The sequence below is a fragment of the Lasioglossum baleicum genome, chromosome 8, assembly GCF_051020765.1.
Source record: "Lasioglossum baleicum chromosome 8, iyLasBale1, whole genome shotgun sequence".
Lineage (NCBI taxonomy): Eukaryota > Metazoa > Arthropoda > Insecta > Hymenoptera > Halictidae > Lasioglossum > Lasioglossum baleicum.
Window position 1 is genome coordinate 2,567,098 of NC_134936.1, and position 72,089 is coordinate 2,639,186.

Below are 72,089 nucleotides of genomic sequence, written 5' to 3' on the forward strand. Positions count from 1 at the left end.
ATTGCAGGAAGAGGCCATACAGATGTAGTATAGAGGATAAAAAGGAAATAGAGGAACAAGTAGCTAAATTATTAGAAGGAAATCTGATAGAAGAGTCATACAGTCCGTTTGCAGCTCCAGTCACGTTAGCATACAAGAAAGGTGAAGGGAAAACGCGGATGTGTATAGACTTTCGCGAATTAAACAAGAACATCATCCCACAAGCACAGCCTTTCCCACTAATAGATGATATTATAATACGAGCTAGGAACTGTAAGTATTATACAACGTTAGATATAAACTCAGCCTTTTGGTCGATACCACTAAGAATAGAAGATCGTAGAAAAACGGGATTCGTAACACAAGACGGTCACTTCGAATGGACATGCTTACCATTTGGCCTAAAGACATCTCCAGCCATATTCCAGAGAATCCTAAGTAACATATTAAGAAAACACGAACTGACTGAATTTGCTGTTAATTACATTGACGATATTTTGATACATTCAGAAACATTTGAAGACCACTTGGAGCATATAGGAAAAGTACTAGAAGCAATCATAAAAGAAGGATTCAGGCTGAAACTCAAGAAATGCACGTTCGCAGCTGATTCGGTTAAATACTTGGGACATGTGATAGGAGAAAACACGGTAAGACCACTAAAAGACAATATAATATCAATTCAGAATTTCCCGACTCCCACCACACAGAAACAAATCAGACAATTCCTAGGAAAGATCAACTTTTACCATGAATACATACAAAATAGTTCAATCTTATTAGACCCACTACACCAACTATTGAGAAAGAATCAGAAATTTTTATGGACAGAGGACTGTGAGAGAGCTTTTAACAAAATCAAGGGACTATTATGCTCGCAACCAGTGCTGGAAATCTTTGACAGAAATCTTCCTATAAAAGTATACACGGATGCTTCCTTAGAAGATATAGGTGCGGTGCTAAAACAGGTACAGCATGATGAAAAAGAAAAACCAGTAGCTTACTTTTCAAAGAAGCTAAACGAATCACAAAAAAAAAGAAAAGCAATATATCTGGAATGTTTAGCTATCAGGGAAGCTGTTAGATATTGGCAACACTGGTTAATAGGAAGATACTTTGAAGTCTATTCAGATCACAAACCATTGGAGAACATGAACATCAAAGCCAGAACAGATGAAGAATTGGGAGAATTAACACACTACTTATCCCAATATGATTTTAAAATTAAATATGTTCCTGGGAAAAACAATACAGAAGCAGATTGTCTCAGCAGAAACCCTGTATTGGAATCAGAGACGAACCAGGAAGACATACTGAGAACAATAAATTTAATAGAAATAGAGGAGATTAAATCAGACCAGAGAAGAACCAAACCATGGAACACAAGAAAAGATACAGTTATTGACAAAGATGGAATAATATACAGAAAATAAAAAAATAAAAAAAAGATAATTATATCGGAAGAATTAAGTACATATAAAGCTAATATAACAGAAACACATAGAGATTGGTGCCATATAGGAGTCAAACAGATGATAAATAAAATCGGCCCATATTATACTGCCAAGAATCTTATAGAAAATATAAAGAAAATATGCAGGAGATGTGAGGTATGCATAAAAAATAAATCGAGAGGACAAAACAAACTCGGATTGATGTCGCAATTAGGACCAGCAACAAGTCCATTTCAGATTATGTCCATCGACACAATCGGTGGATTCGGAGGATCTCGTTCAACAAAAACATATCTCCACTTACTAATAGATCACTTTACTAGATACGCCTTCATTACCACGTCTAAAACACAAAAAGCAACAGACTTTATAAAGCTAGTAAGTGAAATAGTAAAATTTGAGAAGATTGATACAATACTCACAGATTAATATCCTGGTATAAACTCTAGAGAATTTAAAGAATGTTTAGAACAAAATGGGATTAAATTAATTTTTACCGCGGTGAATTCACCATTTTCAAATGGATTGAATGAAAGATTAAACCAGACCTTAGTGAACAAGATAAGATGCAGAATAAACCAGAAGGAAGAGAAGCTAGCATGGACATCGATTGCTAGAATATGTGTGGAAAAATATAACAACACAGAACACACAGTCACAGGATTTGCACCACAATATCTGCTAGATGGAACCAAATCGAACACTTTACCAAAAGAATTAAACGGAATGAGAACAGAAAAAGAAGATTGGACAGAAGATAGAAAACTAGCCTTATTAAGGACAAAAAAATCACACGATTATAACAAGAAAATTTTCGACAGAAACAGAAAACCATATGAATTCAAGGAAGGAGATATGGTATATATAGAAAACGGAAACAGATTGAATAGAAGAAAATTAAAAGAATTAAGAATAGGACCATACGAGATAGAAAAAAGATTATCGGATTCGATTTATAAAATTAATACAGGACGACGAAATCAAGAAACTACGTTATTCCATATAACGAAGTTAACCCCAGCGCCTAAGGATTGATGAGGAATTCCCGGATTCTTCACCCGCAGGAGGGGAGATGTAAAGAGAAAATATTCTCTTAGATTGAATTTGAGCGCGCGTTGAATGCTCAGCGCACGCTTTGAAGTGCGATTAACAGGTGGAGCATGAGTCGCGACTGAACACGAAAGAAAGAGAGAGAGAGAGATAGGAAAGTAGAGCACACGTGCAATCAAAATTTATTCGTAATTAACATACGACCAAGTTAAATTTATAAAGAATAAATAAATAAACTGAACAGAGAGGAGGTGAAAATTAACTTTTATTGCCGTTTCTCTGTTTTTCAGGTAAGACCGCTGTATAAACTGTAACTATAATGTAAATAGTGTAAATAAATTAACTCTGTTTTTCAGTGAAACAATTATTGGTTAATTTCATAACTCGTTCAGGAAAAGAAATTTATAATCAATCTTATATGGACTCCTTGTGTCTACTCGAAAACACAAGGAACCACGAAACTAATTGTATGCGTATATGTAGACGATATTCTTTTATTAAGCAATAATTGCAAAGAGAAATTAAAATTAAAGAAACAATTAGCGTCAATATTTAACATTAGAGATCTGGGCGAAGTAAAGATGATATCAGGCATCAAAGTTACCAGAGATAAAGATCAGATTCATTTAGATCAAAAACATTATGTTGAACAAATATTGCGTAAACTTAATATGTATGATTGTAAGCCAGTAGGCACTCCGTATGCAGTCGGATCTCAACTAAATTCAGCGATCACGACTGACGATCACGCTTATCGTGAATTAATAGGTTGTTTAAACTATATCTCCTCGTGCACTAGGCCCGATATTACACATACGATAAGATATCTGAGCAAATTTAATAATTCGCACAGTGAAGAACACTGGCTTGCTGCAAAGCGTGTTCTATGTTATTTGAAAGGAACCATGAACCATTGTTTAACTTATATATTCGGGATTCGAATCGAGAGGTTTACCGGTCGATTGAGACACGCTGGGTTTTTCTACCTATTTCAAGAACACACGCCGTGTGTTATGATTTTCGACACCGCGTTCTCAACGGCTCGCCGTCGTGACCCGTAAACTACCTCGATTCGAATCCCGAAACAATCGACTCTGCGATCGATCCGCCAATCGCGGACCACCGCGTTCGTCGACTTGGGCCTATTCGGGAACCCCCTCGGCGAAGCGGACACATTCTCTTTTCATCGCGCTCAGATAACACATTCATTTCAAACTCTAGTAAAACGCGCTTTCTTGGCACTTACGCAAATCAGTGCCGTGCGCGCTCAACTTCTCACGAATCACAAATAAAGCAACGTGCGTATTCGATCGAAATCACTTCGTTCGTCGAGAGTTTTCTTTAACCTTTGTTCCGCGACCGTTACACCTTTCCTCGCGCGTCCACACCTGGGCGATCCCGGTAATCAGGCTTTCCGACCGTCGCACAGTGGGGTATTTGGCCTGTTTAGCGCGCCAACACTATTGCGACGTTATTAATAGTGTGAAGGTCATACTATTATATATCATTGAAATCGTCTTAACACCAGCTACAACACTATCAAATCAAAAATACAACTTAATGTTTAAAAAATCGAAGCGACCTTGTTTTTTTGTTTTAAACAAAATTTTTTCAAAGTTTTATAAATTGAAGTTTATATTGAGGTTAATACTGTTAAACTTTTGTTTCAAACATTTTTTCGTAAAAAAAAAAAATATATTATAAATATTAATTAATTTTTATTAATTTTTTTTATAATATAAATTAATATTCTAGCAATAATGACTTTCATTTTCCTTCATTTACTTCCAAGTATCTATCACCTACAGCTCAGTTATTTCATCATTATCAGTCATATGATATACGGTCGGTTCATGCCATACTGATCTAAATCGCATAAAAAGGTATGTTACAGCAAGAGACCGCATATAAACTTTTCAGGATTGTATAAAGCAATGTCTAATGATTAACCCCTAAAAAAATTAAAGAGGTGTTATGCGGAGAAAAGAAGTTATTACATGATACATATTAATTTTCTGAAAAAAAATTATATCACTTTTAATTGTTTATTCTATCAAAACCACCGAAGAGTATAAAACAAAAAGCAGTAAAATTACTCTATAAACCTTCCTTTACATCCTAGGTATGTTTTTATTTCGATTTGATACACTAAACTTGTGAGAAAGATCATTTCTTTAACACAAGTTTTTCCATGCTTCTCTCGGTCACGAGAATATGTTACTTTCAAGTATCTATAGGTTACTAAATAGTACCGTTTATGGAAAAATATTATTGTAGATTACTTGCATATATATTCAGGTACATGGGTAAAAAGTTTTAGTCATTTTGAACAAAGTAAAAATTTCGACTTTTGGCGCGCTAAACAGGCCAAATACCCCACTGTGCGTCGGTCGTAGCCGAAACATTATAAGAAATCGAATCTTGAAGTCTTAGGTTTCGTAGATGCGGATTTTGCCAGTGATACATCAGATCGCAAATCATATAGTGGCTACGCGTTCTTATTAGGGAACGGAGCAATGTCATGGGAAAGCAAAAAACAAGCGACGGTTTCAGTTTCGACTTGTGAGGCAGAATATGTTGCACTATCAGAAGGTTGTAAGGAAGCTAAATTCCTAAGTTATTTAATTTTTGAGATTACAAATACTAGAGAACCTATAAAGGTATTTAATGATAATTAATCTGGACAGTTTTGGGCAACAGAGAAATTACCTCACAATTGAACTAAACACATTGATGTTAGAAATCATTTTGTGCGAGAGGCAATAAATTCAAACATTGTGAGTCTGTATTATATCAGCACGAATGATAAGATTGCAGATATTTTGACAAAACTCTTAACTAAAGATAAGCATTCAAAGTTTGTAAATGCGTTGGGTTTGAAGTCAGAAATGTAGCGATTAAGGAGGAGTGTTAGAACAATGTGTGTGCGTGTCTTTAGTAAGGTACGCGTGTCGCCGCTGTACGTGGCTTACTTCTTCTCAATTTGTACCTCGTGTAGTAAAGACGTATCTATTATAATAAAGTCTTACATTTGCAACTGCGCACTCTCTAGCTTATATATTATACGCTTATACGATAATCACCAACTCCAACATGCCTAAAGATACGCGGTCCAGTACTCTGTAGTGGTCGAGTTATTCCCACTAGTGATCACCAGAGCAGGTATTTTATTTCTTGCAAGATTACTTCGTCGAATCTTCGAAGAACATCCAAGGACTTACAAGTGACTTCTTCTTCATAATTAGGCCTGATTGAATTCACTTCAACACTTCAGGTTGTTCCTGTCGCAAATATCTGTTCCACGTCAATCCTGCGCCGTCGTCGTCCGAAACGCAGACCAATTCTCTGCTGTTGGGATATTTCCGGTCGGTATCCTCTTTACCCGTGAGGACAGTCAATATTCCAGAAACGACATCGAACTGTACCACGAGAATTAGCACCTCTGTCACATGCATTGTTCAGAGAATGCAAAGAATAATCGTACACCACAATCGCCCTCACGAACCTCGTAAGATTCGTTCTCGACGAAGTCGCGTTTTCCGTCGAAGACAGTCTGTTGCGTCGCACGCACGCCCATGGAACTAGATTTCCTACAAGAGAATACAGATAGCACACGACGTGATAAAGACGTCCATTTAATGTACTTTTTAGGTCTGGACGACTTACGACTTAAACTGGACGTCTTTTAAGGGGTTAGAGTCGTTTCCAGGATTGCATAGATGCGAGATGCGCCTCCTCATTTCTCGATAATGCAAAGATGGGATCTTTCACTAGACAAAAGCGTAAGATAAAAGATCAATCTAGGCCGCGATCGACCTCGAAAATTCTATTTTTACGTTTACGAGGCGTCATGTGGATTATTTTGCAGTAAGTAGCTGTCGCAGCTTTATGAAAACATCTACATGCGCTTCTGTATGCTTCCGAATAATGCAACTTACGCTGCCGAATTATGGAAATTATTCCTCGTAAACGTAAAAGTAGGACTTTTCAGGGCGATCGCGGCCTAGATTGATTTTTTATCTAGTGCTTTTTATTGATATAAGAGCAAAAATTAATACTGCATCACATCGGTTCAGTTATGTGTTAAGGTAGATACCGAGGGTCAAATGTTTATTTCCTACTCCAGGCCTCTTAGACCCAAGGACATCGGTAATAAAACACCCAAAAGCCATGTGCTATTGGAAAGCAGATAAAGCTAAGGGCCTTCAGCCCAACAGACCTGCTCTTTCTTTCTTTTCGGTTGCAGTCGGTAGAGACACCCTCTCTGCAGTCGTTTCGTCAGTCGCTTTTGAGAAGGCAGAGAGAACCGTTGTGCAATAGTAAATTTTACTAACGCGTTTTTTATTTAAAATACCAGATCCTGCTTCCCACAAAACCAATAGGTTATGGGCCCAGGCACAAAAATATAGTTTATTGCAAAAGTAAATTAGAGTTCGTAAAAAGGAAAACGAATAGTAGGAAATAAAACGTGATAGTTAAATCTGAATAAAATTCCGTTATAGTTAAAGTGAAAGTGTTAAGTGACAGTCAGAAAAATGAGTGAAGACGCGAAGAAGACAAAAAGAAATATCACGCCTTTTGACGGGGCAAAATATAGCATATGGAAGTACAGAATTCGCGCATTGATAGCCGAGGAGGATGCACTAAAGGTTTTAGAACAAAGACGTCCGTCAAAACCAGATGACGAGTGGATGCGATGTGAAAGAATAGCGAAAGGAAAAATAATCGAATATTTAACAGACTCTATGTTAGGTTTTACAACAGAGAAAGATACAGCCATAGATATAATTGAAAAATTAGACGCCATATATTCGAGAAAGAGTTTAGCGACTGAACTGGCTATCGAGAAAAAGTTATTAGGATTTAAATTTAAAGAAGATATGCCGCTTGTAAAACATTTTATACTCTTCGATGAAATGATCGTTGAATTGGAAGCTGCAAGTGAGAAGATGAAAGAGATGAGCAAAGTTGCAAGATTACTGTTAACTTTGCCAAACTCATACGATACTGTTGTCACTGCAATTCAGACACAATCAGATGACAGGTTAAACCTCGCGTTCGCGTGAAAATAAAACTATTAGACTATGAAATTAAATTACGTGGTGAAAAGGGTGAAACAAGCACGAAAGTGTTAGAAAGTGAAACAAGAAGTAATAATGACAAAATAAAGAAAAAGAAAGGATTCAGAGTTAATTTCAATAAAAGGCCAAATAATAACCAACAAAACCACGCCTTTAAAAATAAAAGGTTTTATAAAAACCTAAATCAAAAATGTGATCATTGTGGTCGGCGAAATCACGAAAAGAAGGATTGTTTCTATTACAAGAGATCCTTCACACAAGAAGATCGCCAGCGTACTATTCAAACAGTACAAATGCAAGACGAAAATAGAAGTTTTGCATTCATGACAGGAGTTCAAGCCCTCAACAGGAAAAAATCGGGTGATTCCACGAAGATGAACTTCATACTTGATTCAGGCGCTACGGAACATCTGGTAAAACAAAGTGATGTTTTCACGAAGCTATCCACCTTGGAGAAACCCATCAAGATATCAGTCGCAAAGAAAGGAGAAGAAATTATTGCAACAAAGATCGGCTCAATACAAGTAATAACAAATTTAGGAGTAGCTGGTGTCTTGGAGAACGTTTTATACGCATCCGAGGTATCGTATAATCTGTTATCAGTACGCCGAATCCAGGAAGCCGGAATGAGTGTTATATTTGGCGAAACTGGAGGCGTCTTAATAAAAAGAGGTGACAAAACCATCCTTACTGGTAAGTCAATTCAAAATCTAATATGCGTAATATTCACAGTTGATAAAAATATGGATAATAAAACATATGCAAATAATGTTGTGGCTTCAAATGCATACAAATTATGGCATGAACGTTTAGGGCACATTGAAAGTTCAAAATTTATCAAAATGAAACGAAATAATTTAATAGATGATAAAAAACGAATAGAATCAATAAATCCCACACAAGATTTATGCGAAGCTTGTGTTTTTGGAAAACAAGCATGTCTGCCTTTCTCGAAAGAGAGAGACAGAAGTCACGTTACAAGACCCTTGTTCATTGTCTATTCCGATGTATATGGACCGATCAGGCCTTCGACAATTGATAATAACAATTATTTCGTGACATTTATAGACGAATTCACACATTATACGGTCATTTATCTCATCACTTCCAAGTCTGAAGTGTTTACAGTTTTTCAAGATTTCGTAGCTAAAAGCGAATCACATTTCAATTTAAAAATCGCTTATTTAAACTGTGATAATGGGACAGAATACCTATCAAATGAATTCAAAGTCTTTTGCGTACAGAAAGGGATCCAATATCATTTGACTGTTCCGTATACACCACAGCAGAATTCTGTAGCAGAGCGAATGAATAGAACATTGTTAGAAAAAGCTCGCGCAATGATTCACGGTTGTAACCGGACTCTTTATTCACCTACCTCTTTGTAGGATTTTATTGAAGTTAACAGGCTAGTGTGTGAATATTCGTCAGCAAACTCACTATCGTAGTTCGATACAACGAGAAGACTCGGCAGTGCACGATAACCTGGACGTGGCGAGTAGTCCGTAGACCGAATGCGATAATGCGTTAGTTTTGGTTAAATTACTCTGGGCAGAAGTAGTCGACACCGATCAAAGCTACCGGGATCCCACGGAAACGGCGATCAGTCTCTACTTGCCCCGGAATTCACCTCGTTGTCTGGCACGGTACAAGAGACTGGCAGGGCACGGTTTCGTGGCCGTGGCGCCTCCTTACCATCCAACAACTACGTGCTCTAAGCAGGACACACAGGAACAAACCCTGTTCAAAATCAGCTGGTGACACTCAGGCAAACGAACGGTCTTACCGGATTATACCGGGAAGGACAAACAGCTCCTGCACACCAGATAATAACAAACTTGGTAGTGAAGAATTACGGATATCTAGGCAGAGCACGAAAGCGTGGTCATGGCGATATGCGAATTCTTCCTGCTGTCCGTTCTGAGCAAAGCACACTGTGTCGGTCTTGAAATCACAACCTACACAGTAATGTAATACTTCTAACACCGGGTAGGTTACGATACCCAATGTTAGCTTGACGAAGGTTCGTGCCTCCAGGCACTGGAAGACGGAAGGGTTGCAACAAATATGAATAATTGTTGAGAGACAATATCTGGTAAAAGTGAGATATATTCTGTTAAATTGATGTGGATGAGAATACACGGTATGACTACCGTTATACAATTTACAGACGTACAAAAACGCAAGGTCGGCTACTGAATCCGACACGACCACAACACGGTAGAGAGAGACGCGACGACCATAGACCGTAAACAAAGTCTACCGCTCTAGGAACGCGTGTAAGGAGTTTCGTACGGTTCGCGCGATCGTGGTTCTCACTCGCTTGGAGCCCAATTCTGACGATCGACGCCAGCTCAGCACGCATCGACTTTAATCTTATTGCAGTCCTTTCTACTTTAAATAAAGAACCAATCAGTCGCTGCTCTAAGAAGTGATCGCGGTAGTCACAATGCCTGCTATTGCTTACTGGCGAATTAAACGTCGATAGCCTCATGTACCGACGTGAAAAGGCGGCTCTCTATGATAAATCTTTATTAAATTTTGATAAGTTTGACCGTTAACCTGCAACGCGCAGAGTGAGCAATTTCACTACCAGATGAAATCTAATTCAATAAATCGCCTCTTTGACGCAATTTAAATTATAAGTCAACGGAGCTTATATGCTCAAATAAACGTATCGTCAACAAGACTTTGCACGTAGTGTAGCAAATTCCGTTAACAGCTCGCAACGCGACAAGAAATGCCCTTTTGCCGGGCAATGAACACAAGGAAATAACTTGCCTTATTGGCGACTTCCAAATACAATTCTCAATGAATGATTTTCGCAATTTAACAATTTAATATTCGCAATTTGAATCTTCTTCGCGACTAGAAATTCCCTTGAGCCGGGCTAGCAACTGAATAGAAAATTATCAGCCTTATTGGCTATTTGAAATGACAATTTTAACTTTACACGATTCGCAATCTCACGCGAAAGACAGCGGGACTCATACGTGCTTACTGGATCGAGCCCAGACGTAGAGTGATTAATCTGCTGCTCGCATCGACCTCCTTCGATCGCAATTAAGAGGGGATCGATGCGCACGCAGCCTCTTATCTATATCGATCGCTCCCGCGATCCTTGTCTATGACGAGATGACACATGACGTCATAAACGTCGCAGTAGGGATCGACATAGATTCGCGCGATGTTTTGATGTGTAAGCAGTACGGTTACACGGTGCTGAATTAAACAAAGAGTTATAGGGAGAGGCTGTTTTAACAGCAGCCTACTTAATTAACATTTCCCCAAGCAAAGCCATTGCGGAGAACAAAACTCCTTTTGAACTTTGGCATAATAAAAAACCAAAATTAAATTGGTTAAGAATCTTTGGCAGCACCGTTTATATTCATGATAAAAACAGGCAAAGTAAATTCGACAAAAAATCGTTTAAAGGCATATTCGTTGGTTATGTAAAAAACGGATATAAAATATTAAACGTGCATATAAGTAAATTCATAATAGCACGTGATGTCGTTTTTGATGAGGTTAACTTTAAAATCTCAAGACCTTCTGTACGCATAGATAATTTTGAAAAAGGAAGTATTCAATTAGATAAATCAAAAGCTGATGAAGAATAAAAAATCAGCGAGAGTCAAAATGAGTCTGATAAAATAAATGACTCAAATGCAAACACTCAAGTTGATTCTGGAGAAAACGAGTTGCGACGAAGTGCAAGAATTAGAAATAAAACTTATGTAAATTATAACGAAGAGCATTATTATCATGCCAATGTACTGTCAGCAACTCTCGAAGTTCCCAAATCATATAATGAGATAAAGGACCATGGTGATCGAATTCAGTGGGAGAAAGCGATGAAGGAAGAAATCGACTCCCTTGCTTATAATAACACATGAGATATAGTTCCCTGTCCAAAAAATAAAAATATTGTGGATTGCAAATGGGTTTTTAATATTAAAATGGATGAAAAAGGAAATCCATGCAAATACAAAGCAAGATTAGTCGCCAAAGGTTTTAGTCAACAATATCTACTTGACTACAATGACACTTTCGCGCCAGTTGCGCGGATAACGACTTTTCGGATGCTAATTTCCCTTGCCAATCAAAATAATTTATTAATTCATCAAATGGATGTTAAGACGGCTTTTTTAAATGGCGAATTAAAAGAGGATATTTACATGCGTGTCCCGGAAGGCATTGATACAAAAGAGGGTCATGTATGTAAACTAAATAAAGCTCTATACGGTTTAAAACAGTCGGCGCGATGCTGGTACGAACGTTTTGACGTAATACTTAAAGAGCACGGTTTCCAAAACTGCTCAGTTGATCGCTGCTTATATTTTCTTAACAAAGATCACATTTGCAAAAATATATATGTGATTTTGTATGTAGATGATCTTTTGATAGCAACTTCCGATGAACACGCAATGAAAAGTTTTAAAAATTACTTGAAAAACAAATTTCTAATGACAGATATGAACGAAGTAAGGTTATTTTTAGGAATAAATATAGAAATAAAGGAGGGTATAATTACTTTAGACCAACAGGTCCATTTGCGAAATGTTTTAAAAAAATTCAGTATGGATGAATGTAAGAGTGTAAGCACTCCGATGCCTGAAAAAATAGATTACAACGCCTTAAATTCAGACGAGTATCATGAAGCACCGTGCAGAAATGTTATTGGCTGCTTAATGTATGCTATGTTGTGTACACGGCCTGATTTATGTTTAGCTGTTAACTTACTCAGTAGATACCAGACTAAGAATAATAAAGAATTATGGCAAAGTCTAAAGAGAGTGCTAAGATATGTTAAAGGATCATTAAAACACCGCTTAGTTTATAGAAGAAATGATTATAAAGACATACTAGTCGGATATGTAGACTCTGATTGGGCAGGAAATGAGCTTGACCGTAAAAGCACAACAGGGTATATATTTAAAATGTTTGATCAAAATACGATTTGCTGGAATACAAAAAGGCAGAATTCGGTTGCAACTTCCTCAACGGAAGCCGAATATATGGCTTTGTATGAAGGCATTAAAGAAGCCTGCTGGCTAAAATCGTTATTATCAAGCATAAACATTAATTTAAACAAACCAATAACAATTTTTGAAGACAATAATGGTTGTATAGCGATAGCTAATAATCCGACAGACCATAAGCGCTCAAAACATATAGATGTAAAATATCATTTTTCGCGAGAAAAAAATAGAACAAAAGGAAGTAATACTTAAATATATTCCCACAGGTGCACAATTGGCGGATAGTTTCACGAAGCCAATACCAGCGATCAAGTTTAATTACATCCAGAGACACATTGGTTTAGAGAAACCAAAGTAAATTTAAAAAAAAAATATAGATATTATAATATTAGAAGTAATTATATTAAATATAAGATAAGCAGTGTAAGATAATAGCCTACTAACTAGACTATTTTAAAAGGTGTGGGCGGTAAATGATACAACGATCGACGGTGAAGCCGTCCGCAAAGGTGCGATTTATTAAGAGAATCTTTCAGTACTTGACACTCCGAGCGTCACTGGAAGAGTGACCGCTCAGGTAAACTCTAGTCTTAAGGACACCTTGTTGCCAGCGTGTTTTCTACCTGCACCCCCAAATGTGCACTGGGTTTTTACCTGAAGGGTACGCGTCGCGCTGTCGAGCCGCACGCTGTCCGCTCTCGACATTCGCAATTTCGATATTCCTTACATTCGGCCATACTGACAACAAAGTCTGTCCTCAGACTTTACATACACATAATTATACAAAGAAAAAAAATGGCTCTATACAATCAATGCAAAAAGTTTCTACACGCAATACCGTCGTATTGCGCGACTCTACGTCGATACCGTCGTATCTTTCAGTCCATCCGTAATACCGTCATATTCCTTCTGTGGACTTTTACCACCACCCTGCCTGAGGCACCTCGTGCCCTTCTGGTTCGGTGTTGACCTAGAATGCTGCGCATTCGTTCGAGTCCTATGGTATCCCTGTACCCTTTGTCTATCCGTAATACCGTCGTATTCCTTCTGTAGACCCACCACCCTGCCTGAGGCACCTCGTGCCCTTCTGGTTTGGTGTTGACCTAGAATACTGCGCATTCGTTCGAGTCCTGGTATCCCTGTACCCTTTGTCTATCCGTAATACCGTCGTATTCCTTCTGTAGACCCACCACCCTGCCTGAGATACCTCGTGCCCTTCTGGTTCGGTGTTGACCTAGAATGTTGTGTATTCGTTCGAGTCCTGGTGATGCCGTCGCATCATTATGAAGACTAAACCACCACCCTGCCTGAGGCACCTCGTGCCCTTCTGGTTCGGTGTTGACCTAGAATGCTACGCATTCGTCCTGGGTCTGGTGATGCCGTTGCATCATTATCCATATAGAATACTTTCGTATCCCATCGTCGTCGGGTGTCGCAGGGAACGGCTTTCCACGTTCTGACGTTCCTGCTACACGTGCAGCCGCGCTGCCTAGGAGGTCGAAGACGTTCACATCCTCGGTCTCCTGTTGTTCACGTTATCGTTCTGTTTCTATAAACATATATAAACACACGTGTAAATTAATATGTCTTGTCATGTAGCGGCCTACTTCAACCCTGTTGATATCTTCTTTATCATGAACGTTACGTATATCAAGAAGAACAAAAAGAAAAAAAAAAGAACAAACCAGGAAAAATAAGGAAAATTATAAATGAATTATTCAAAACGATTTTTTTTCAAGACGAATCGTGAACGTCCCCTTGAACCGCGATCCACGGTTTTATTCTGTCCGCTGCAGCAACGGTTCGTTGTTGCTTGGCCTTCTCCCGGAGGTCCTCTACCTCGTAGCGATCGTTCGGAAGAACAGTTCGGATCCGGAATGGTCCCTTGAATTTTGGCAACAGCTTCCTACTGCTGCCCGTTGATGGTTCGCTAGTGATCTGTACCAGCACCAACTCGCCCGTCGTGTATTTGCGAGCCTCTCGCCTCGTAGGATCGTGTCGTTCCTTCTGGACCCTTTTGCTCCTCCGTGATGTGTCAGCTGATCTCTCCCCTTAATTGTGGCAGATCCAGTTTGTCCGTTTCGTCCTTCACGGCACTAAGGATTATTCCTTCGGCGACTGTCTTCATGTCGCACCCGATGAGAGGCTTCCATCGGCGTTGTGTTAATTCTTTTGTTCTGTAACTGCCGTACCTGCTTTACAGTCCTCGGTGCTGCGATTTCTTTAACGGCATCTGTTTTCTGTTGACCTGGCCTTACTCTGCCGTCGTTTATTTCACAGCTCAGGTAGTCGAACGTTTCCTCCAAGAATGGGCATTTCCGGTTTAAGCATCAGGCCATGTGTGCGAAAAACCCCTAAGGCCCGTCGTAGTCGTCCAAGACCTTCCTTGATGGTTTTTGACGGTATAATCACGTCGTCCAGGTATGGGGACGCTATTGTATTTCTTTAGCGGTCCCAGGATCTTGTCCATTAAACGTTGGAGTACCGCCGACGCGTTAGACCGAAGGGCATCCGAAGGAAACTCGTAGTGTCCCTCTGGTGTTATAAATGCCGTCTTTGTTATTGAATTTTCTGCAACTAGTACCTGGTAATAATCCGACGTTAAATCGGGGCCCGTGAAACACCGATTGCCTCCTAATTTATCTATTTGCTCGTCGATGAGCGGCAACGGGTATTTGTCCTTTATCATTATCGCGTTCAGTTTTCTTTTTCCACGGGCAGTTCTCCTTCGCGTGGCCCAGTTTTTGGTAGATGCTGCACTCTGTCTCTCGGTTTTCGGCAGTCCTTCGCCATGTGTCCTGCCCCGTTGCAGTTGAAACACACGATGGGACTGCTTCTCTCTGGCTTCGTCGGTGGATCATTGCGTCTGCTTGTTGCCACTTGGTGGTCCTCTTTTCCGGGCATGTTACCGATTGTACGCATATATGCATACAATTTATTCAAGCTTGTGTGCTGCGCCGCCCGGACGGTACTCCATGGATGATCATATCGATAATTTTGTCGTCCAGCCGCTGAATCATGTTCATCTTATTGAAGCAGTAGTCACCAAGACACTGTCCCGGTTTCGCCTCGTAACTGACCGCTTCCTTCAATAGCCGGGAAAACGGAATAATCCGGTGGAATTGTTCCGCTAGCAATCCCTTCGTCTCGTGCCAGGTATGGTTGCAATCCAACCGAGTATCGTACCACTGACGGGTATGTCCTTTCAATCGCGACACGATTAACTGCAGGTTTCGATCGAAATGTCATCTTTTGCTGGGTCATAGATCGGGATTAGTAAGTCATCACCAGATCGCGTATAATTCAACCATTTCGTGGCCGCACTGGAGCTACACGAATTCGGCGTTTCTACGCGATGGATGCAGTCATTACGCGGTCGTTCACTTGACGCGTGTCTCCGCGGGCTGCGTGAACATTCACGTGAAACAACATCTCGTGGGCTTCGCGGCCGTTCGCGTGAAACAACATCTCGTGGGCTACGCGATCGAACGCACAAATCGCGGGTACGCGAATCACGCAACCGTTCGCGTGAAGTGTCGTTTCTCGGGCTACGCGACCGGACGCGCGAATCGCGGGTACGCGAATTTCGCGATCGCGACCTCGATCGTCGGCGGCTCGGTGCACGCGATCGTTCACGCGATTTCCGCAAAATTTCGGCCATCATCGTCTCGAGTCTTTCGAATCGGTCTTCGATTTCACTCGCGTTGGTGATCTTTTCCGCACTACCGTCGCGGCTACACCCTGCGTGATCCATCTTCGAAAAGTATGTTACGCGACACAGAGGCACACACGATTTTCAAAGCACGAAAACAGTTCAGCACTATCACACTTAAAACGCGAATTTTGGTAAATCCCACTTCTGATTTGTAAGATAATAGCCTACTAACTAGACTATTTTAAAAGGTGTGGGCGGTAAATGATACAACGATCGACGGTGAAGCCGTCCGCAAAGGTGCGATTTATTAAGAGAATCTTTCAGTACTTGACACTCCGAGCGTCACTGGAAGAGTGACCGCTCAGGTAAACTCTAGTCTTAAGGACACCTTGTTGCCAGCGTGTTTTCTACCTGCACCCCCAAATGTGCACTGGGTTTTTACCTGAAGGGTACGCGTCGCGCTGTCGAGCCGCACGCTGTCCGCTCTCGACATTCGCAATTTCGATATTCCTTACAGCAGTGATCTGATTGGGTTTTTATACTGGGTTTTCCCCAATCCTTTGCAACGAATGTTGGATCATTTTTTGTAACTACCCAAAATATTAATAATTAATAAACAGAACTGCAAGACAAAGTTCTCTCATCCTTTTATTACAAATACTTAATTTTTGAGTGGGAGTATTAATATAAGAGCAAAAATTAATACTGCATCACATTGGTTCAGTTATGTGTTAAGGTAGATACCGAGGGTCAAATGTTTATTTCCTACTCCAGGCCTCTTAGACCCAAGGACATCGGTAATAAAACACCCAAAAGCCATGTGCTATTGGAAAGCAGATAAAGCTAAGGGCCTTCAGCCCAACAGACCTGCTCTTTCTTTCTTTTCGGTTGCAGTCGGTAGAACCACCCTCTCTGCAGTCGTTTCGTTAGTCGCTTTTGAGAAGGCAGAGAGAACCGTTGTGCAATAGTAAATTTTACTAACGCGTTTTTTATTTAAAATACCAGATCCTGCTTCCCACAAAACCAATACTTTTCGCTACTGAAAAACCCCATCTTTGCATTATCGAGAAATCAGAAGGCGCATGCCGCACCCATGCAATCCTGGAAACGCGAGTCTACCACCCTCAGACGCCTTAAAGTTGTGCAGATGTGCTATATGAGGACATACCAAAAAATTATAAATCTGAAAGAACGGTTCGCTGAATCAAACGCAGGCTCCACTTTGCATTGCTGCTTGAATATCCAAATCAGCACAAAATACAGTGTCTCGCAACCTTGATATATTTAGGGTGTGGCACTAACTGTTGCCACCTAAAATAACTCCAAAAGTATGATAGTAGTAGAAAAGTTTTCGAAATAAAAGTTGCATCGGACAACAGGGGCCGTAGTGTGGTGTTAATCTTGTGTTGCTAGGTGAAGTCGCTTCAGTGATGTGAAGCTCACCTTAGCTTTTTAAATAAAATGCTACGTTGTTGTACCTGTTTTCTGATAGCGGCTACTGAGATGAATCCGACGAGGTGCACATTAAGGTCTGTGAAGGTCAGCAAAGGTTATTTATGACAAAAAAGACGAAACAAACTTGCATTTAAAGAAGTAATTGAAAGTGATTAATATCGGTATCATTGCAATGCTGCAATCTTCTTATCATGGATTTAGTAGTATTCCTAGTAGTAGTCCTATCACTTTAGCATATATCGAATCACATATATGTATAACGTTGAATTAGTTTTTCCATGCTCTATAACTGTATGGAACTAGCAAGTTCATTGTAAAGTAAAATTTGCAACTTTGAAATTTCGAAAAATCAATTTTAAAAAAACTTTTTCTTTAGAATAACAAAGGTGTTTACAGAATTCACAAAGATATTTACAATATTTACGAAGATCTGTTTACAATTATGTACGTATACAATATACTGTATGTATATTTGTTTAAAAAATTCTGTTCTAGAATCGAAAGAACTATTTAGAGAAGAAAATAATGAAAGCATCTTCATGATTTTAAAACATCGTTTCGAAAGGTTCGTTAAAATATTTTATGTATCTTCTGGTAATAATTGTATTTTCTTTTCTACATCAGGAACGTGTTTTCTATCATCGGAGACAAATTGTAATACGTATAACTATTTTTCCTCGTCTTTTGTTAATATGTGATTATATTCTTGTATATGTTTCATACCACGTTCAGCTATGTCGTTTACGACTTTTAAATATTGGACGGTGCTTAACCCATATTCAAATCGTTTTTATCTTCCCATAAATCGGGATCTTTTGTAAAAAATTCTGTGGGAACTGAAAATCTTTCAAAGAATTTTGTTGTATGTTGGGAAAAATAAAATAATTAATATTTCTGTTACTGTATACTTCATACTTTTGCAAGGTTCTGTTCAGTATTTTCCGCCTGTACTATTCGCAATTTTGTGCTCTTTCCCACACTTTTATCAAGAAATGCCAGCTGTTATCTCATTGATACGATTATTGATACAGTGATTATTTTGTTCATCAGTATCGCGATATACAGGGTGTGGCCGGGCGGGTGGTACAACCGAGCAGGGAGTGATACTACATGTAAAAATAAGTCAAATAAATAAAATTTTTAAAAATACCACGTTTTTAAAACGGACTAAAAAGTATAAAATAAATTTTTTTCAAATACTACGTTTACAAAACGGACTAAAAAGTACAAAATAATTTTTCCTAGCCCCACACAGATTCCTAACCCCATACAGACAGTCCTGAAAATTTGTGATTGTGAGTTTTTAGTAGCTATGAAAATACTTGTAAGATTTAAAACGAAAAATGTGGGGCACAAGATATATACATAGTAAGGAGTGTAGAGAGTAGCTGCCGCTGAGAGAAAACTCGCACAACAGTTCATATCATTTGCAGTGCAATAACATTATTAGTGATTTAGGTATTCATGCATCAATTATCTATTGCATGCGCCCCACGTTTTACGTTTTAAATCTTACAAGTATTTTCATAGCTATTAAAAATTCACAATCACAAATTTTCAGGACTATCTGTACGGGGTTAGGAATCTGTATGGGGCTAGAAAAAATTATTTTATACTTTTTAGTCCGTTTTAAAAACGTGGTATTTTTAAAAAATTTATTTTTATTTAAAAATTATTTTTGCTTTTTAGTCTTGTGTGTGTGAAATTTTTCAATCGATTTTGAACATTTAGATGAGATTATAACAGAGACATGTAGTAAATTTTGGACTGTATTGCGACCGCGTCATATCGAAAACAAATGCCGTGGTAAAATGGTATAGATAAAGGTTCGACAGAGAATCTCGGTGTAACTGTTCTTTCGCTTGGTAAACAAACTTTATAGTATGATAAAAAAGAATAAAAGATTTTTGTTTCGAGAAAATCGAGTTTGAAAATGCAGCGAATACTCCTGCTATTGCGTAGGAATCGTCTAACGCGTCTGACCATGATCAACCAATTCTAGTTTGTGCATATACTAAAGCACGCGAAACTGACGGAACATTAAACTCGATTTTCTCGAAAACGAAGCGTCAAACGAAAAACTGTTATTCCTCTTTTTCGACTTATTCGTGTATGTAGTATCACCCCCTGCTCGGTTGTACCCTATGCAGTGGATTTTCCATTACTATTGGGTGTATCCACACCTTTGCATAAACAAGAAAAATGCATTGTTTGGGATTGGCTGAGCATGTCGGCAGCGTGAACGCTCCGATTTACTGCGCCGCGCCGCCCCGCTACTGGCGGACCAGCACGTAATTGCGAGATCGAGAGTCGATAAGCAGCTCGCAGTAGCACCGTCGGACTTCGATTAGGATCGATTATCGACCCCAAAAGGGGATTCCTATTGGCTGATCACGCTGTCAATCTGCCAATCCCTAGTTCGACGGTGACGGTAAACTGCCAGCTGTTCGACTCCGATCTCAACGTTCTTCACTAGTAATCCTTCTTACTATCGAATACATCGCGCGTCTCTGTGACCGGTATCGAAAAGGGAAGTCGATCACTTGTCGACATACGAGGAAGTGCAGTCGAGATTCATACTATTACTCTTACATCAATCTGTAAATCATTTTTTATTGTGAAAGACTCAAACGCTTTTACTTGAGTCTAAACAGTTCAGTTTGTTTTTTGTACAAGTTCGTTGATAAGTGACGAACCCAAGTTGGGAATAAAGTTATTATATTATAAAGTGACTCGTTCCCCCTTCTTGTCCGAAACATGCATATGTCACGAATTCCAATTTTTTCCTTATTAGTTAGACTGAATTGGTTTTTAAATAAATATATTTTCAATCGATATAAAGCTTTCTCAAGAAACTAATTAAAACTCCAAAAATTCTTTATTGTCTTCTCTTCGTTGTCGTTCTTTCTGCAAAGTATCCATACAAGATTCGATTATTTCTTGAACTTCTATTTTGTGAATTGTTTGGCGGACATATTCTGTTTCAGTCCACCGTATAATGTTCAATTTGTCTATTGTTAGCCAAGCATTCTAAAATTTTCTAAAAAGTAAAACGTTTGGACCAGAAAACTTCATCATTTTCTCTGAGAATATACAGTGACTCCCAATAATATTCGGAAGCTTTCAAAAAGCGATAACGTTATTAATAATACAATATAGGATTTTAAGTTTTCTTGAGAAGTTAGAGCAATTAGTTTACTACATGTTGTGAAAAAAATACTTTCAAAAATTGCAATTGGTCGGAATTGTATAGAAAATACTAAAAATTGCATTTGATAACTTTTTTATGTGGGCCTATATTGAAAATTGTAAAGAAAACTTAGGTTCACAAAGAAATACGAAATCATGCCGAATGATCGAGAAGACCTGATTGTGTCATGCGTCAGTACGAACGGAAGAGATTTTTCAACATTTGCGGACTCAAAATAAAGACGAAAGATAGAACTATAAGATAAAACTATGTAGGAATAAACGAAAGTTCGAAATCATGTTGAAGAATTGACTAATTTTGAAAAGGAAAATAAAATGACACGACGACATAATCTCTAACACTAACTCATCTTACTATACAGAAATCAAATAAATCGGCTTGAATAATATATTATGTTCTGAGGGAAGGTGGCATAGCATTACAAGATGTTATGGAAGGGAATAGGTTTGATATATTTAGAGATATTTATTGACATAACTTTATTGATCGTTATAATACATAAATGAGAGATGGTTTTAACATTACTTCTTCTTTTTCTACTGTGTTTCACGTCGCATCTACTGCGAAATCATTAGCGACTACGTTGAATCTGGGAAAGCTATATTTCGATGAATATATGTATTTCCTTTGTAACAGACCTGTACGTTGCAGGCCTGTTACTAAGAGACACGCGCCGAACACCGCCGACCGACACCGAGAACCGCCGAACACGCCGTATACACACATCGCGTCACGACGTACAGTCCCGCGCTCCGAGACACATTCGGCGGGAAACGGACGTCGAGGTTCGGCCATCTTGGCGGACACGGAAACACGACGTCACACATCCGCTTTCCCCCGCAGCAGTTCCCCCACCACCAACCTAGGCCTATAAAAGGCGATGCAAACGAGGCACGGGCCTCTTTTCCATCCTGGCCAGCCGCTAGGAATCTTCTCCAGAATAGTGGTACGTATCGCTATTCACTCTTCCTAGTTCCCACGCTCTCGACGTCGAGTTGCCGACAGCACCGGCCCTCTCGACATCGACAGTTCCCACCGACGAGTACAGCATACTCGCCGAACAGAAAAGACAGCATCTTTTCTGCCGTTCGGCCAGCCGCCGAGCACGATCTCTCAGGGCAGCACCTTGAGAACTCCGTCTCCGAACAGAAAAGACAGCATCTTTTCTGCCGTTCGGCCAGCCGCCGAGCACGGTCTCTCAGGGCAGCACCCTGAGAACTCCGTCAAACCACGGGGACGTCTAAATGAAGGGGACAGCATCCTCTTCGTTTACCGTAGAACCACCACGAGGTTGTCCCGACTCGTGGTAGGGTTTCCTAGACCACTCCCGCCTGTATCCTGAGTCGTTAACCGCACCAGATTGCCGGGCACGCGTCGCGACGCCCCGATCTCACGACACCGGTAAATTCACGCACCAGTCATGCGGATGAACAATCACGCGCCGCGATTCGGGACCCGCGTTAGAGTCATGCACCAGTCATACCCGGTTCCGCGAAAGTACGTGTAGTGAGGCCCGAAAATATATATGCACGCCGTCGTTATTTCACGCCCCGCGCACCTAGTCATTTTCAGCTTCCGTCGATTCTCTCGCCAGTAGACGAACCTGGCTCGGCGAGCTATTCAGCACGAGAGGACACGACCATCATTGGCGACCACATCTCGCCGGAAGGAGAACCGTTACACCTTAAGGTAGTTTATTTCCAGAATATACGACAATATAATAGATACGGACATAGTGGGTATAGTATAACGTATATATGTATACTAGAATATAGTATAATGTAGTGGAACAGACTATAATAAACTAGAATATAGTGTAAAATTCTAAAACATAATATAAGAAACTAAAATATATATTGTCATGTTAACCTTTTTCCGACGAGCGGTTTGACTCGCGGAAGCCGGTCAACTTCGGGCCTTGCAGGCGCTGAGACCAGGCCGCGTGCAAGCCGAGTACACGCGGTCCGCCCGAGACAAACGAGACTCGAGGATTCGACGATTTCCTCACGACAGACGAAAGGTTCGGGCGCCAGGCACCGCAAGGATGCCACACGAAACGCGGAACAAGGCTCGAGCTCGGAGAAGCCGAGGTCGAGAGTCGAATCTTCGAGATACGCGGATCGAAAACGACGTCGCGACTGGGCCAGATGGCTCGAACACGGGATGACTAGGACAGCCCTCTCGGCAGGACGGATCTCACAGGGAATCGAGTAATTCGACTACGATATGGTCTCGAGCTATTTATTGTAGCAGTCGTTAAATTACAAAATCAGCGGCCACGTGACCGCGACCCGAGAGCCCGCGCTCTTCATACAAGATAGCGAGAAGATGGTCGTTCGCCGCGCGGTTGTCTTACCGATTTTGCTCGCACGATACCGCTGACAATTACCGTGATTTCGTTCGCAACGAACTTCGGAAACGCGAGGCGCAGATGACCGGCGAACTGCGAGACTGTCGCGATGACTTCCGCCCGTGATTCGCCCCGACGCGTACGCTAACAATTACGCGATCGAACGCCGACGAAAACCCTACGATGTTCGGCGAGAGACACAGGATTCGAGAAACACGAAGAGACCGAAAAGATTTACTCTCACGAAACGCGACTCCTCTTAGGACACTCTTTCGCACGTAATTTAGAGACGAAAACTCTCAAAATAATCTCGAAATCTCAAAGCATTCCCGAACGAACGCGAGCGAATTATCGAGGACGGAATGGGAAGCATTCGTCCTCTCGCGACGAAGGTCGAGCCGTCGCGCAACGAAATACCGAATGGATCACAAGTGCGGCTTACCGTTTCTCGTTTTCGATGCCCTTTTTCGGAACTGCTCTCGATAGAGCGTGAGGCACGGCCGGAGCGTAGGTGGACTTCATCCTAGACACCACGAAAACCTCCAACGGGCACTTCTCGGTTTCCCGACGCTAAGTTACAATTAGTTCGCAACGCGAGTGCAGAACGCACGACATGCGATAACGAGAGCCAGCGCGACAGTGATCCATCGATTTTCGGCAATCTAGCGGATCGAACTCGGTTCCCCCCACTCGACCGCTTTTCCGAATTGCCTATGGCGTGTTTCCACGGCGTAACTCTGCGGCACAGGAGCGTTCCCTCTTCGCGCCCTAGGGCCCCGGGCAATCACGAAATTGGTCAAGGAGCCTATCGCTCGACTTGACCAGCGGAGGGGCTTCCTCTTCTTGGCTACGAGGGCACCGACCCCGGGGTAGCTCTCCCTTGCCGGGGCGAGACGGCGTCAGGTCTTCCAGTGCGTCACCTTGGACGAGATGTTTAAGAGAGCTTCTGTCCTGGCGGCGCCTCCGGTTTGTTGGCCGAGTGTCCTCGCACCAAGCTCTAATTTCTCGAAACGGCCATTCGCTTTTCCGTCGGGAGCTTCCTGGCCTTGGGGCGATTGTTCATTTCCCGTGACAATTCGGACGATCGGTGGTTCCTTCTGCGCGTTCCATATACGGCCCTGAAACTTGCCGTTCTCGGCACGCGCGACAGATGTCATTAGGAGGTCCTCGATAATATCGGAATCTCTTAGAGGAGCGCTCTCGAATCCTGTATCGGTAACGTGTCCCGTTAGAGGGCGGTCCGGTCCCTTATCGCTCTCAAATATGCGCGGAATTAACGGAGAAGGGACGTCGCAAAGGTTGCAACGTCACAATATATATATATATATATATATATATATATATATATATATATATATATTTCAATTATCTTCTTACTAATACACTATAAAATACTATAATAGAAATAGTTTATTCCAGTCTACGTTGTTCTGTTTCTCTACATTCGCATAATAATTGATAGTCGGTCGTTAGTTTTTGACTTTGACATGTGTTGCCATGGGGTGGTTATGTTCCTTCTATTAAGTTCTCATGTGCTTAATATTATTGTCCGGAGAATTGAACGACTTATAATTAGAATAACACAATTATCACCGTCGAAATAAATGTAAAAATTTGACGCAGAAAACTGGTATTATTATATTCTACTTTAGGGGACCTGGTAGAGTGCTGATTTCAATACAAAAATGTTATTTTCCTCATTAAACGTTCCGTTATATTATTGCTGTTTTAAACATTTCTAAAACTTTTTGTTGTTCATTCATCTGTTTTCCAAATGTCACGAACTCATCCATTGTTGCCCTACACGTTTCTTACAATCTATCCTATTCTTCATATTTCTTACTGCAGGTAAACGCAACATCATTCAATTTTTGTCACCTTTAAGTATAGTCCGTGTTTAGGTTGCAAGAGTAATGCGCGTTTATCAAATTCGTACGGAATCGTAGTTTCTTCGCAGACGTCCACTTTATGATTTCGAAGTATTGTAATCAGTCCAAGTTTAGCTTCCAAATTGGCGAAACGGGAACCTGCAAAATACATATTCAAACAATAGCTATTCGCTTTCTGAAAGGTAATTTCGTGATAGTGAAACTAATAACACTGTCCAACACATTTCACCATCTTTTTGACGGTTCGATTTTCACTATGCTATTTTTATAGGGTTTTTTGTGCTAATTCCGAATCTGCCCTTAATTGTTTCCCTGTTACGGATAGAGAACAGATTCAGTTCGACTTTCTCACGGGAATCTCTTCAAGATTGTCTCTGGCAGGAAGCGTCCTAGATAACCTTTTCGTATCACAGATGAACCTTTTACCGAAGACCGAGCTCTGGCCCGATTTAATTGGAAGTGACAAAAAACGAGAGTCTGACCCTCAGTGCGATTAGATTATGAACAGAGCATTCCATTCATTGTAGGGGTATATAAACCCTTAGATTTTGACTCTCGGGGGCTAGTACTTTCGTAGACACGAATCGCGTCACGTCGTGCTGCATCTCGTAGAGTGAACTTGTTAGTAAGATTGGGCTAAAGTTCCCCTTCGTATCAAAGTCAACCATATAGACTCTGCGAGTTCGGTTTAAAATCTATTAGGCATTCGTAAAGTTGCTCCGACACCCCGCATTGTCAGTGCGACAACATAGGTAATAATATTTTCTTTCAGACCCTCTTATTCAGTCGCGACAATTACACAATTGTAACTTATTCTCTTATAATCAGAATATATTTGCGTTTATTGGTAAATTCGTGCTAATCACTTAACCCATAATTATTGTTCCAAAATGCTAATTTAGTCATTCAACGTTCCCACAAATTATACTAGTTGCGAGGCCTACTAACAATCCTAGCGACTCTCTGATTGCGCATCAGGTTTATTCGCGACATTCCAATCGTCCAAACAAAGATTTATCCAACCTAGTGGCTCCCCAATTTCGCATTGGGTTCGTCCGCGTACCTTAACTAACAAATTGAGACCATATTCCTAGGGTAAGAACCCTTCGCCGGCCACTCGTGCTGCTCGCGGCCCTGGCTCGTAACACCCCTGACGCACAATTTTTGAGAACTTTGATTTTGAAAAAAACAAATTTTTCATCATTAAACAAATATTATAATGTTATTATAAAATATTTTTAATTGTTCTTTATATTTTGATTTCTGGTTCGTTAAAAACGTCGACGTTGCAAACTTCAAACGGGGTTATTTGTTAAAATGAACTGAAAAATATCCTCAAAAATTGGTACAAAAGTGGTGTCTTTCCATTTTTAATGATTGTCTAAACATATTTAGACATTCATAATGTATGAATATTGAATATCACTGTATTCGGGAAAGTCTACAGAATCATTTGCTGTAAAGAACAATTCACAATCGTTTATAATAACATTACAATATTTGTTTCAAGTCGAAAATTTGTCTTTTTTCAAAATCGAATTTCTCGAAAACTGTCGTCTAGGAGAAAAATTAAGGGCATTTCGGAATCAGCGCACAAGACTCTATGAGAATCGCATAGTGAAAGTCGGAACGTTTTTTGGCTGTTGGACAGTGTAATAAGACAGCGGATCTCTATGCAAAATAAAAGTTTTCCATCTGAATTACAACTAGTTGGTTGAAAACTATGTAAGAGTATTTTTAAGTTCTTCTAATAAGTTTTACTGTTTCAAATGTTACCTACACATTTTTATTATGACAAATAAATTGCATAAAATCCTCTGTTAGTTTATTAAATGATGTTTCAAACAAATTTAAGAAAATCGGAAATTGATAGGAATTTGCGAAAGAAATATTAAATATTGGTTTTATAACCTTTTTTAAATTATAGGCTGACAACAGCGAAAAGTAGAAATTTTTACCATTTTTAATTGTTTATCATTAACAACCAATTAACCACTTTCGATGGCAGTCTCAAATTACAGTAAAGTCCCACTCTAAGTCAATTCTCGGTTCTGTGTTGTGACATAGATCGGGACCGGATACTATTTTTTTACAGGGTGTTTCAAACTTATACGTCGTCACCACTATGGCGTAATTCAACACCTCTGGATCGGTGGAGATCGGTTACCAAAATAGACCACAAAAAACAATTTTGACCTTGGGAGTCAATGTTAAGCTGAATGTTGCTGTTCTTTTTCGTAACAAATCTCACATTCATCCTTTTGCAAGTCAAATGCAACAATACGCAAGTCAATTTCACCTTTTCCTAAATCAATTACACCGTTTTGTAAATCAATTCCACCCTTTTGCAAATCAAATTTACCCATTAAGAATATTTAAAATTAATGATTTCTTTACAGTAATTCTCCAATCGAAGTCCTGGGACGCCCATCTAATCGAAGTCCAGTGTCTACTCACTCCACTGCCGGCCAACTCTGCTCCGCGCCGTAGGGCGGCTATGATTGATCTCGGCGCGGGTATATCGGTGTGAACACCACAACATTGACTCAAGAGATTCGAATTCTCAAACTTCTTAATTTTCATTATTGTTTTATGGGACTTTTGCTAGCTTATTCCTGGCATTTCTCTGATTAAAATGGCACCAAACACGATATAATTTCACCTGTATTTAGTGGTTTAATCGACGGTGAAAGTTTCGGAAGCAAGGAAGGACAGCAACAACGCGGGTCTTTGAACTGTGTCGGCGACATCGACTATGTCCGCGTCTCTTTCTTTCCCATACGCAATTCTTCGTTGCGTTCGAAACTTTCATCGTCGATTAAACCACTAAATACAGTTGCAATTATATCGTGTTTGGAATCATTTTGCATTAGAAATATGCTACGAATATGTTGGTGAAAGTTCTCTCCCCATTAAGAAATAATGGAAAATAAAGAAGATACAACTTTGGTGATGACGCATCTTTTTCAAGGGCTCATTTTAAAGGGGAAACTTCAAGGAATATAACCATATTTTTTCAAAATTTAAATCACTCCGGCCCCCTCATCGAAAAAAACGTAAAAAAGAATTTGTTTAAATTTTTCGACATTATAAAGTTGATTTTTGTTAGAAATACGTCCGAAGGATGGCGTTGCGTGCGTGCGGAGCATTCTTGGGTTGTCGCGTGGATCTCTAGTTTCAATGTTCACTATGATTGTATCGACCGGCGTTTCTCTAGATCTGCGCAGTTAGCAGTTAGTATTCCTATGTCGAGCATATGTCTATTGGCGCGCCAAATGTTTATTGGCCGATTGTGGCAACTCGCGTCTAGGTCGCGCTCTGATTGGTCCGTGTTTTTCGTTAATAACTCCTAAACAAAGCCGCGGATCACATTTTTGCAAAGGAAAATATCGCTTGAAATGGTCTCAGGAACCAACTCCTTTCGGGATTTTCACGAATTTTGGGACACCCTGTATAAAGTTTTTGATCGCAAAAGGTGTAAGGTTTTGACCAACCGTCGTTATATATATATTTCCTCTACGATTGTAAAAGTTTGCTACAAACGAGCACTGCATTACGCTGTGACAACATTGTAATTTTCTGTATAACAGATTGTATAATACGACAACATTTCATACAGTATCGGTCTCCGACTGCACATTCTAATAATTTTCGAGGTTGCAAAAATGATTTTCTAATAGCCGAATCCTTTCCGAATAAAACAAAAAAAATGTAACTCAATCGGACAAACAGTTCCCGAGATAAAAATTCGTAAGCGACGCCCGTTTTCGCCGAAATGGGAAAAAATTGAAAACTTTGAAGGCCATTTCTAAAAAAATTCGAATCGGAAAAATGATGACTTAAACCCCCCCCCCCCTAATTTCACATGGACTACAACATATTTCATTTAGAACAAAATCGTCGATGGTGCCTGCAAAAAGTGATCGATTTGGCAAAGAATAACCCGGGACTTCGATTGAAGAATTACTGTATTTAGATTAAATTATATATGTATTTATGTAGACACACGTGAACGGTGTCATCGCTGCGAGGGAAGCATACGCTATAATAAATAACTCTATAGCTCGATACGCTATAATAAATACAATGTACAGTAATCTCCCATTCTAAGTCAATTCTCGGTTCTGTGTCGTCGACCGCGCCGAACGTAGAAAAGGACAGCATGTAAACACGGATGTCGCGGCTGAAGGCGTAAGAGAAAATAGCGTACCGGTGAGACAATACTAGTGCAATACTGAAACGTCTTTGTTTTTTACTTATTTTTAATGAAATTTTACCAATATATTTGTGACATTTATCTGATTTAAATGATACCAAACAAGGTACAATTTGACCCACATTTACTGTACTTATATGTGAAGCATAATTACATCTCGAACTTATCATCTCGAAAATACGTTCTCAAAGAATTAGACTAGAATTTTGTAAAGTTACGGAACTACATCTCGTTTGAGGTTTTTAAACGTCTCATTATAATCAGAAAAATGTGATAAATGTCTTCAGATAGGTTGTATAAGGAGAAAATTGAAAATAAAAGAAGCTGGCACCGCATTGGTATTTTAAACGATACAATAAGCTATGAGTTTTGGCCGACCGTTGTGGTCGCTGTTTTTCTTTCAATTTCACTCGCTATCCTCTTCTAAGTCCTAAAGTAAAGTTACTCCATACCGTCAATTAAATCACTAAATACAGTTGAAATTATATCGCGTTTAGTGTCATTTTAATCAGAAAAATTCCACAAATAAGTTGGTGGAAGTCCTATAAAAAAATAATGGAAAATAATGAAGTTCTGTAATTGGATTAGTAGTGGTTCACACTGGAGGCAGCTCGAGTTTCTTGATCCCTCGTGGCCTTGCCCCCAGTGAAAGAGGCAGGTGAACTGACTTAGAACGACCAACTTCTTTGCGCTCCGATTGGGAGTTTAGTGTAAATGTTTCATATTGTCAAGCCTCCACTTACATGAAATTGCTAGGTTTATATACTACAACACATGTTATTGTACCTTTCTATTGATTCGGATGTCTGACTTATACTTTTTTTAACAGTAGAGAAACAATGGAACAGTTTTTCAGAAAGATGATGACATTATGTCTGTACATACCAATGCAATTTCTTGGTCCATCGCCAAAAGGTAGGTAGTGCATAGGATGTCGGGTTGCTACTTGTTCTTCATTGAACCTTTCAGGGTCGAATTTCTCAGGATCTGGGTAAATTTCAGGATCCCGGTGTATCGCAAAAAGGGGAATCCATACACCGATCTGTTTTGGTAGTGTAAATTTCAAAGTATCAAAAGTGTATTCACTCGTTGTCCTCCGCAGAATTAATCCCGCAACAGGGAATTTCCTTAATGCTTCTACAAAAATAAGAAAAGTGTCATTTCTATAGTAAAATCACGAAACGAAGAGTAAGGTAGGTGTAACGTCCGAGGTTCGGCGTTGGAAAGGATATTAGGAAGAGTTCGATTTCGTTCTCGACTTTTCGTTCGCGACTCGCGGTGACGTGGGAGCGTACCACGCAGATCCGGTCCGAGAGAGAGATTGTATTGAATTTGATGATTCGATCGTTGAGGGTTTGAGCCGGGATTTGGGAATTCTCGGACGGCTAGACCAAGTCCGCCTGACCGTGAATGAGGAGGGTGCCCGAACCAGTGATTCCAGACGGGATACGTTTTTTCGCGCATGCGCGGCGTTTTCAGCCTCAGTAAAGTGTGCTTCTCGAGGAAATGTGGCACCTTGAGCGCCCCACACAGAACGTTAAGAAATTGATATAATCTGATTTTGAAAAACGAATGTATGACAAGTGTATTTGTATATATAACCGTATATACATATGAAATATTGAAATGTGATATGTCATATATATCATATATATTATATATACTATTTCCTACAACAAACTTAAAAAATAAATTTCTGAATATTTCCTTGAGAAGCGTTATTTAAACAGTTCCTAAAAATCGTTTTATTTTATTTTTATATCTATAGCTATTATAATTAAAATCAATATTAACGTTCTAAACAATAAATTACAGGTGAAAAGGATGTCCTTTATTTCGATACAATTTTTCATACTGCTATTTTCAACGCTTGTCACGTTTAACAATAATTGATTTGAGAAGTAAAATTGTCGATAACTTCTACAGACATGCGTGTTGATATAAGAAATCGTATTAAATGCCTTCTCCATGCTTGATTCTTTGACTTTTGCAATCCTAAGCTAAGTCGTCCATTTGGACCACTGTGCGTCCCGTCAATTATATCGGTACATTCCCTAGCTGCCTCAGGCCTCAGGGCTCTGCTACATCGTCGCCTGGTCGCCTCATCATAGATACGTTACTGTTTTGGACGCGCATGCGCGAAAAAACGTATCCCGTCTGGAATCACTGGCCCGAACGGCTAGACCAAGTCCGCCTAATTCGAGGGAGAAAAGAATGTCGGGTCCGGTACGCGATTCTCACTCGCACTTGTACACTATCCTCGTCGCACACGCACACGCCACTTCGATGAATAAAACGTTGTATGAACCGTACGTGATCGTATAGGAGAATTTTGGTGAAGGAAGCGTTCTCTCAGACCACGGGTATTGACTATAAATAATTTATAGCGTCCCGATTTGTTTCATCAATGAGAACTATTCTGTGGATATTAGATCGTTGAATAAATATTCGAACTGTATCGTTGAGGCTGTTCTCGACTGACTATTCTCGACTAACTATTCTCGACTGACTGACTACTGCTGATGATTTTGGATAACTGTTGGAAACTGACGAAATACTGCTGAAATACTGTTCTCTACTATCGAAATACTGCTCTCAGTACTGTCGCTCTGCTCTCTGATCCTGGCTTTTATGGGACTGTTGCCAGGTGGATTCATGGGGGAAACAAAAGAAGGATTTCATGGTTGAGAGAGCAGGCAGTGGATCCGTGGGGGAAACAACAGAATCGCACGCTTGGGTGAGCAGGCCTTGAAATTGTTATTCTCAAAATCACTGGAGTTTGACGAGATCATATCCCAAAGTGATGACGTAAGGTGGAAAGTCTTCTCAAATATTAATATTAATTTATAATGTATCTGATTGTGTGATGCAAATATAAGGAGGGAGTCTGGTGACAGACGTCAGGACGTTACATAGGTGAAACTAATTTTGTATTTTCATACGTATTATTGTAATATCACTAGAGTTAATAATTATGTTCGCTTGAATACTATGCATGTACATATACGATATGTATAGTTTAAATACCGATTTTCCCAGAACCAATACTATATTCATTGTTAAATGTAAATGGAAAAGAAAGTTTAAGAAAATTGAAAATGTATGAGATGTGTAGATGTACACTACCATTCAAAAGTTTTGGCCACATTCTGATTTCAAAAGAATAATGTTTTTTATTATACTGCTGAAACAGTATACACTGGAACTGGGACAAGTTCCCAGAATATCTGGTGTACAAATAAGGTCTCGTCCTTTATTCGTCAAATTTAATATTTTCTTACTTAAAATACAAGTACGTTTTAATCGGGAAAGTAGTCTACATTTGCTTCTACACACTTGTTCCACTTCTGTGGCAGACAACGAATCCCTCGTTGAGAAAAAATGGCGGTTCATACTCGATGAAGTCTGCGAGGCATTTTTCGACTTCTTCAACTGTTTGGAAGTGTAAATGTTGTTTGAAAGTGTGTAGCGATCTGAACAAGTGATAATCTAACGGAGCCAGGTCTGGTTGACCTGGACGGGTGTGGCAAAACTTCCCAGCCCAACGAATCCAGAGCGTCACTCGTCGTTTTTGCTGCGTGTGGTCTCAATTTGTTGCTTTCCGACAGCACGTGTGGAACCCAGCGACCCTGCTTTACGGAAACGTTTTGTTGCATTACACCTAACCCAGAAGCAAGCTCTATTTGCTTTTGGCAAGGATTTTTTCGAGTAATTGAACCAAATCCTCATCAGGAAATTCCTTCAGCACTCCTGTTCTCTCTCGTCATCTTCGAGATCAAAATTTCCACTCCGGAATCTTTGGAACCACTTCTTAATGGTACTGATAGATACAGCATCATTTCCCAATGCCTCACATATCATTTCCTTAGCCTCGGAACTGTTTTTTTTCAGTTGATACGCGAAAAGCATACAATGGCTAATATGCGTCTTTTGGCAACTCGTATTGTTTATCGCGGTTACAATAATATTTTAAGGTTATGTTAAACTATTAGTCGGGTAATTTACTCTACTAGGTTGGTATTATGAAATCCCCCAACCGGAAACAAAATGTTTCGGTTCGAATACTTAATACAGCCGTTTTTACCAAGTTTTTATTAGCTCGCTTTCTTGTCTGTCTGTCTGTCTGCCTGTTTGTTCGGTACAAATTTTACAATTGATTTTAAACTAACTTCCCAATGAGTTAGAGACTTGAAATTTTAAACATAGCTCAGAACTGGATGACAATGCAATATTTAAAAAAAGCCAATGCGTTTAGGAGATATAAACTATTAAAAACTTAACCGTTACACCTCCCCGCGCGACGATCGGTAGTACCCACTCGATTCCCACTCTGATTCATCCCCACTCCACTGACCCGCTTCGCAAAGAAGGAGCTCAGTGTGCGTCAGTGTGCGTTTGAGCTCCGTGCGGTGTTTACAAAGTTACTACGTATTATTTATACTATAATAATGTTTGTTTGCCAAGCGAAAGAACTGTTACACCGAGATTGAACATGTGGTTGCCATAAATCTTACAGCGGTCCTTCTCGCATCCTGTTTTTCGTCTAACCGTCCCGTCGTTTCCGTACTACAGCGTGCATTTCGAATTTCGACACTCTAAATGCCCTGCCTAAATTCTTTAGAAAAATCTTGCGGAAAATCAGTGTCGTACGAGCCGCGGTAGAGAGAACATCTCCAAAGACTTGTCAATTCAAAGCTAACGGTTGCTATTAGCTGTGTTTTTGATAGTGATATTTAAACTAATCACTAGACTGCGAATCTTTATACAAAATGAATGTTGGCTGCCGCTATTACAAGGGACAGGAGGCAGACAGATATTTGATTCTTACTGTGATCATTTTAAGAATTTGAAAATAATACATTGGTGTTTTGAAATTATTTTAATCTCTCTACTGTCTTAAAATGCACCTACTCATGTTTGCTGCAAATGCATGAAATCCGCAGTCTAGTGATTGCATTACCTGATTGTTGTGATTTGTGCAGCAGTACAAGGGATATGGCAATTATTATTAGTGCATAACTATGTGTTGACAAATGTAAACAGTGATTGTGAGTGTGGAAAAATTTCAAGGCATCTGTGTGAAATAAACATACGAATTATTTATCGATTCGAAAGTGAAAGTGAAATTCTGGAAATTCTGAATCGTCGACTTGACCTCGCATCCCTTAGGCCTTCTACCACCGGCTGTGCAGTTCGTCGACCTGGCCGTACGTCCCTTTACTTTCGGTACTGCCGTATACCTGAAGACATCTGTGCAGTTCGTCACCGAGTGACCCAGTGACACACATTTCGAAGCAGCAAATGGATTTACGGCTGAATACGTGAGTTTTTAATTCAATCAGTTTCTGCTTCTTCTCTTTTTTTACGATTATCTCGTAAACTAAAGCCGATCGCCAAAAAGTCTAAAGAGAAATGTTGTTCAGAATCATGGTCTTGACAACGTATCCAAAGCTCATCGAAATCGGAGAGGAGATAGTTCAGATAGTACATCGATCGATTTACAATTACAAGTTACTTATCTCGTAAACTAAAGCCGATCGCCAAAAAGTCTAAAGAGAAATGTTGTTCAGAATCATGGTCTTGACAACATATCCAAAACTCATCGAAATCGGAGAGGGTTCACATTATCGAGAAACTCTTGTTCGTTGCGATGTCGCGGCGTACCACAGACACTCGCTTGCCGGCGCGGCGTGGCGCGCCGGGCCAGGGCGCGCTCTGATTGGTCCGTGTTTTTCGTTAACAACTCCTAAACAAAGCCGCAGTTGATATTGGTGCAAAGGAAAATGTCTCTTAGAATGGTCTCAGGAACCACCCCCTTTCGGGATTTTCACGAGTTTTGGGACACCCTGTATATATTGCTGAGAGCTGACAAGAAGATCCCTGGCAGGAATGCGGTGACGTAGGCAAGAATGCGCGCCCGATTGGTTGGCTTGGAGGGGGGGCGCCTAGGCTCACACGCAGTTTCGACTAGAGCGTTCTATTGGCCGACGCAGTCACCCCCACTACTGGAGTCGCGTGACGAAGAGAGGGATTCAGACGTACCCTAGGTTACTCAGTGAGGGTACTCAACGGCGTAGGCACAAAATTCAGAATACTGCTGAAAAATTGTCATGACGTAAAACTTTCTTATTTTCCTATTCTTATTATAAAATGTTCAAATCAGTATTGACATTAACATTCTACAGCACATATTAATAATCGTATATATATTATAATCCTATCTTTAATTAATACCATAAATTAAAATCTTTCTATTATATTTATACAGGGTGTCCCAAGACCCCTTCGACTCCGGGAAATGGGAGGTTCCTTAGGTCATTTGAAGCAACATTTTCCTTTGCACCAATGTCAGCCGGGGTTTGTTTAGGAGTTATTAACGAAAAACACGGACCAATCAGAGCGCGACCTAGACGCGCGATGGCACGTTCAGCCCGGCGCGTCGGGAGACGAGCGCGGTGTAACGCCGCGATGCCGCAACGAACAAGAGTTTCTCGAGATTATGTGAATCTTCCCCGATTTGGATGAGCTTTGGATATGTTGTCAAGACCATGATTCTGAACAACATTTCCCTTTACAGTTTTTGTCGGCCGGCTTTAGTTTACGCGATAAATGTAAAAACTTTTAATTGTAAATCGATCGATTGTACTATCTTTTACCCGATTTGGATGAGCTTTGGATATGTTGTCAAGACCATGATTCTGAACAACATTTCGTCTAGACTTTTTGTCGGTCGCGGAAGAACTTTACTTGTCAATTCATATGGGTGGATCTTTTTACCCGACTTACGGCAACGTTACCCGAACGAGAGAAGAAGCAGAAACTGATTGTATTGAAAACTCACTTATTCAGCCGTAAATCCATTTGCTGCTTCGAAATGTGTGTCACTGGGTCACTCGGTGACGAACTGTACAGATGTCTTCAGGTATACGACAGTACCGAAAGCTAAGGGACGTACGGCCAGGTCGACGAACTGCACAGCCGGTGGTAGAAGGCCTAAGGGATGCGCGGTCAAGTCGACGATCCAGAATTTCAGTTTCACTTTCGAATCGATAAATAATTCGTATGTTTATTTCACACAGATGCCTTGAAATTTTTCCACACTCACAATCACTGTTCACATTTGTCAACACATAGTTATGCACTAATAATAATTGCTTAAATTAATTAAACGATTATTTAATCTAATCACTAGACTGCGGATCTTTATGTAAAATGAAAGTTGGCTGCCGCTATTACAAGGGACAGGAGCCAGACAGATATTTGATTCTTACTGTGATCATTTTAAGAAGTTGAAAATAATACATTGGTGTTCTGAAATTACTTTAATCTCTCTAGTGTCTTAAAATGCACCTACTCATGTTTGCTACAAATGCATGAAATCCGCAGTCTAGTGATTGCATTACCTGATTGTTGTGATTTGTGCAGCAGGACAAGGGATATGGCAATTATTATTAGTGCATAACTATGTGTTGACAAATGTGAACAGTGATTGTGAGTGTGGAAAAATTTCAAGGCATCTGTGTGAAATAAACATACGAATTTTTTATCGATTCGAAAGTGAAAGTGAAATTCTGGATCGTCGACTTGACCGCGCATCCCTTAGGATATACAATCAGTTTCTGCTTTTTCCCTCGTTCGGGTAAAGTTGCCGTAAGTCGGGTAAAGGGATCCACCCATATGAATTGACAAGTAAAGTTCTTCCGAACGACAAAAACTGTAACGGGTAATGTTGTTCAGAATCATGGTCTTGACAACATATCCAAAGCTCATCGAAATCGGAGAGGAGATAGTTCAGATAGTACAATCGATCGATTTACAATTAAAAGTTTTTACATTTATCGCGTAAACTAAAGCAGGCCGACAAAAACTGTAAAGGGAAATGTTGTTCAGAATCATGGTCTTGACAACATATCCAAAGCTCATCCAAATCGGGGAAGATTCACATAATCTCGAGAAACTCTTGTTTGTTGCGGCATCGCGGCGTTACACCGCGCTCGTCTCCCGGCGCGCCCGGCTGAACGTGCCATCGCGCGTCTAGGTCGCGCTCTGATTGGTCCGTGTTTTTCGTTAATAACTCTTAAACAAAGCCCCGGCTGACATTGGTGCAAAGGAAAATGTTGCTTCAAATGACCTAAGGAACCTCCCATTTCCCGGAGTCGAAGGGGTCTTGGGACACCCTGTATATTTTTCTATTATGGGTCATTCCATGCCGAATCGATCACTTTTTGCAGGCACCATCGCCGATTTTGTTCTAAGTGAAATATGTTGTAGTCCATGCGAAATTAGGAGGGGTTTAAGTCATCATTTTGCCGGTTTCGAATTTTTTTAGAAATGGCAGGCCTTCAAAGTTTTCAATTTTTGCCCATTTCGGCAAAAACGGGCCTCACTTACGAATTTTTATCTCAAGAACGGTTTGTCCGATTGAGCTAAATTTTTTTTGTTTTATTCGGAAAGGATTGGGCTATTACAAAATAATTTTTTCAACCTCGACAATCAACTTTATAATGTCGAAAAATTTAAACAAATTCTTCTTTTGCGTTTTTTTGGATGATGGGGCGGAGTGATTTAAATTTTGAAAAAAATATGGTTATATTCCTTGAAGTTTCCCCTTTAAAATGAGCCCTTGAACAAGATGGTATCTTTAAAATTGGCGTTACAATGAGCTGTAAGCACGCCGTGTACCTCCGTTTCAGGTAGAGGCGAGTCGAGCGCATGGCTATTATGGTCCGTTGTCTATATGTATATGTATAACTATGTGTTGACAAATGTGAACAGTGATTGTGAGTGTGGAAAAATTTCAAGGCATCTGTGTGAAATAAACATACGAATTATTTATCGATTCGAAAGTGAAAGTGAAATTCTGGATCGTCGACTTGACCGCGCATCCCTTAGGCCTTTTATCACCGGCTGTGCAGTTCGTCGACCTGGCCGTACGTCCCTTAGCTTTCGGTACTGTCGTATACCTGAAGACATCTGTGCAGTTCGTCACCGAGTGACCCAGTGACACACATTTCGAAGCAGCAAATGGATTTACGGCTGAATAAGTGAGGTTTTAATACAATCAGTTTCTGCTTTTTCCCTCGTTCGGGTAAAGTTGCCGTAAGTCGGGTAAAGAGATCCACCCATATGAATTGACAAGTAAAGTTCTTCCGACCGACAAAAAGTCTAAAGGAAATGTTGTTCAGAATCATGGTCTTGACAACATATCCAAAGCTCATCGAAATCGGAGAGGAGATAGTTCAGATAGTACATCGATCGATTTACAATTACAAGTTTTTACAATTATGTATCTCGTAAACTAAAGCCGGCCGACAAAAACTGTAAAGGGAAATGTTGTTCAGAATGATGGTCTTGACAACATATCCAAAGCTCATCCAAATCGGGGAGGATTCACATAATCTCGAGAAACTCTTGTTCGTTACGGCATCGCGGCGTTACACCACGCTCGTCTCCCGGCGCGCCGGGATGAACGTGCCATCGCGCGTCTAGGTCGCGCTCTGATTGGTCCGTGTTTTTCGTTAATAACTCCTAAACAAAGCCCCGGCTGACATTGGTGCAAAGGAAAATGTTGCTTCAAATGACCTAAGGAACCTCCCATTTCCCGGAGTCGAAGGGGTCTTGGGACACCCTAGATCGTTCGACGATCGTAGTGATATATCTGCAGAAACAGTTGACGAGTGGTCGCATCATGCTAACGCATACACACGACACGGGCGTGCACGTATAGGCAAAATTCAATTTAGTAGTAGCTGCCGTTTTTCGCAAATCTCTCAAAAACTAAGGCTGAGCGGCGGTTAAATGTATAGGAAAAAGTTGTTCCGAATCTTCACCCTGACAACATATTAAAAAATCATCGAAATCGGTGAGGTGGGACCTTTTATGCACAATTACCGTCTTTTTACGTACAAGAAGATCCCATAATAAAAAATATAGGTTTCCATTTGAAAAAACAAAGTTGACCTTCAAATGACCTTGAAAACGCCACCCAAATAAAGAACTGATACTGCCCCCCTCTTTCCCCCTCGAAAACCTTGGACACGCGTTTTACACTTATTTAATATCTTTCATACTTTTCGAGATATTCGACTGTTTTCAAATGTACACCCTGTATATACAATGGAATGGAGTAATATAATTTTGTGAAACCCTGTACATGTATTGTATATGTAAACGTAACGTGCTTATATGTTCACCTTTGAATACTTTGTCCACGTATTTCAGCTCTTTCAGAGAGTCAATAGTGTAGGTATCACCGTACTTATCGTGATACGCCTTAATTTCTTCATGCAGCTTATCTTGTATCTCGTGATTCTGAGCTAGCTCATATAGAGTCCAACTCATACTGGTAGAAGTTGTCTCAAATCCGGCAGCGAAGAATCCGGCAGCTAGAGCAGTGAGCAATTTGTCCGTCATCTCTGAAAATGGTAATCCGATATTATTGATCTGTTATAAAAGTTAACTGGAAACAACTTACAATCAACATTTTATGATCCCTACATGTCACCGAAAAAATTACTTCTTTTTTTAGTAATATCCTGGAGAATCTACTTAATATTATGTGTCCATTTTGGTTTCAAATGAATAGTATTTGTCTATATTCAAAGTACATCTTTTGTAGTAAGTTTTAACATTTATAATTTATTGAAATAACAATGCGCAATAAACTAAAGAGCATCTTCAAAGTTTTCAATCTTTGGTAAAGGATATCTTTCGAATCCCACATGATCCCGCATTGTATTAAAATTCATTATGTTCAGCGTACTTCGCTCTGTGAGATCATGCAAGATTCACACCCTTTTCTGCCCTGGGACACAAGTTATTATTGTTTAAAGTGTATGTGTCGCTTGAACTGCGGCAGAACCTCGGCTTTTACGATAAATTTCTGTTTTTCAACAATTTTGAAGTTTACCGCCTCGAATGATCTTGCATTATATACACGTATGTAATGGCCCCCTAGAAATTAAACAACTTTCGTCTGAAGCATTTCCTCCTATTTCAAAAAATGTAGAAGTTATTTAGGTGGCTCGTCTTAGGTGACTCACCCCGTATACACTTTTTTTAAAACGGAAAATAAACTATATCTTGTGGCGCCTAACCTCCTACACTCGCCATAAGATGGACAGGTAGTCAAAGACCTTGCCCGGTATTACCTGATCCCCCACCAATCCCTTTATATACCCTCCTCAAACGCCTTCCGATATCCCAGCATCTAAGGCAGGGCCCGCTAAATAGCCCTACTGATGAGTCCTCTAGCGAGCCTAGGACGAAACGGTCCCCTTCCTTTTCCTTCCCAACAATACATCTTTGGAGCCGCCAAAATCTTTTATTATCGAAATATAGACGCGTTATTTTCAATACACCCCCGTCGCGATACACCCTCCATTATCGGGCCCGTCGACCGGTGCACTCCTTGCATCGCAAACAGCGGTGCACTACTGTATATTCTAGATTAGTCTTATAAACATAGTTGTATTGACAATAATTAACTTACCGACGCCTTCTATCTGTTCTGGGTGATTGTGCAATTCCGCGAGCGCGTTGATGAAATCCGGTCTATAGATCCCGTGCTCCTTCCTATATTTGATCGTGCTCATGACCAATTTCGTAAAGAAACGGGTTAGCGTTTTCTCAGGCACCACGTATCCAAGTAAATTGTACAAGTTTGGGCAGAACAGTCTCGTTTTCAATCGTAGAAAGTTTTCCATGTTTCCTTCGAAAATTTGCCTGCCGATTCGACGAAACTCGCTATTCTCTTCACCCACAGCGTTCATATTAAGTCCGAAGGCGCAAGTTCCAATCACGTCTGTACTATATTGCGCGGTCAGTTCCCGAACTTCGACTGGTTTCCCTGTTCCAACTACGTCATTTAAATATCCTTCCAAGTTCTTTGAAACTTCTACCATAAGTGTGAACATCTCTTTCAGTTTTCCTGATGTAAAAAACGGAGTTAGTTTCGGTCTTATCGGTCGCCATCTTCGTGCGTCCAATTGAACTAAATGTGGCGACAAGGGTTCAGTCTGTGTACATAATAGAAAATAGTTTGGTCAAGCAAGTATTGCTGAAACATCGTAAATATAACCACTCAATGATACCACAGACCGCGACAAATAAGTGGCATATATATACCTGACTTATTTAAGGTTTTCGTACTTTGCACATAACAAAGTAATTTTTTCATTAAAAAATTAGGGTAAACTTTTCCTTGCGTAACCAGAAATTTTTGCGTTTTTTCTAGGCAGTCCAGTAGATTTGGATGAGAAGATGCGAGAAATCTAAGTTTCGATCCTGGAGGATCAATGGTTTAAAAGTTATGCGTGTTTAAAGTTGAACTATTTCCAGTGTTTTTGACAGGTTAGCACCGCCATGTTGTGTGTAGTAACGGTCGCGCGCAGCTTACCGAACGGAGACGCTAGGTGGCAGCACAAGCACACGCTGTGTGGGGAGTGATAACCGTACGACTGCGTGTACAGTTATACTCCGCGGTTTGATGGATGAGGAAGATTGTGCAATCTTCTTCAATGATGATGGGGAACACTGGAGTGAAATGATGACTCACTATATGGTCGTTCAGGTGCGAACGACGGTTCCCACACTATTTATTCTTTATACAGTACTCTTTGAGTATACAAATAGACGCGGCGTAATATTACGCATAAGCAACTCGCGTGGTGATAACAGGTATCACAATCGATGGAAGCGCGGGTTATACACTGTAGTCGAGAGCAGAGGATATCGACACGTGTGGTCTTTACGAGAGTTCGTAACCAATAGCACATGTCGGAAAACGTTGCGCGGCAGCGCTCGCGATCGTTGGTTTCCAATGCTGCCAACTTCATCGCCTACTCGCTGTTGGGGATTTCTCTGGGGAATATAGGGGATAAGATCCCGTGTTCCCCACAGCTGACGTTGATCACGTAGATACAGATACCTGAGCCCCCCTCCCCCTACCCGACCTAATCAACAGCCAACTAATTAATTATTGGCATTACCGCGTGTTTGTGGTGCCACCTAAAGGCTTCGCTCGGTCAGCGGAGCGCGACGGTCACTACACAAAACATGGCAGCGCGTTAACCTGTTAAAAACACTGGAATCCCTCTCAACTTTAAACACTTATAATTTCTGAACCATTGATTCTCCAGGACTGAAACTTACATTTCTCGCGTCTTCTCGTCCGTCCAAATCTACTAGATAACATAGGAAAATGGCAAAATCTTCTGGTTAAGCAAGGAAAAGTTTACACTGTTGAAATACACTTGTTGAGAGAAAACTTCAATTTCATAATTAAATATTACATTTCTCTGGGTTTGTATACATACCCGTTCGTGAACCGTATGTGGTCGTTCTTGAAAGGAGGAAAAGTCCCTGATCAAGACGTTCTTTATAATGTCTGGATCATGTAGAACGAGAACAGGTGATGTTCCATCGAATAGTCCAACCACAGGTTCATGTTTGTATTTCTTGTAAAGGTTCACTACTACGTCTGAAATGCTTACTCTTGCAAGGGTTAGATCTAAGAGATTGCCGAAAATCGGGTTAGGTCGTGGTCCAAATACGCCACGTTTTTTCCAGAAATTATAATGGGAAATCCGGTAATAGTAGAAGACGATTAGTAAAACAACCACGCCGCAGAAAAGTTCCAAGTAACTCGCCATTGTTTCCGCTATTGCGCAGCTAGTTGGTGAATATTTGGTTGTGCAAACTCCTGCAAAAATTGATCCTATCAGATTGGCTGATGTCGAATTCGATTGTACATGATCGTTCCTGTTGTTTTTCACACCAGAGACTATTTCTAACAAATTGAAGCAGATTCTTAAATTTTTATAAAAATAGATTTTACTTAACCCTTTGCACTGGATGCTATTTTTACTTGAAAGTTAAACATTTGTTTCGCGACCTAGAATAATTCCATTCTATATTAATTTTTTCCTTTGTATGAATATGAAATTGATATAATACCCCATACAATACTTAAATGTTTAGTAATTGATGAGATACCAACATATTTAATACTGTAAACAATATTTCGAATAATGGTACAGCACTTTTTAATGGTGACTCTCTAAGTTACCACTTGAGTGCTAAGGGTTGAAATAAGATCTTACTTGTTTTTATTGGCAATATTGAAAGACTTGGCACTATGCTTTTACATACAGGGTGTTTGCGAAATCGTAGAACAATCGAACAGGGGGTGATTCTACCACAGACGAGGTATAGAAGTAGACCAATCACCATATGGAGTTTCGTGTCTCACACAATAACTGGTTTTCTTACGTCCACTACGCTGACGAACGATAATTGTTGCAACTAGATCCACGTAAACGATCAAATACAAATAGCTAACAAGTTGTGTCTGCGATGTTCTGACTATATGTTTAAATTATATTTTTTTATTTGATGTTATTATGTAATGCAGGGTGTCTCATAATTCCTTCAACATCCGGAAATGGAAGGTTCATGAGATCATTTCAAGCGACATTTTCCTTTGCAAAAATAGCGTCCGTTAAGCTCCAATATAATAGCTTTGTTAAGGAGTCATTAACGAAAAACACGGATCAATCAGAGCGCGGCTACATCGAACGGGGTCCGACTCGCCGTTGGCCAAGCCAGAATCAATCTGCTGCAGCCGCGCTCTGATTGGTCCGTGTTTTTCGTTAATAACTCCTAAACAAAGCCGCGGACGCCATTTTTGCAAAATTTTTGGAAAATGTCACTTTACATGATTTCAAGAACCTCCCATTTCCAGATGTTGAAGGAATTTTCAGACACCCTGTTTGTCTACAATTATCTACAATATTAATAAACATAGATATCAAATTTCAGATACGCAACAGTACGACACGTACAGACTCGGACAATACGCATTCATCGAGCTCGATCAGTCTCGTCCGGTCCTAGAGTAGGCAAAATTCGTTACCGAAACCGGTTGCCATAAAATTTTTCAATATTAATAAATAAATAATAAATTTTTTTGTCAAAATCATGTTTCTCGAATATCTTCCAAACTAATTATCGCGTTGAAAAATATGTTAGGTAAAACCTGTAGATCTGGACAGGCTGCGTCATCAACATTAGCGAAAAATGTGGTTTTTATAGCTCTTGTGGAACTTATTTCTTTTTAATTGTAGATTATTTTGCAGGATATTCCATATACAGTAAATTTTCTATAGATGCGAAAATTTTTTCACGATAGATGCGAAAAAATATCCCCCCAACTTAGTAATCTGATCTCGGTGCATCGGTGTGAACCAGTGTCGCCAGGTCGAGAATATCGAGGGGAATTAGGTAGCCCCTCTCTGATGACCAGTCCAGTCTACGGCACGGGCACTGTGGTCTGCGGTCTTAGTGGGGGCGTTGGAATGTGCGTATGTTGCTGGAATGGGATAGTGGAAGGGGAAAAGGAGGATAATGTGTGAGAGCCGTTTGGCTCTCAACTGGCCACACTGGTGTGAACTAACGCGACGCGGAGAGTCGCAGTCGTCGGCACAGTTCAAACGCCCGTGCGTCATCATAACGTTACACCAACATCTAATCTTTATTTTTCGTTATTTTTTTATGGAACTTGCACCAACATATTCGTGGCATTTTTCTATTGCAAAATTATACGAAACACGATATAATTTCAACTGTATTTCGTGGTTTAATCGACGATGAAAGTTTCGAACGCAATGAAGAGGAGCCTATTGGAAAGAAAAAGACGTGAACAGTAGCCACCGCCGCACAGTGGTCTAAACGGGCGATTTAGCTGGACAAAACCCAAAAAATGGAAATCTAGCAGGAAAATTTCCCGCTTCGGTAAATGAGAGGTAAGGTACCAGGTAAGATGAACCACTGCTGTTTTTCCCTTTTTATCACCCCATAATAAAATATACCCCCACGAACAACTCATTTTTCAACTTCGTATTTCTTCATCGTCGTTCGACACCTCACTATTCATTAGTATATCTCGTTGTGAACATCTAGTAGTGGAAATATTTGTGGAATTTTTCATTCTATGATGGATACCAGCATGAACCAAAAGGACAAAACTCAAATAAAACTTAAATATATTGTTTATTTGCTTAAAAATGAAAGTATACTTCAAACGTATATAGCATTCAAACTTTGACAGTCTCGCAAAAAAAAACCTTTAAATACCTTTAGGATGGAACATGTTGGAACATCTTTATAGAAGTCTAGAGTGTCCGAAAAAATCAACTTCATTTGCACGAACTTGCACGTTTGAATTTGAGACAGTTTTTAGTAATTCAATGTCGATATATTTCGAATCATCTCTATGATTCTCTTCTACGTAAGCCACGAATGACAAAAAGATATCAAAACATGATTGGAGTAAAAGTGATATCGTATTTTTGGGCCCCTACAATTTATGCAAACAATTTTGAAAATATATAATTTTTTTTAAATTTTGAAAATGATTTTTTTTAGAAAAAAAATTTTTTTCGATTAAAGACGCCGACCAATTAAGAGACAACAGGCGATAGTAGAATAATAATAGAATGATGCAAAAGTAGTTCTATCAGCTTTTCGACGCAAATGCCCAATTGTCACCACGATGTTTTGAACATTTCGGATAATCTGGCAAGAAAATGTTTCCAACAAAAGTTAATCGATACTCAGTCATCTATAAATCCCAATAAAAAAATTTTACAAAAATTTTTTTTTTAATAAAAAAATATGTTTATGTTAATTTTTTAAACACCACTAAGTATTTTTTATTACATATTGTTGTAGCTGGTGTCAAGACGAATCCAATGACCTACTTCACTACGGCTTTAAGTCTTAAAATCATGCTAGAATAATTTTGTCCAGCTAAATCGCCTGTTTATACTCTATCCAACGAGAGAGCAGTACCGCGTAAAGACCAGTTTTCGTTTGTCGCTGCGCATCTTCGCCCTAATTGGTTCAAGAAAGTGGGGAGGGGATAGTGAAGTGAGAGATGATAGGCTCGCTGCGCCCCCACCATCTTCCAAGCTGCGCGCAACGGTACTGTTCTATCGTTGGATATAGTGTAGACCACTGTGCGTCGGCACAGTACAAAGGCTCGTGTGTTCTCACAATGAAATTGCAATGATAGAATTGTTTAGTTTCCATTATTTTCTTATAGGACTTTCACTACCTTATTTCTGGCATTTTTAACTTCCCGATTTTATAGGGAAGTTATTGTAATGACCCCGAAAATCGAAAATCGATTTTTTAGCAGATCTTCACGTTTCATGGTCATTGCAGTCATTTTAGACTATTTTTATCAAAATGTTCGTATGTGTGTGTGTGTGTGCGCGCACGCGTATGTCTGTTTCTACGGTATCAAATTTTTCGTTAACGTTTTCTGAAAAAGCAACAACGCGATCAGAATGATGAATGATGCAATCAATGTGCCCCGTCGTAACTTAGAGCTGATTAGATTTTGGTCCATTTTGGTCCAGTAGTTTTTTTTCGAAAGAAGTTCATTCAACAATGCAATTTATACGAGAGAACGGAAAGTTTCCACCGAAGAAACAAACGTAATTACACAAAAAATTTTTTTTTCATTTTTCCAAAATTAAAAATAAAAATTTTTTAATTAAAAAAAAATTTTTTTTGTACCTTATGCTAATGTTTCCGCTTACAATAATCGAAAATTATCCCAATGCAAGAGTGAGTTAATCATCTCTACTCCCAAGAATACATTTTCAAAGAATATCGATGAAAGTACAAAAAAAAATTTATATTACAATCTGTAAAAAAACAATCAGTTCAAAACGAATTATTAACTGAGATTAAATTGAAAATTAATATAAACTATATGATAATTATTAATAACATTGATGTTGAAAACGGATTGGTTAATGGAGCACACATGCGGAATATTAAAATTTATTACTTTTCAAGAAAATACTAAAATTCCGTCTATATTGTGGTTAGATTTTCAATTGGCCAGAGTAGGAGTGAAAGTAAGAACTCGTTATCGTGATTATATGAAAAATGCAAATATTCATCAAAATTTAACACCAATAATAAAGATATCGAATCAAGTAAATATGTCGAGTGAGGAAAAATATCAAATCACACGTAGTCAATTTCCAGTGGTTCCTGCTGAAGCGATTACGATTCATAAAAGTCAGAGACAAACATACGAGAAAGTATGTTTGGATTTTAAAAAATCAGAAAGGCGAACTTTACAAATGTTGTATGTAGCACTGAGCAGAGTTTCAAAATTGAGCGCGGTTTATATATTTTGGGACAATTTAAATTAACAGTATCGAAGAAAACCAAGATCAATACTGCAAACCCGGCTAATGTGGAGTTGTATCGTTAGCGAAAAACTAATTAAGACAATTTATTTTGCAACATTAGTATGCTATAACAAGGAACCAAGCGAGCAACGATACTGCAATGTTCGTTTAATGCGACGCCATATAGCAAACATTTTGATAAGTAGAAAACTATTGAATTTCCCTGAAAACGTATAATCTTATTAAAACGTACTAAAAATAATGATAATAATATACTGCAACTAACGAATCGGGAAGTTCTTTGTGTGGCTCTTGGAGAGTCACACACCAAATAAAAAACATTAATAGCTGCAGGCGAGCCGAGCTAAGCTCGAACCGACTGGTCGAGTCGTGTCGAGACCAGGGTTGCCAGATGCTAGACGTGCCAGGCCCCTTACTTTTCCGTGTCTCGCCACCAAGCTGCGTTAAGCCTGCCTTCACTTCCCCCACTCTTACCACTGCCGCTGCCGCGTGCCGCGTGGAGCATGCTATGTACCGAGTGGCGCAGAAAACAGCGTACGCTCTTATACAAACTGATTCGCTACAGAAAGGTAGACTATACTGCTATAATGAAATAAATTTATTCGTGTATTGTTAAATAAACACAAATTAAGGTTTGAAAAATGTATATTTGCGACACCCTGCTAATTACAATCACTGCTATTGCTTTCGCTAGTATTCTATTCTACCTAAAGGTAGGCTATACTGCAATAACGAAATAAATTTATTCTTGTATATTGTTAAATAAACACAAATTATGTTTTAAAAAATGTATATTTGCGACCTGCTAATTACAATCACCGCTTTCGCTTCCTATAATTAAATTTTCAAATTCTTGCGGTATACTTTCTCTCTCGTACATATCGCTATTAAAATTCTGTGTAAAATCGTCGCTTATAACATAATCGCTACATTTCATATGAGTATTCCTAAATTCTAATTTAACTCTACCGAGTGCAGCAACCATTTGAGGCTGCAGTCGATTGCGATCTGCCGTTTTCATTTCACTTATTAGGGAGAAAAATCGTTCAATTTTGGTACGAAATTAATGACATGTGTGATAATAACGGTAAAAAACTATTTAATAATATTTCAAGTTTGGCACTGGCATGTTTATCGTTATCACAATCAAACGCTGAAATTGAACGATTTTTCTCCCTAATAAGTGAAATGAAAACGGCAGATCGCAATCTACTGCAGCCTCAAATGGTTGCTGCACTCGGTAGAGTTAAATTAGAATTTAGGAATACTCATATGAAATGTAGCGATTATGTTATAAGCGACGATTTTATACAGAATTTTAATAGCGATATGTACAAGAAAGAAAGTATACCGCAAGAATTTGAAAATTTAATTATAGGAAGCGAAAGCGAATTTACCAGCGAAAGCGATGATTGTAATTAGCAGGTCGCAAATATACATTTTTTAAAACATAATTTGTGTTTATTTAACAATACACGAATAAATTTATTTCATTATAGCAGTATAGTCTACCTTTAGGTAGAATAGAATACTAGCGAAAGCAATAGCAGTGATTGTAATTAGCAGGTGTCGCAAACATACACTTTTCAAACCTTAATTTGTGTTTATTTAACAATACACGAATAAATTTATTTCATTATAGCAGTATAGTCTACCTTTCCGTAGCGAATCAGCTTGTATAAGCGTACGCTGTTTTCTGCGCCACTCGGTAGCATGCTCCACGCGGCACGCGGCAGCGGCAGTGGTAAGAGTGGGGGAAGCGAAGGCAGGCTTAACGCAGCTTGGTGGCGAGGGACGGAAACGTAAGGGGCAGCATCTGGCAACCCTCGTCGAGACTCGATTGGTCGAGCCGAGTCGAGTACTCGCCAGGGGGGGTAAGCTGCCGTGTTAAAAATCTGACCAGTATTTTAGCGCCGCCTATGAACAAGGGGCGAACTAATGACAGTATACAGGGTGTCCCAAGACCCCTTCGACTCCGGGAAATGGGAGGTTCCTTAGGTCATTTGAAGCAACATTTTCCTTTGCACCAATGTCAGCCGGGGCTTTGTTTAGGAGTTATTAACGAAAAACACGGACCAATCAGAGCGCGACCTAGACGCGCGATGGCACGTTCAGTCCAGCGCTCCGGGAGACGAGCGCGGTGTAACGCCGCGATGCCGCAACGAACAAGAGTTTCTCGAGATTATGTGAATCTTCCCCGATTTGGATGAGCTTTGGATATGTTGTCAAGACCATGATTCTGAACAACATTTCCCTTTACAGTTTTTGTCGGCCGGCTTTAGTTTACGCGATAAATGTAAAAACTTGTAATTGTAAATCGATCGATTGTACTATCTTCTACCCTATTTGGATGAGCTTTGGATATGTTGTCAATACCATGATTCTGAACAATATTTCCCTTTACAGTTTTTGTCGGCCGGCTTTAGTTTACGCGATAAGTAACTTGTAATTGTAAATCGATCGATGTACTATCTGAACTATCTCCTCTCCGATTTCGATGAGCTTTGGATATGTTGTCAAGACCATGATTCTGAACAACATTTCGTCTAGACTTTTTGTCGGTCGCGGAAGAACTTTACTTGTCAATTCATATGGGTGGATCTTTTTACCCGACTTACGGCAACGTTACCCGAACGAGAGAAGAAGCAGAAACTGATTGTATTGAAAACTCACTTATTCAGCCGTAAATCCATTTGCTGCTTCGAAATGTGTGTCACTGGGTCACTCGGTGACGAACTGTACAGATGTCTTCAGGTATACGACAGTACCGAAAGCTAAGGGACGTACGGCCAGGTCGACGAACTGCACAGCCGGTGGTAGAAGGCCTAAGGGATGCGCGGTCAAGTCGACGATCCAGAATTTCAGTTTCACTTTCGAATCGATAAATAATTCGTATGTTTATTTCACACAGATGCCTTGAAATTTTTCCACACTCACAATCACTGTTCACATTTGTCAACACATAGTTATGCACTAATAATAATTGCTTAAATTAATTAAACGATTATTTAATCTAATCACTAGACTGCGGATCTTTATGTAAAATGAAAGTTGGCTGCCGCTATTACAAGGGACAGGAGCCAGACAGATATTTGATTCTTACTGTGATCATTTTAAGAAGTTGAAAATAATACATTGGTGTTCTGAAATTACTTTAATCTCTCTAGTGTCTTAAAATGCACCTACTCATGTTTGCTACAAATGCATGAAATCCGCAGTCTAGTGATTGCATTACCTGATTGTTGTAATTTGTGCAGCAGGACAAGGGATATGGCAATTATTATTAGTGCATAACTATGTGTTGACAAATGTGAACAGTGATTGTGAGTGTGGAAAAATTTCAAGGCATCTGTGTGAAATAATCATACGAATTATTTATCGAATCGAAAGTGAAAGTGAAATTCTGGATCGTCGACTTGACCGCGCATCCCTTAGGCCTTCTACCACCGGCTGTGCAGTTCGTCGACCTGGCCGTACGTCCCTTAGCTTTCGGTACTGTCGTATACCTGAAGACATCTGTACAGTTCGTTACCGAGTGACCCAGTGACACACATTTCGAAGCAGCAAATGGATTTACGGCTGAATAAGTGAGTTTTCAATACAATCAGTTTCTGCTTCTTCTCTCGTTCGGGTAACGTTGCCGTAAGTCGGGTAAAAAGATCCACCCATATGAATTGACAAGTAAAGTTCTTCCGCGACCGTCAAAAAGTCTAAAGGAAATGTTGTTCAGAATCATGGTCTTGACAACATATCCAAAGCTCATCCAAATCGGGTAGAAGATAGTACAATCGATCGATTTACAATTACAAGTTTTTGCATTTATCGCGTAAACTAAAGCCGGCCGACAAAAACTGTAAAGGGAAATGTTGTTCAGAATCATGGTCTTGACAACATATCCAAAGCTCATCCAAATCGGGTAGAAGATAGTACAATCGATCGATTTACAATTACAAGTTTTTACATTTATCGCGTAAACTAAAGCCGACCGACAAGAACTGTAAAGGGTAATGTTGTTCAGAATCATGGTCTTGACAACATATCCAAAGCTCATCCAAATCGGGTAAAAGATAGTACATCGATCGATTTACAATTACAAGTTTTTACAATTATGTATGTCGTAAACTAAAGCCGGCCGACAAAAACTGTAAAGGGAAATGTTGTTCAGAATCATGGTCTTGACAACATATCCAAAGCTCATCCAAATCGGGGAAGATTCACATAATCTCGAGAAACTCTTGTTCGTTGCGGCATCGCGGCGTTACACCGCGCTCGTCTCCCGACGCGCCGGGCTGAACGTGCCATCGCGCGTCTAGGTCGCGCTCTGATTGGTCCGTGTTTTTCGTTAATAACTCCTAAACAAAGCCCCGGCTGACATTGGTGCAAAGGAAAATGTTGCTTCAAATGACCTAAGGAACCTCCCATTTCCCGGAGTCGAAGGGGTTTTGGGACACCCTGTATAGGTACTTGAGGGGCACAATTCAAACGGGAATTGGCTATGACGAAAAATATAATGCGGATGTTATTGAGGCATACTGCGATGCAGACTTTGCTGGAGATACGGAAAGCCGTAAAAGCACTACTGGTTACGTAATATTGTATGGGGGAGGTCCAATTGCTTGGTACTCTAGAAAACAAGAAATAGTAGCTCTCTCAACCACTGAGGCTGAGTATATTGCAGCAGCGGACTGTTGTAGAGAACTTCTATATCTAAAATCCTTACTTGAAGAACTAACAAATCGTAGCTTTCTTGTAAATTTAAAAGTAGATAATCAGAGTGCGATTCACTTAATGAAAAACGGAATAATGAACAAACGGTCCAAACACATTGACGTTAAATATCATTTTATACACGAAAAAGTAAGAAACAAAATACTAAACGTAACTTACTGTCAAACGGAAAAACAATGTGCGGACGTATTAACGAAAGCGTTATCAGGTGTCAAATTCGAGTCATTTCGAGACATGTTAGTTGAACCGATAGAGTATGACAGTGAGTGAAATAAAAAAAAAAATAATAATAAAATAATTTTTCGCCTGTAAATTACCAAGATGCAGAATCAAGGAAGAGTGTTGGAATTTGAATACTTGGCGGGAGTTCATAATGATTCTGCATGTTGGTAACACCGAAAGTGTGGATGCGTGAGAGAGTTGGCAGAAGCGGGAGAGAGAGAGTCGTTGTAAAGATGTCGAGCGAAAAATGGTCTGTAAATGCCACGTGTGTGTAAAAGATTATACGAGAGTCAAAATCCAGTGTAATCGAATTATTCTGCTGAAGCAAATTGTAAAGTTTTGTTGCCGGGCAAAAGTAGTGTTTTGTGCAGCCCAAAATAAAAGTTTATTTTCTGTTCCTTTGTAAAACCAAAGATTAAAATCATTTGTAAAACAGCCCACGCCGTCCAACAGACATGCGTAGATAAACACACAGAACTGATGAAAACGAATGTCTATAAAAGAATAAAAAAGAGTTTAACCAAAAGACATCAGGTAAGGAAAGTGTGGATTTCACTAACCAAAGAAATGGAGAAAGAATATATAGATGAAGAGGGAAACATAATGTGTAACGACACGTACTTAGATGAAATAATAGACAAAATAGAAAAGGAAGGGGAAACTACACAAAAGAACGAAAGCCAACGAAACTTGAAAAATATAGCAGAGAAGTTTATGGTTGAGAAATTCACAAGTAAACATTCAAACGCTGAACAATGGTTAGAAATATTCGAGAAAGAATGCACAAGGTTTGAAATCATGAAAGATAGCACAAGGATTGAGATATTAAGATTATTTTTAGATAAGGCATGTTTAGACTGGCACTGTGCAACACTGACAAAGTTGACAGTGGATGCTGAATGGTCTGTATGGAAGGCTAGATTTTTAGAAACTTTTTCAGACCAGGGATGGAGCACAGTGATGTATGCTATATCATTTAGATATAAAGAGGGTCTACTGATTGAATACGCTATGAGAAAGGAGAAATTATTACTAGATATGGATAAAAATATAAGTTCAAGCACCTTAGTAATGCTTATAGCAGCAGGCTTGCCTGAATTCATAAGGAATAGAATAGACAAGAAGAAATGTAAAGACTCAACTGAATTTTTCAATGAAATCAGAAAATGCGAAAGTTGGACAAATAAAAACAGCATTGCAAGAAAGAAAGAAGACAAAGTTGAGTACAGAAAGAAATTTGAAGAAAAGAAGCCATGCAGAAACTGTGAAAGTTTGAATAAGGGCATGAGATATCACCCAGAAGAGTCATGTTGGTTTAAGAAAAGAGAAGGGGAGAAAGAAAGATTCAATAAATCTGGGATTATAGGAAGTAACTCGGTATTAGAGGTAGAACTAAATAAGGAAACAAAAAACGAATAACTACACCATTAATCAAAATAAAATTATTATTAGAAAATAAGCTAGAAATAAAAGGAACATATGACTCAGGTTCACAAATTTCTCTTATAAATGCTAAACTAATCAAGATTATAGAAGGAAAAGAAGATGTGAACAAAATATTTTTAAAAACGGTTAATGGTGTAAAAAGCACAAAAGGTCTAATAACCATAAGAATAAGAATTTTTGATATTGAAGAAGAGATAGATGTATTTATCGTCGAAAGAGAAGACTTTGAGGATTTTATCATAGGTCTAGATATGATAAAGAAATTCAAATTAATACAAGATGAAAACCTTGAAATAAAACAAGTGAAAGATATAAATACGAGAGAGATAGATAACACAATCGATAAATTTAAGATTACAAAAACACAAGAAGAAGAGATAGAAACATACTCAATAAACTTTAATGAGCACATTCATGGAGATTTCCAGATAAAGGTAAACCACTTAGGACAAAAGAAAAGAGGTCAAATATAAAGTATTATAGAGAAATATAAGACGGTATTCGCAAAAGACAAATACGATGTAGGCACCGTAAAAGATTACGAGGCACGAATCGATTTATTAATCGATAAATATTGTAGCAAAAGACCTTACAGGTGTTCTATGGAAGATAAAAAGGAAATAGAAGAACAAGTTGCAAAACTCTTAGAGAGAAACCTCATTGAGGAATCATATAGTCCGTTTGCAGCACCAGTAACATTAGCGTTTAAAAAAGATGAAAACAAAAAATCAAGACTTTGCATCGATTTCAGAGACCTCAATAAAATCATAGTACCACAGGAACAGCCATTCCCGTTAATAGAGGATATAATAACAAGAGCTAGGAATTGCAAATATTTTACAACTCTAGATATAAATTCAGCTTTCTGGTCCATACCACTGCGAATCGAGGATAGAAATAAAACAGGATTCGTCACACAGGAAGGACATTTTCAGTGGACGTGTTTACCATTTGGTCTAAAAACATCACCAGCAACCTTCCAACGGATTTTAAGCAACATATTAAGAAAACATGGGCTGACAGAATTCGTAACAAATTATATCGATGATATTTTAATACACTCATTATCGTTCGAAGAACATATAAGACACATTGAACGGACTTTAGAAGCAATTACAAAAGAGGGTTTTAGATTGAAGTTCAAGAAATGCACATTTGCTGCAGATTCTGTGAAATATCTTGGACATATAATACAAAACAACTCGGTAAGACCTCTCAAAGATAACTTAATTTCGATACAAAATTTTCCAACCCCACAAACACAGAAGAACATCCGACAATTCCTAGGAAAGATAAATTTTTACCACGAATACTTACCAAACAGCGCAATAACTCTAGATCCACTACACAAACTACTAAGGAAGAATGAAAAATTCATATGGACTGAAAAATGCGAAACTGCATTTAATAAAATAAAAGAACTGCTATGTTCACAACCGGTCTTGGAAATATTTGACCAAGAACTCCCTATTGTAATATACACAGATGCATCAATAGAAGGTATCGGGGCAGTCCTAAAGCAGACACAATTAGATGGTAAAGATAGACCAGTAGCATATTTTTCAAGAAAATTAAACGAAACCCAAAAACGGAAAAAGGCCATCTATTTAGAATGCTTGGCAATAAAAGAGGCGGTAAAATACTGGCAGTACTGGCTGATAGGCAAGCAATTTACAGTATACTCAGACCATAAGCCCCTGGAAAATATGAATATAAAAACACGAACAGACGAAGAACTAGGTGACCTAACACATTACTTATCACAGTACGATTTTAAAATAAAGTATATACCAGGAAAAAAGAATGTAGGAGCTGATTATCTGAGCAGGAACCCGGTCTTGGAACCGGAAGAGAACGAGGAAGATTTGTTAGAAACAGTAAACTTAATAAAATTAGACGAGATAATAGCGGACCAAGAAAAGAATAAGGAGATAAAGGAAAAAAGACAAGGCCTGAAACACAAAAATGAAATATACTACAAAAGAACGAAAAAGACAGAAAAAATCATACTATCAGAAGAATTTAGTAAAAAGATTATAGACCAAGTACACAAAAATTGGTGCCACATAGGTACTAGACAGATGATAAAAAAAATTGGCCCGGTGTACACAGCAAAGAATTTAACAAGAAATATAATAGAAGCATGTAAGAAATGTAAAGTGTGCATAGAGAATAAATCAAGAGGTCAAAGAAAACTCGGTTTGATGTCACATTTAGGTCCGGCATCAAAACCGTTTGAAATAGTATCAATAGATACCATCGGCGGTTTTGGAGGATCTAGATCCACCAAAAAATATTTACATCTTTTAGTAGACCACTTCACAAGGTACGCCTTTATTACAACCTCCAAGACACAAAGTGCAAATGACTTCATAAAATTAACTAAGAAGGTACTAGAGACAGACCATATAAATGTGATTCTCGCAGATCAATACCCAGGCATTAATTCAAAAGAATTTAAAGAATTTCTGAAAGAAGAGGGAATAAAAATTATATTTACTGCGGTAAATGCGCCCTTCTCTAATGGATTAAATGAAAGACTGAATCAGACCATAGTAAACAAAATAAGATGCAAAGTCAATGAAAAAAAATAATAAAAAAGCCTGGGCAACAATAGCGCAAGAATGTGGAAAAAAAATATAATACAACAGAGCACTCAGTTACAGGCTTCGCACCAGAGTACTTACTAGATGGCACAGATGTAAGTATCCGACCAAATGAATTAAAAGGAATAAATAATAAGGATAGCTGGGAAAGGGATAAAATAATAGCTTTAGAAAATACAATCAAATCCCACAACTACAATAAAAAGCTATTCGATAAAAACAGAAAGGAATATATATTTAACATCGGAGATAAAGCTTACGTGGAAAACGGAAATAATCTAAATAGGAAGAAGATGGACAAATTGAGGATTGGACCATTTGAAATAATTGATAAAATATCAAACTCAATTTATAAGTTAGAAATGGGAAGAAGAAGATCCGACACGGGCCTCTTCCACACAAGCAAATTAATACCAACTTCAATCGACGAAGAAGACACAGATGAAGAAGAGTTGGAGGAGTAGCCACGATTGAAGGATAGAATATATATTTGAAAAGTCCCACCCTCGGCGGGGGGAGGTGTATAGAAAGAATGTACTTTCTTTAAGTTGAATGTACCGCGTCTCATTGTCAGTAGAGTAGATCAAGAGGGAATCTGCAAAATCGACCGATAGGGATCGAGGATAGAGCACATGTGAAAAATCGAGGCAGAGTAAATAAAAAAGAGTTTAATAGTAATTGTTAGAACAGAAGATCATAGTGCAGATAGAAAAAGGATAAAGTAATTAACTCTAATTGTCGTTTCTTTGGTTTACAGGTGAGCTTGTATATAATGTAAATAGTGGTTAATGTACATAAATAAATAACGAAAACTTTGGTTTACAGAGAAACAAATTCTAGTTGATTATTGAAATCCGCAGTCAATTGTCTTATATACATATGAACAATACTTCCAGCAGATACGATTAGTGCAGACGGCAAGGTCTCCCACTGCGAATATCGAATCTCCGGCCCTGGATCGAATCCCGCACCGAATTATTTTCTTTTTCGTTAACCACTTCTTTTCTTTTTTTTTAACCAAATAATTGTTGTAGAGATATATTAAATATATTTTTCAAAGCACCGATCTCACCAATGCGAGAAGATAGCTTACTCGCTCCGAAGCGAACGGCTTACACGAAACGAACAATGTATACAATGTATCTGATGTGTAGTGTGTAGCCGTGAAATGAGTTTTATATTAAAGTTTCCAGAGTACATAACTCGTTTATATTAATATGTTAGTTGTGTCCCATCGTGATTATTAATGCATATGCTTTTCAGATTTTCGAATTATGCGAACGTCTTTAAAAAATTGTATATTTTAAAACATTCGAAAAAATGCATATTTCCTATTGAAGTATGCGAGATACCAGTTTTATAAAAATTCAGTAATGGGATATTGTCGAAATCATTTTTCTTAATTTTTTTCAGAATTTTATATATACAATATATATATATAGTGCAATGTACTTAAAAAAAATAAAAATCAACTTTTTCGATATTTCTTTACCTTTTGTATGTGTATTATGTAATATTGAACATTTTTAACAAACATAAAAATGCAATATAAATATTGCTTTGACAATATATTTGAAATATCACTACAACAATTATATGGTTAAGAAAGAGGAAAAAAAAGTGTTTAACGAAAAAGAAAATCATTCGGTGTGGGATTCGATCCAAGGCCGGAGATTCGATTCGCAGCGGGAGACCATGCCGACTGCACTAATCGTATCTGCTGGAAGTATTGTTCATATATTGAAATATAGGCAAATAAAATATTTTAAAAATTATTTTTTTAAGAGTATTGCGTTTTTTAAAGTTTGTACAATATTTTTCTGAATACGAGAATGTTCACTATTACATAATACACCTCCAAAAGGTAACGAAATATCAAAAAATTGATTTTTGTTTTTTTTTAACACCAAACCTACCGAGCACTAAAAACTCTATTTATTTACATTTCGTACAATTTTTATTACAATATGTGTTTGGATAAAGAAGTTTATCGAATCAATACACTATATGTAGTACGATGCACTATTGTATAAAAAATTCTGAAAAAAATTGAAAACGGTTGCTTCAACAATATCTCATTACTGAATTTTTATATACCTGGTATCTCCCAAACTTCAGTAGGAAATATGCATTTTTTCGAATTTTTGGTAATTTCCAATTTTTAAAACCTGTTCCCACACTCTGTAAAATCTGAAAAAACATACATTAATAATCACGATAAGACACATCCAACATAATAATTTAAACGTGGCACGGCGAGAACTTCAATGTCGTATTACGCTTGAATTTATTTCGGATCAATTCCTTCATGCATGCCGTTCGTTTCGTACAAATGGCACGCTCGCCACAGTGCGCCGAACCATTGACAAAAATCGAAAAAGTCACTGCTTCATATCGATTTAAAACAATGTTCATACTATGTCAAAATAAATCAGTTTTTGAGAAAAAGATTTTAAAAATTCAGTAGGAAATTAGTTACAAGCGAATCTGTACGCGAATTTTAGGAAGATCAAATAGTAGACGTTTGTTGTTCAATTAACACAGATCTACAGAGCGTATTTGTTAAATTTTCAATATAGGTCCACATAAAGAAGTTGTATAATGCAACTTTTAGTATTTCTTCCACAATTCCGATCAGTTGCTATTTATGAAAAAAATTTAATTTAAAACGAAGTTTCAGTTTCGGAAGAACTAAACTGCGAATTCATATATCTACTGAAAACCACCAATAAAACAAAATTTTGTTTATAAATATCGTTTTTTAATGTTTAAATAAATACTATATTTATAATAATATCATATTGTGATTGCTCTCAATATAAATAAAAAAACCCACTTTGTTTCATGTCTCTATCATAAACAGAACAAAAGTTATTGAATTTTGTCCAAGAAACAGGCATTCCGGCGCACTGTGGATCAGTGCGAGCTGGTGCGAGTCGCGGTAAGCTCGACTGGATTGATCGAGCCGAGTCGAGTACTCGCGCCGATGCGAGCGGATGACGTCGACGCGAGTAGCTCGCTTCGTGCGAGTACTCGACTCGGCTCGACCAATCGAGTCGAGCTTAGCTCGGCTCGCATTTTGCGAGTACTCGAACATCCCTAGCTGCAGGCCCTACTAGCCATGCGTACCACTAACACTTTCGCAAGAGCAGTCCTACCCGCGATCAAGCGAAGCGAGCGAGCAAAAACAACCCTACTCGCGAGCGAGCGAGCGAAGCGAGCGAGCAACAATAAACCTCTAGTTCTGATTAAAATGATACCAAACACGATATAATTTGAACTGTATGTATTCTTCTCGCGAGGACATACGGACCTTAGAATACGGACATACGAACAGAGTGCTGGCCATGCGCACTTCTGAAAGAAGTCTGTTTTGTATTGCCTATCCTTGAATCGAAAACTACCCTGATTATTCCTTAAGGATTCTAAAGGGACGAATCATGTGCATTGTCTACAACATCTAAATTGTTCGTGCTAAAAAACGGCTTCCTCAAAAATAGCTTCATTATTGCTAGCCTCGTAAACCGACCCGCCAAATGTTTTATTGTACGTGCAGCTGGCCGCTACATGTTTACTGTGTTTCAATAAAATTCATTACAATTTTTTGATAAGAAACAAAATTAAGTAAATCTTGAATAATTCTTAAGTACATTACTTAAAACAGTTAAAAAAACTACAAAAATTGTGTCTTTTCCTGACGGATGCAAACGCTCCAATTCGATGGTATTTAAAATGTAGTGGTTTAAAGGGCGATGGACATTTCGGGCGCAAGAAGGATAGCGCGTATAGAAAAGAAAGAGACGCGGACAGTTGCGTCGCCGGCACAGTTCAAAGGCCCGTGCGTGGTCTCGCTTTACACGCGCTGTCCTTCTCTACGTTTGGCTTGGCCTTTGAAGCTAAAAAACAGTAGTACAGTAATCCTTCAATCGAAGTCCTGGGTCGCGCCTGTGCGATCGAAGTCCAGTGCCTACTCACTCCACTGCCGGCCAACGCAGAGCCGCGCCGCGCCGCGCCGTAGGACGGCGATGATTGGTCTCAGCTCGGGTATATCGGTGTGAACACCACACATTGACTCGAGTGAATCGAATTCTCAAACTTCTTAAGGGGGCCGTCTCCTAGCAGATGACGGTCGCGCGTGAACACTCACACACCGCTAGAGTACACTCACACACCGCTAGACCACGTATACGTACGCGAGAATTGCTAGGATCAGGGAAATGCGTTCTGATTTCTCGATAATGCAAAGACGGGGGTTTTTATTAGTCAAAATCGCTAGATAAAAGATCAATCTAGCGCGCTGTTTGCTTCAAAAGTCGTTCTTTTACGTTTCCGAGCAATGATTTTGCAATATTCGGCTACATGTTGCCCGTCGGAGAGGCTAGTACGCCGGCGTGACTGCAGCGCCATCTAACGGTCAACATGCGACGGGCAACATGCAGCCGAATATTGCAAAATCATTGCTCGGAAACGTAAAAGAACGACTTTTGAAGCAAACAGCGCGCTAGATTGATCTTTTATCTAGCGATTTTGACTAATAAAAACCCCCGTCTTTGCATTATCGAGAAATCAGAACGCATTTCCCTGATCCTAGCAATTCTCGCGTACGTATACGTGGTCTAGCGGTGTGTGAGTGTACTCTAGCGGTGTGTGAGTGTTCACGCGCGACCGTCATCTGCTAGGAGACGGCCCCCTTAATTTTCATTATCGGTTTATGGGACTTTTACTAGCTTATTCCTGGCGTTTCTCTGATTAAAATGATACCAAACACGATATAAGTTCAACTGTATTTAGTGGTTTAATCGACGATGAAAGTTTCGGGAGCAAGGAAGGACAGCGACAACGCGGGCCTTTGAACTGTGCCGGCGACGTCGACTGTCCGCGCGCCTCTTTCTTTCCCATACGCTCTTCTTCGTTGCGTTCGAAACTTTCGTCGTCGATTAAACCACTAAAATACAGTCGAAATATATCGTGTTTGGTATCATCTTGCATTAGAAAAATGCCACGGATATGTTGGTGAAAGTTCCATAAAGAAATAATGGAAAATAAAGAAGCTAAGATTTTGGTGTTTCATTGTGATGACGCACGGGCCTTTAAACTGTGCCGGCGACGACGACACGCTTCGGCCACGCGATCCTATTTCATTCTGTCCTTCTCTATGTTCGGCTCGTCCATTGAAGTCTCGGCGCGGTCGGCACGGTAGACGCAGTCATAAAAAAAATAGCCTCTCTACGCTATTGAAGTCCGTTCAAAACACGGGTGTTGGGACTTCAATCGAAGAATTACTGTACCAAGTTCGAAAGATACGAAGAAATCCCCCCCGAGGCCTTCGCGTCTATAGAAAATTTACTGTATGTGCTTTTTTCAAGTTTTATAAATTTTTCGGGTTCCGCTTTCTCAAGGGTTAATGTCTTATAAAGAGAACTGCGTTAAAAAAAATCCAGTAAAATGAACCGGTAAATAAATATGAGTGAATCCGTGGAATGAATCGGCCGGTCAAGGCAAGCAATGCGATAACGCGTTGTTTGTCGCGGCGGCCCAGCGAGACAATGTGTATTGTTTGCCTCGCCCGGACAATGTCCCAGTCAGATGAGGCCTGTCCTGTTGGTATAAAAGCCCCGTCCCCGTCCCCTGGTACGTTTCGACCCCTCCTGAAGGGGGTTGGATTTTTCCTATTTAGAAAAAACATGAAAAGGTCGCGCGATATCGATCTATTTGGCAGCACCGAAATCAGTCGAGATCCACTCGGGATGGGACATTCTGACCCATGCGCGAAGAGCCGAGACATGCCTCGGACCCAGTGCCGCCAGATCGAGAAAATCGAGGGGAATACAAGTATCTCCTCTCTGACGACCTGATTAGTCTACGGCAGTGATGCCATATGAGGGGAGTCACGCTGAAATGATGTACCCCCTCTCTGATGACGGGGACTGAGTGGGGCGAATGGGAGATACGTTGCACATGCGCGATGGGGATCTTGAGTGGGGCGAATGGGAGCCACGTTGCGCGTGCGCGATGGGGACACGACGATGAAACGATGAAATGACATACATAATTGACATATCGCAAGTTTTAGGTTATTGCCGCGTATCGTACCTATCATGTACTTATACTTAATGAAATGAATCGTTCCACATAGAGATTATAAACATTGTTTATTGTAAATAAAATAAATTTCAGTATATATTCTCATATGACACATGATTTTTCGAAACCCTACTTACAATTTTTGAAGTACATTTTAACACATTTTAATCAATACAATCGCTTATTTCAATCGCACGATATTTTAGTACATCAACTTGCTGAAGATTGTAAAAAATTTATAGGATTCATAGGGACCCATTTCATTAAAACAGAATTTTTGGAGAAAGACAAATTTGGAACATTAAATGTGAATGATACAAACACATTATTACCATTACAAAGTATTTTTATTGGGCCAGAAGCGACCAAGTCAATACAAGAGTTAAGAGAAAGTAAGCCAGAGATAAATAATGAAATCGTAGAATTTTACAAAGTTATACAGAAGTTTTTTCAAACTGCGTATGTTGAGTCGATAAAAAGACTTCCATGTAATAATCAGTTTGTAGAGGCTTTATATTTTTTAACTCCAGAGGTAGCTTTAGATTGTAGTAAACACATAGGTCAAATAGAAATTATTGTAAAACAATTTCCGTCCAAAGTCATAGCAGCAAAAGTGATTCGCCAATGGGTTTTATTAGCCACTCACCCTTCCGGAGATGAAAGAGAATAGCTGAAAAAATTAAATGTCTTTGAATATTGGTGCGCCGTTAGCGAATTAAAAGATACATTAGGTAATTTATTGTACGATGAAGTAGCGAAACTCGCATTTATATGCCTGTCACTGCCGCATTCAAATGCAGATGTGGAAAGACTTAATTAGTTTCATCTTCCCAATACCAAACTTTTTAATATATGCATTGAAAAAGGTAGTTTCAAAACTTGCTATGTACATTCCTTAAAAGTGTTAAAATATATTATGATTTAATTTTATGACATTTATGATTCTACTGTAATGTAACTCAATACTACAGATTTCAACATTTTGTTCAATATACCTTGTAATAAGCCATTCATACTTCAGTGCACGACTGAAATTAATTTTATTTATAATAAACAATGTTTATAATCTCTATGTGGAACGATTCATTTCATTAAGTATAAGTACATGATAGGTACGATACGCGGCAATAACCTAAAACTTGCGATATGTCAATTATGTTTGTCATTTCATCGTTTCATCGTCGTGTCCCCATCGCGCACGCGCAACGTGGCTCCCATTTGCCTCACTCCGCGCGACCAGTCTACGGCTAGAATGCTGGAATGGAATAGTGGAAGGGGTATGTAGCAGTGATGTGATCAAACCCACCGTAACTCGCGCATGCGCGGCAATTTCAGCCTCAGTAGCGTAACCATTTCGATGAAGTCGTGTAGCTTGAACACCCCGCAGACTTTTATAATTGAAACTTATTCTTTATTTTGAGGATGGGATACGGAAAGAGCACTGCAATAACTACACAAAAGAATACATAATCCTCTCTCGTCCATCAGTCGTCCCGCCAACAACACTGGTACATTCCCGCCAGAATAACTGCCTCAAGACGTCAGGGCCCTGACCGCTCGGCTGCGTCATTGTAGATACGGTACTGTCTTGGCCGCGCATGCGCGAGTTACGGTGGGTCTGATCACATCACTGGTATGTAGGGGAGTACGGGAGCTTGAAACGGCGCTCAATATGGCAACACTGATCTACGGCAAGGGCACCGTGGTCTTAGTGGGGGACGTTGGAGTGTGCGCATGGTGCTGCAATAGGATAGTGGAAGGGGAAAAGGAGGAGAGGAAAGAGATACCCATTTGGGTATGCTCTGGCGGCACTGCTCGGACCTGCCGCGGCCCGACTCGCAGGCGTAGGGGAACAGCGTCGTGGAAGGGGAAGGAGGGAGACTAGTCTCAATCTGGCGCTACAGTGAGTTCCATTGAGAAATTTGGTGACATTTTACTATAACTTTTGAACCATAAGAGATATCGGGATGAAATGTCCACTAAAATTCATTAAAAAATTATTCCTACCTACTGATAATTATCGTAATTAATATATATGTTTTTGTAATAATTTTATAATACGTTGTTTAAATTTTATTGTTTTAAAATAGTATTTGAAATTGTTTACTCGTTACTTATTCAGTACTTTCCCACATAATTGTAAATTATACAGCGTGGGGTACCTAAAACAGATCACCTGAATAACTCGCTTGCTTTTGAAGATAGAAAAGAATGCGTCAGACCACGCTTACTTGATATCGAGGAGCTCGTAATCTGATGTCCTTAATTTTTTTATAGGTGGAGATGTCAAGGAGATATGAAGGTCAACTCTGTTTTCTTAAATGTAGTGGTATTTTTTTAATACATGAATCGATGCAGCTGGACAATCGTTATTACCACGTTTTTATTAGCTCGCTTTCTTGTTTGTTTGTCTGTCTGTCTGTTCGGTGGCAAATTTTGCAATTGATTTTAAACTAACTTCCTGATGAGCTAGAGACTTGAAATCGGTTACATGGATCAGAACTGGATCACAATGCATTATTAAAAAAAAAATAAAAAGTCTATCCGTTTCAGAGAAATAACAATTAAATATTTACCTTTTCACCTCCCCGCGAAACCTACGTCATCGCGTTCAGCAATCGCCACACCACGCGACAGCGCTCCCTACTCCACTACGTGTTCCCACTCTGACTCATCGCCACTTCACTGACCCGCTTCGCACCGAAGGCAGCGATGTGATCAGACCCACCGTAACTCGCGCATGCGCGGCCAAGACAGTAGCGTATCTACAATGACGCAGCCGAGCGACCAGGGCCCTGACGCCTTGAGGCAGTTATTCTGGCGGGAATGTACCAGTGTTATTGGCGGGACGACTGATGGACGAGAGACGATTATGTATTCTTTTGCGTAGTTATTGCAGTGCTCTTTCCCTATCCCATCCTCAAAATAAAGAATAAGTTTCAATTATAAAAATCTGCGGGGTGCTCAAACTACACGATTTCATCGAAATAGTTACGCTACTGAGGCTGAAATTGCCGCGCATGCGCGAGTTACGGTGGGTCTGGTCACATCACTGACCGAAGGAGCTCAGCAGCTCAGTGTGCGTCAGTGTGCGTTTGAGCTCCGTGCGGTGTTTATGTACAAAGTTACTACGTATTATTATACTACATATAATGTTTGTTTACCAATCGAAAGGACAGTTACACCGAGATTTTCGGTCGAACCTTTATCTTTGACATTTTACCACGGCGTTTCGATATGACACCAGTGTTGGGCAAATTTTATTTCAAATAATAACTAAACTTTTTATTTAAATAAAAATTATTTAAATAATTCCAAAAAAATGATGCATTTATTATTTCTTATTTGCAAATAAAAGATTATTTATTATTTGGACTGAGGTGGAAATCAATGAAATAGTTTTTGGTCTTCTCTTATTTCTTGTATTTTGTACATGTATGTATACAATGAACACGTGACGAAATGAATATCGTGATTACCCGTATGTATAATATTTACGTAAATACAACTATTTTTTGTACCAATTTGGTTGGGTCTGTTGCATGTGTTGTCCATCTGTCGGAGTTGAAGTTTGCGGAGCGCAGTGGTTGTAAATAATCTGCCGATTCGGAGCTGATCCGTGCGCGTTTTTTTCTGCTATAGCAACCTTTTCAGGTATACCGCCAGTGGTCGGGCTCGTCCAGAGGGCGGATTAATGAATGAAAATACGCTTTTTCAAGCGTGTTTAAGTCGCGTAGAGATCATGCGTAACCGTAGCGCGAGGCTACGGTGTGTTTGTCAGCGCCCATCACCGGCAAATCTCCACGATTCGAATCTCGAACCGTCGTCTCCCTGGATCATGCGATCGATCCGGAACCAATAGCGTACGACCCCGCCTGCCGTTTCGGAGAATATTTAAAGGCCCTCCCTTGGCGGAGCGTCTCTCTGTCTGTTCAGTTCCTCATACAAGTTCAAATCTTTTGTCGTCTCTACACTATTGTCTCTTCTAGCCATTTCTTTCGGGTTACGACAATCGCTGCGCCTTTTATAATAACGATCAGTTCGCTTGTTTTTCTCGATCGTTGGTTCAATTGTCATCGCGTCGCGTTGCGTGCGTTGCCTCGCGAGAAGATCTCCGATCGCACGCGTTCAAGATCTCCGCTCGCGGTGGTTCTCGTGAAAAGGATCATTCAAGATCGTCCGTCGCGCTCAAAAGGCAACGGCCAGCACGTCGCAAGATCTCCGATTCCGTCAAGCTAACCTAAACAACCACCTTCTTTTAATAAAGCGCAGTGTGAATATCAGCTCGATTGAATTTTCATCACCGAACCTCATCCTCGCCTTTTCCTCGCGCGCTCATTGCTGAGCGGTCCCGGCATCAGACGCTTCCGACCTTAGGTCAACGCCGAACAACATATAATAATTGCAAATTGTATTTGTAAATAACAATTAACTTTATTATTTTAAATAAATTCATTTAGACTTGCTCAAATAATAGATAATTATTTTTGCGTTTTATTTGAATATCAAAATAACAAATAACTTGTTAATTAAATCAGGTAAATATAGCCCTCTGAGGGGACCCAACTCGGATCACTTTCACCTTGACATATGTTGTCATGGACAACATACTGCACAACTTTTGTCATTATATCTATCCGTCGCTCGGACTTACATTAGTTTCCGAGATATTCGCAAAAAACTATTGCTAATACTGTATTGAATTTTCCGTATTCTTGCATGCTCTGTGGCAACGTGAGTCTGTTTCGGGGTGGCATCTGTTTATTTTCTGTTTGTAAACTCGTTGTGGGGATGATAGAGAAGAAAGAACAGAGTGTCACTCTATATAGGGTGAGCTTTGAATTTTGAAAGACTACTTCTGGAATTTCGTATGGCCGCTAGGCCGGCCCTCTCCGCCACCCCCCCCCCCACCACCTAGTAGTAGCAGTAGTAAGTGCGTTTGCCGGGGAAGGGCGGGTCGGCCGCCCCTCGCTTCCTTAAGGCACACCGGATCTTTCATCACCAGTATCACAATTGGCGCTGCCGGCACTCGGCCCTTTTGCGGGTTGCAGGTATCCACGTTTTTCAGCCGTCCCCTCTGTTTTATTCGGCCCGGGCCATTTTCAGAGTCGTCGACTTACTAGACGGATCGGTCATCATTGATGAGCGGACCATGCAACCTAATTTTTTGTCAGTTTTTGAGCTGTTTTAAGGCTCGGTGTGAACGTGTCGGGCCCCCTCACCTTCAGACCTGCAGGGTGTCTCGCCTGCCCTTTCAGACTCCCCCCAATTCACCATAATTTTCATGTCGAACGTGTCAAGTTTTTGAAGCCCGTCCCTACTCTGTTTCCGGATAGTCCAGAAACCTGCCCACACCCTCCCCTAGGGCTAATCCCTCCGCCGGTGCTGTGAGTCTATTGGGAGTTCAAGATGCAAGGGACCGCGTATTGTTTGACCATTGGGAGGAAGTTACTGCTACTAGGGATCCGATCCGACTTTATCGAAATCACGGCTGGGCCGAGATATCAATTCCATACGGTCTTCTCTTGCCGAGTCTACTTCGCGCTGGGGTTGAGAAGGAAGGGTTCACCAACTTTGCCGAAATCTGTCTCCTGAGAGATTTGATATCGGGTTCATCGAGATCTTCTTCTTGGGTGGGCTTGACACATCCTAGAAAGTATGGCTGATTGTTTGTATGTGACCATCATCCTCGGTTCTGGTCGGTGTTCAGCAATTAGCTCCGTCCACCAAGCCTTTCCCTTAAAGGTTTCTTAATTCCGTTTGCGTTTCTTGATTCCATTTTTTAGTAGGGTCCATGCCCAGTTTCCACAGTGGTACCATGTGTTCGCTGACCACCCCCTTTTCCTTACTCTATCCCCCAAACAGGAGAGATAGAGCAGCGGCGGGTACCCTTATGAGGCGGGATGGCCAACTTGGGCTTCCAACAGTTCACCGATTCCTTGGATAAAGGGGAAATTGTTGCCATTGGTTGCCCTATGACCCCGACAGTAGGTACCGAGCCCGCAGCAGGAGAAAAAACCACCTTGGAAATTTATGCCACACCCGGGAATCGAACACTGGTCTTCCTGCTACGAATCAGACACTCTACCACCTGAGCCACTGACACACCCCCCACCACCTAACCCTAACTAATTCTGATCGCATGATTTTTCCATTACTGGTTCAAATTCTGTATGACGGCTATATAGAATGAAAAGATTATGCGATCAGAATTAGTTAGGGTTAGGTGGCGGGGGGCGGAGAGAGCCGGCCGTCGGGCCGGCCCGACCACGCATACGAAAATACAATATTCGGAATAGTTTTTTGTAAATATCTCGAAAACTAAGACCGAGCACCGGGTAGATGTAATGACAAAAGTTGTTCAGAATATTGTCCTTGACAATATATGTCAATGTCAAGGTGATCCGTGATGGTTGGGTGTAGTAGCTCGTAAGCAAACTAGCTGCTCGAATCACTCTTTTTTCGTGAATATCTCGGGAACTAAGGCCGAGCGACGGGTAATTTATTAAGAAAAGTTGTTCACAATGGTGTCCTTGACAACATATGTCAAGGTGAAGGTGATCCGAGTTTGGTCCCCTCATAGCTATGTTTACCCCTTAAATCATTATTTAAATAATTATTTATTTAAATAAATTTATTTATTGCCCAACACTGTGTGATTATACTATAATGTTTGTTTACCAAGCGAAAGAGCAGTTACACCGAAATTCTCCGTCGAACCTTCATCTTTGACATTTTACCACGGCGTTTGTTTTCGATATGACGCGCGCGCGTCGCAATACCGTCTGAAATTTACTACATCTCTCTGTTATAATCTCATCAAAATGTTAAAAATCGATTGTAAAATTTCACACATACAAGACTAAAAAACAGAACATAATTATTTAAATAAAAATAAATTTTTAAAAAATACCACGTTTTTAAAACGGACTAATTAAAAAGTACTAACCTATGTATGTCCAAAAGTTAGTAGTTCAGGAGATATATCAATTTAAAAAAACTCTAAAACACCATTACTGTCGTACTAATAAGGGGCGTCTGTTGGAATATCTGCAAAACTAAGTCGAGTGTTGGAGGATACTAAGAGTGTCCCGGAATATTTTAACGGTCCTCGGGTCTTTGTCATTGACTTCGGTCAGAGTGGAAGGCCTGCAACCTTCAAATACAAAGAGGCCCTGAGTAATAAATTAAGGGACTTCCCACATCTGTTTTTCCCGAGTGGACCCAACAGGGGTTTTTCTTTCCCCTAAAACTTTCTCTGTAGCTTCACTTCAGTTTCGGCTCGCTAACGATACAGACGTCTTCTGACTAGTTCTTCTTCGGTTAAATAAAGAACAGACAATTTGAATTCTTGTGCGTTATTAACTTCCCGATTTTATAGGGAAGTTATTGTAATGACCCCGAAAATCGAAAATCGATTTTTTAGCAGATCTTCACGTTTCATGGTCATTGCAGTCATTTTAGACTATTTTCAGCAAAATGTTCGTGTGTGTGTGTGTGTGTGTGTGTGTGTGTGTGTGTGTGCGTGCGCGTATGTCTGTTTCTATGTTATCAAATTTTTCGTTAACGTTTCCTAAAAAAGTAACAACGCGATCAGAATGATAAATGATGCAATCGATGTGCCCCGTCGTAACTTAGAGCTGATTAGATTTTGGTCCATATTGGTCAAGTAGTTTTTTCGATTTTTAGTTTTTTTCGAAAGGAGTTGATTCTACAATGCAATTTATACGAGAGAACGGAAAATTTCCATCGAAGAAACAAACGTAATTACACAAAAATTTTTTTTTTCATTTTTTTTAAATTAAAAAAAATTTTTTTTTTTGTACCTTACGCTAATGTTTCCGCTTACAATAATCGAAAATTATCCCAATGCAAGACTGAGTTAATCATTTCTACTCCCGAGAATACAGTTTCAAAGAATATCGATGAAAGTACAAAAAAAAATTTATATTACAATCTGTAAAAAAACAATCAGTTCAAAACGAATTATTAACTGAGATTAAATTGAAAATTAATATAAACTATATGATAATTATTAATAACATTGATGTTGAAAACTGATTGGTTAATGGAGCACACATGCGGAATATTAAAATTTATTACTTTTCAAGAAAATACTAAAATTCCGTCTATATTGTGGTTAGATTTTCAATTGGCCAGAGTAGGAGTGAAAGTAAGAACTCGTTATCGTGATTATATGAAAAATGCAAATATTCATCAAAATTTAACACCAATAATAAAAATATCGAATCAAGTAAATATGTCGAGTGAGGAAAAATATCAAATCACACGTAGTCAATTTCCAGTGGTTCCTGCTGAAGCGATTACGATTCATAAAAGTCAGGGACAAACATACGAGAAAGTATGTTTGGATTTTAAAAAATCAGAAAGGCGAACTTTACAAATGTTGTATGTAGCACTGAGCAGAGTTTCAAAATTGAGCGCGGTTTATATATTTTGGGACAATTTAAATTAACAGTATCGAAGAAAATCAAGATCAATACTGCAAACCCGGATAATGAGGAGTTGTATCGTTTGCGAAAAACTAATTAAGACAATTTATTTTGCAACATTAGTATGCTAAACAAGGAACCAAGCGAGCAACGAGCATACGATGTTGGTTTAATGCGACGCCATATAGCAAACATTTTGATAAGTAGAAATCTATTGAATTTCCCTGAAAACGTATAATCTTATTAAAACGTACACCTAATAATGATAATAATATACTGCAACTAACGAATCGGGAAGTTCTTTGTGTGGCTCGTGGAGAGTCACACACCAAATAACATTCGTACCACTAACCCTCTCGCGAGCTCGCAAAGCGAGCGAGCTACGACAACCCTACTTGCGAAGCTCGCGAAGCGAGCGAGCACCAACACCCCTCTAGTTTCTGCATTATAAATACCCATTTCCATTAGAGTCCAGGGTAGTCGGAATCCGGATTTTCCTGAAACTTGCAGTATTTAAAGATGACGTATCCAAATGTAATTTAGCAAAGCAGTAGCGCGCAATACTCAAGATTTCCCGAGAAAATGGCATTTGAAAATTCGGTTTACTTACGCGTTCATAAGGAGTTCGCGTTAACCTATGAACATGAAGCGCAGTGGCCGAGGGCGCTGCGAGAAAGACTGGTAATCAGTAGGTCGCTGGTTAGAGTCTTGCTGTCAATATTTTTTAAAAAATCTTTTTTTTCAGTTTTAATCCTAAAATTTATGAAATCTGCCATTAAACAATTATTTTTTAAATAGAAAATTCATGTTTTTTGTTTGTGGGTGTTGAAAAAAATCGAACATAAAAATAATACAGTGTTATTATTTACTTTATTATTGCTCATTCTTTATTAATAAAAAAAAAATTACGTGTTAGTATGACACGACCCAGAATGATACTCATCGTAAAAGCATGGGAAACAATAATTAAAGTTAAATAATAAAAATAATAATTA

General features: G+C 39.5%; 2 protein-coding genes across 3 annotated transcripts; both read right to left on the reverse strand.

The window, feature by feature from the left end:
- Positions 1-15,472: 15,472 nt before the first annotated feature.
- On the reverse strand, positions 15,473-16,014 carry LOC143211626 (uncharacterized). The gene is made up of 2 exons (XM_076429457.1): positions 15,919-16,014; positions 15,473-15,770 (listed from the first exon to the last, which is right to left on the reverse strand). The coding sequence occupies exons 1-2, from the start codon at positions 16,012-16,014 to the stop codon at positions 15,486-15,488; spliced, it is 381 nt and encodes a 126-aa protein (XP_076285572.1). The 3' UTR covers positions 15,473-15,485.
- A 7,080-nt stretch (positions 16,015-23,094) lies between these two features.
- On the reverse strand, positions 23,095-43,024 carry LOC143211708 (putative cytochrome P450 6a14). Of its 2 annotated transcripts, XM_076429628.1 has the most exons (5): positions 42,639-43,024; positions 40,814-41,339; positions 39,516-39,737; positions 30,208-30,459; positions 23,095-25,244 (listed from the first exon to the last, which is right to left on the reverse strand). In XM_076429628.1, the coding sequence occupies exons 1-5, from the start codon at positions 42,972-42,974 to the stop codon at positions 25,078-25,080; spliced, it is 1,503 nt and encodes a 500-aa protein (XP_076285743.1). In that variant the 5' UTR covers positions 42,975-43,024; the 3' UTR covers positions 23,095-25,077. The 2 variants fall into 2 exon arrangements, with proteins under 2 accessions (XP_076285743.1, XP_076285744.1); XM_076429629.1 differs by lacking the exon at positions 30,208-30,459.
- Between the last annotated feature and the right edge of the window lie 29,065 nt (positions 43,025-72,089).

Excerpts from the sequence above, each read along its gene's own strand:
- LOC143211708 (XM_076429628.1), bottom strand. The coding sequence starts at position 42,974 with ATGGCGAGTTACTTGGAACTTTTCTGCGGCGTGGTTGTTTTACTAATC. Across the intron at positions 39,738-40,813 it reads AGAACAGATAGAAGGCGTCG|AGATGACGGACAAATTGCTC; the intron begins GTAAGTTAATTA and ends TACCATTTTCAG. Across the intron at positions 30,460-39,515 it reads CGTGGACAAAGTATTCAAAG|AAGCATTAAGGAAATTCCCT; the intron begins GTGAACATATAA and ends TTATTTTTGTAG.
- LOC143211626 (XM_076429457.1), bottom strand. The coding sequence starts at position 16,014 with ATGTTGTTTCACGCGAACGGCCGCGAAGCCCACGAGATGTTGTTTCAC. Across the intron at positions 15,771-15,918 it reads CGCGTCAAGTGAACGACCGC|TTAATCGTGTCGCGATTGAA; the intron begins GTAATGACTGCA and ends CGAAACCTGCAG.